This window comes from Pituophis catenifer, unplaced genomic scaffold (genome assembly GCF_029215685.1).
Source record: "Pituophis catenifer annectens isolate HBS135680 unplaced genomic scaffold, rPitCat1.0.hap2 SCAF_7, whole genome shotgun sequence".
Classification (NCBI taxonomy): domain Eukaryota; kingdom Metazoa; phylum Chordata; class Lepidosauria; order Squamata; family Colubridae; genus Pituophis; species Pituophis catenifer.
The window spans coordinates 65,248,933-65,321,021 of record NW_027256887.1 but is presented as its reverse complement, the minus strand read 5'-3'; the positions used below and the strand labels follow the sequence as shown (position 1 = coordinate 65,321,021).

The following is a 72,089-nucleotide window of genomic DNA, read 5'->3' as shown; positions in this document are numbered from 1 at the left end:
ATGTCTTCCCGGACCGTCTGCATAGTTTCGCGCATGCGCGTTGTCCATTTCTTCTTTGGAGTCGTCGTGGAAGGTTCTCTCTATTGCGGCTCGCTCGCTCTGCTCTGCTTCAGACGAGTCGGTCTCTGGTTCGACCTTGGGAGTTCTGACGACGGCGGCTGTTCTTCTTTTTCTTTTGGGGGCGTTGTCACTTGCTTCGGTCTGTGGTGTAGGGCGGAATCGACAAGGCTCTCTGGGTTCGGGCGTCGTCGCTTTCGAAGTCAGGATGGGAGCGGGCAGGTCTTGAGGTATCGGCTTGCTCGCTCGCTTCTTCGGTGGCTCTTTGGTAATTTTTAGTTTTGGCCCAAATGCAGCAAAAAGTGTTTTCATTGCTGATTTTATTTGGGATTTTGTTGAGTCATCTTCACTTTCTGATTCTGATTCTTCTGAGGAGTTCGAATCTTCTTTTTCATTTTCGTTGTCTGATAACGTTTTTCGCGCCAGAAATTTTGAATTGAGCATTTTGATTGGCTCTGCTTCGCTCACCTTGGAGGCCTGTTGAAACCAAGATGGCTGCCATTCAAAATTTCGCGCGGGATCACTGTTTTTCTTCTTCGTAATGACTTTCTCTGCAGTCATATCACTCACTATTTTTGGGTCTTTAGACTTCTCATTAGTGATGTTTTTCTCTCTCGCTGCTCCGCTGTTCTTCAGCATTTCTTGGAGGTTCGCGATGAGGCTTTCATCATTCTTCTGGCTTTTTAATAGTTTTAATATCTCTGACCTGAGTTCGTTATTCTCTATTTCGATTTCCTCCTGGTCATCATTTTCGTCTATTATTTCTTCGTCTTCAGTGGTGTATTCTTTGGATTCTCTCGAAATCGCGTTTGTGGATTCGTCGATTATTTCTTGGTCCGTTTCCATTTCTTTGCTGTAGGCCCTGGTGTTGGGCCTATCTTTCTTAGACATTTTTTAAGTTTTTTATTGAGTCAATTAACCATCCTCTGCTACCAGCTTGTTGCAATATTTTCAGGATCAGACTCAATAAAATTAGTGAGAGTTAAAGGTTTAAATATACTTCCTTTTATTTACAATAGGCATTCTATATTCACTGAATATTCACAGATAGAAGCAGGGAAAAGGGTGTAGGTGGCTCCTTATATATACAATGGGTGGAGCTATAAGTGGGAGTGGTGAATTATGAATACATTAAGAAGTGAAGAATAAGTTAACCCCTGATACCCCATTCATATACTATTTACACATTAGAGAATAAGGCATTTACATCTGACAGGCAAAGAGTCGTGAATGAGACTGTGTGATTGTGTAAAGTGTGTTTTTGTGGAGGGGGAGAGGGGGAGAGAGAGAGAGATCACAGACATGTAGAATGGTATGGAGAAACTGCTTCAAATATGAAGTTACCTGGAGGGAGATGGTAGGACCATTCATCATGGTACTAATAGGAAGAACATTAAAGAAAGTAGATAAATCAGAATTTTATTACATTTAATACTCTGTATACCAGTATTTTTCAAAATCTGGCTGGCAGAGGAAGTCCACACATTTTAAAATTGCCAAGTTTGAAAACCATGGCTCAATACATTTTCACTGTCAGGAAGACATTTTAAAAATATTTGCCCCCTTGGGTTTTTAAACCAACATATTTACATCCTTAATAACGCAAAACAAGCAATCAGAAAAAGTACATTGTGAAAGGGACGCTGTTATCATGTGATAGTGAAAACTAAAAGGCATCTCAGGTACTTTGTGTGGACATGGAAGAAGCAGGAACATTTTTATAAGAAAGACTGACAACTAGCACAGTCCAAAGTGCCCGCTTGGAAACAAAATATAAATTCACAGAAGCACACAGGAGAAGGAGATAAAGGTGAATGGAACAATAAGGTAACATTTATGATTTATGGGAAAGTCTTTGTTTTAGAGCTCATCATAATGGGCTCTTGCAGCTTATAACCTTATAGTAATCAAAAGAGGTCTATTCATTTCTCACAAGTTATGTGCACATAACTCTTATTAGCTGTAGTGCAAGCTATGCTTTTCCTGCAAGGGGCAGAGAGGTCCCATACAATTAAATCATTTGCTGTAGCTGCACTGTAAATGATTAGAGGGGCTTCTAGCATTATAATTATAGATAACAATAGGCAGTTTTTAATTTAAAGTTAGATTTGCAGCAGTGATCCAGTGCTAAAAGGCAAAAAGGGAAGCACATTGTCAAACATAGTTTGGAATACCATCTGGTTTAAGATGTTTTATTTCTCCACATAACCATCTTTTCAGAGTTTGCTTTATCTCTGATATGGATTGTACACATTAACTTAGGCTAGTGCTTGGTTTCTCCATACAATTCAGATTGCAGCTTTGTGGGTTTTGCTTAAGTGATACTTTTTACAACCTTGTATTCTAGGTCTTCTTTCACAACTTATGTACATATTTTCCTCTAGGCTCATGAAATTCCCCACACCCTAAACTATTATTCTTGACTACTTGAATGTTTTTTTTTAATTGAAAACCTGATTATTCCTGATCTTAATTTTGATTCTTCTGATGACTTGTAATTTCGGTTGGACTACTTCTCTTCTTTTTTCTTTTTTGCTTTCATGACTCACCAGAGTGTTCTAAGCAGCCAACTTTTTTTTTAAATGTTTTAATATTTCTGAACCAACCTTACTCTGAATCCAATTATTTGTTTATAAAGTTTAGTATTGCCTATTTTCAACAAATCAACAAATCAACAAAGATGATTGCGGGACTGGAGGTTAAAACAGATGAAGAATGGTTGCAGGAACCGGATATGTCTAGTTTAATGAAAAGAAGGACTAGGGGAGACATGATAGCAGTGTTCTAATATCTCAGGGGTTGCCACAAAGAAGAGGGAGTCAAACTATTCTCCAAAGCACTTGAGGGTAGAGCAAGAAGCAATAGGTAGAAACTAATCAAGGAGAGAAGCAACTTAGAACTAAGGAGAAATTTTCTGACAGTTAAACAATTAATCAGTGGAACAACTTGCCTGCAGAAGTTGTGAATGCTCCAACACTGGGAATTTTTAAGAAGATGTTGGATAACCATTTGTCTAAAGTGGTGTAGGGTTTCCTGCCTGGGCAGGGGGTTGGACTAGAAGACCTCCAAGGTCCCTTCCAATTCTGTTATTCTATTCTATTCTATCATATTTTGACTAGTATATATCCTACCAAAATTTGGTTCCATATCCCAAGTTATGAAGCCACTGGATAATGAAGTGACCCACTCTTTATATTGACATCACATCAACTGACATGCAGGATATTAGTAAAGATGTAGAATTAGCACTTTTGGAGCATGGTGGCTCAGTGGTTACAGACACTGAGCCTGTCAGCTGGAAAGGTTCCAGCCCGGGTTCGAGACCCAAGCACCATGTGATGGGATGAACTCCTGTTATTTGCCCCAGCTTCTTCCTGCCTAACATTTTGGATTCTTTAACTTGGATTTATGCCATGAGTAGGTCTGGATATGATGCCTAAATATCCTTTTCTACCCTTATCTTTGAGAATTGTGAATCTGCAAAATGCTTGGCCAGGAATTTATCCATTAAGTATTAGCAAAGATTATTCAAGCTTTCAATTGATTTTCCACTTGCTCAAGTTAACAGAAGGAATAAAAAAAAATACATTATTATTCAGGAATTATTTTCCCAGGTGATGTTCCCATCTAACCTTTTCTTTTCTTAATATGAAAGCTGTCCAGTGAATTATTAGATGTGAATAAAGCAGAAATAAGTGTAATATAATTGAGTCTGGGTTAGAACTGTGTGATATGTGAGACATATTTACAATAAAAAAAAGCATTGCATTAACAATCAACGGTGTTCTGTTGCAAGATAGAATTGCTGTCACTGAATCTCCATCATACCAAATAAAGCATCCTATATTTTCTCACCAGTTGTGATCTTTGTAGAGAGTGATGTGATGATGGCTTAGTGAAAGTGGATGCTCTGACATAGAGTTAAAAATAGAAGAGCCTGGGATTTTTAGACCTTGTATGTCAGGCTTCTATTGAAGCTTCCTAAACTTTACTTTGATGCTCTTCAGAGGTTTTGAACAACAACCACAAATTTTAATTGCTGACATTATAATTGAAGTTAATGAGACAGCATTATATTGTAAGATAGCAGCTTTGTCAATCCTATTTGCATGCTATTATTACCATTCATGCTTTATAAACCTGACTTCCAGATTTTAAGTCTTTGCCATCACATTGATTCCACCTTAAAGCAAATATATAAAGCAAGTATTGTCCCCCTCAGAACACTCGCAATTTGGGTGTCCTCCTAGACTCACAGCTAAGATTAGAGCAACATCTGTCAGCTGTGGCTAGGGGGACCTTTGCACAGGTTCTCCTGGTGCACCAATTGTGATCCTACTTGGATCAGAAGGCTGTCCTCACAGTCACTCATGCCCTTGTCACCTCACGGTTAGATTATTGCAACACACTCTACATGGGGCTACCCTTGAAAAGTGTTCGGAGACTACAGTTGGTCCAGAATGCAGCCACGAGAGCTGTCATGGGTGCACCTAGGTACACCCACATTACACCAATTCTCCGCAAGCTACACTGGCTCCCTATTGGTCTCCAGTCACAATTCAAGGAGTTGGTTATTACCTTTAAAGCCCTACATGGCTCAGGGCCAGGGTATCTTCGAGACCTCCTTCTACCACATAGCTCCCAGCGACTGGTAAGATCCCACAGAGTTGGTCTCCTCAGGGTCCCATCAGCTAAACAATGCCGGCTGGCGGGCCCGCGGGGGAGGGCCTTCTCTGTGGCTGCCCCAGCTCTCTGGAAGCAGTTACCTCCTGAGATCCAGACCATCCCCACCCTATTGGCCTTCCGAAAAGCGGTGAAGACCTGGCTTTTCCGGCAGGCCTGTGGCCGTTGATCTCGCTGTTGCGATCTGGTGAGATCCGGCCATGAATGGTGTGAATGGGTTTTAATTGTTTTTAATGGTTTAACTTTTAATGTTTTATATATGGTTTTTAAATGCATTGTAAGCTGCCTTGAGTCTTCGGAGAAAGGCGGCATACAAGTTGAATAAATAAATAAATAAATAAATAAATAAATAAATAAATAAATAAATAAATAAATAAATAAATAAATAAATATGAGCATCCATCTTTCTCTGGTCAAAAATCCAGACAAAAACTCCCAAATTTATTAATGAAAGATGAGTCTCAAACAAGAAAAAGAAGCTTTATTTCTAAGATTTATGTGTAAGAGGAAGTTCAAACAAAGATTGTATAACCTTACAAAAATGATATTTGAGAAATCAGCAGTAGTAAAATGCATGTAATGAAGAAAGTATAGGGGAAATTTGTAATTCAATTACAAATGCTATACACTACAATAGCAATTATGTAGGCCAGAAAAAAAATAACAGGTAAAAATTCCAGATATTTGGGCCAGTTTTGAACTTTTCCAATATTTCATAAAAACCAAAATATTGTTCTTTTGCTTTGAAGAGTAAAGCAGTCCAAATCCCTAAAACTTTTGGACTTGCTAAAGTTACAAAATACTTTTAGGGACTTCCCCATGTGTAATTTGTAAAACAGTCATAATCAGATATAAACATGATGGGATATTTCAAGTTTTGCATTTTTGTAACATAATTACCAAATGCGCATCACAAGGAGCTATCAAAGGCAGTTGATGAAGGAAAATTTCCTCACAAGCTCTTTTTTGTGTATGAAAACATGCCTATCATTTTGCAGTTCCAGGAGGAAAAAAATATGAAGAAACATCAAGCAGTACTAACACTCAAGTGATTATAGGATTAGTCCCTTCCTTTGGTTTCCAAAGTTATGCAATGGTCCCAGGAAATGTTCTGCAAAATGGGGATTAAATATAAAGAAAACCAGAGTCTGCATAATTATCAAAATCAGTACAACCAAGACCTTCTAAGGCAGGGGTGTCAAACTCACGTCATCACAGCAGTGTCACGTGATGTATCGGGGCTTTTTTTCCCCTTCGCTGAACTGGGCGTGGGCATGGCCAGCACATGATGCATCCAGCCTGCGGGCCAGGAGTTTGACAACCCTGCTCTGAGGAATTGATTGCCCTTTGACTGGAATTTTATGAGGATCTTCAAGCTGCTGAAATACAAAGGAAATTATCTGCTTGACACACATGGATATCAGCAAGCAATCTTTTAAATTGGGAGAAATATTAGTTTTTTTTAAAAAATGGGGAAGAGATAATTTCACCGGCTGCTCATCAGTTGACTTCCTATTAATCCAGCACATTTTTTCTGGTCTTAGAAACTCAAGTTGCTTCATAAAAGACATGACATTCTTGAAAATTCACCAATTTCTTTATTCACAATGCCGCTGCATATGGCAAATGTATGACAATGCACTAAAGATTAAAGCAGACACTATGAAAGATAGACACCGTTGTCGCCTAGTATTCTACATGGCACTGTGATTAAAGCAGACTCATACTTAAAACTATCTGTGACATAAATCAATTCAAGAATGTGGTTGGATCTGTCCTAGGATAGATGCTATTATGTTTTTCAAAGAAGAAGGAGAAAGCTCTGGGAATCTTGGCACACATGAATTTGCTTGGCTTTCAAATCCATGTGCTTCTTTAATCATTAAGGGAGTAGGTGGCATGCAAAAACTCTAAATAAATAAAAGCATTAAAATAAAATAAACCTCTGAATCCCAGTTCTCAGTCTTCTCATTAATTGATATAAAACAGGTGGTGCTAGGAGACAGGTGCCTTTTCAGCTATGGCACCTTGCTCTTGAAACTCTTTTCAAAACATGATTTATATGCTACCCTCATTATTTTCTTTTCGTGTTTTCCACTTGTAACCATGTGTTGCAATTAATTTCCCTGTCTTGCCCTATGTTAGGATAGTGGTTGGGATTTTTTTGTTTTTGTTTTTGTTTTCCAATTTTAGACCAGAGATGGCATGACACATGACTCTTCAGATGGTGTTGTGTATTTTGTGTATTTATAGGCATCATAATCTAAAATATGCCTATAGGTACTGCATTTTCTATTCCTCTTCAACAGGCTGTATTTTTATATTTAAATTTTAAAGCTTATCCCAGCTACAAGGAAGAAAAGAATCTAATATGAGTAATGACATAAGGATGGAACGCAATAGCATTAGGGCAAAGGAACCTGAAGTTTATAATATTTGTTCATTATTTCAGACTGCAATCTCACACAACTCACAGATTAATGTACATGGAGCAAATAACTATGGTACATGAGGATTTTGTTTGTTTGTTTGTTATATATGGGTTACTGTGAGATATTGCACAGAAATCAAGGGTAGATATGATATAATTGCCCTGCAGAATCTGTATTGCATACTAAATGCTTTCTTTAAGCATGTGTGTATTTCAAGAGTCAAACTATTGGGATGATGTTAATAATACAGCATTAAGATATAAGCATTCATCATTGTTGGCAACTCTGTCAAATTTTGGGATCAGTGGTTTGGTGAAGCATTATGTCAGCCTAATTTGATGATGATAATGTTTCCATTCAGTCATGTTTTACTTGGCAATTCTATGGGTCAGGTCTCTCCACATCTTCAGATCTTGCATTACTTTTTTGAGTTGTTCTTTTCTGGCTGGTGTCAGCTTTGATTGTGTAGATCAACCTAATGTAGACCTTGCTTAGATATAGATATCATAAATATGACTGCCATCTAAATTCTTTGTCTACAAATTCTTATAACCACAGTTACTTGCCTAGAGATGATGTCCATTAGAGTTCAAAAGCATCTAAAAGGGTTCTGGTTGTGGAAGGTAATCATAGAAGGACAAATGTTTCTCCTCAGTACAATAAAATTTGTTTAATGTTCAGCATTTAACTCAAACAATGTCAGCACCTGTGAATCTTGAGACATACACATCTTTACAATTAATAAATATATGCATGCATACCCATAAACTCTGTGAAAAGAAATAGAAATATTAATTTTCCAGGTCCTCCACCAACAAACTACAATTTCTGTATTTTTGTAGGGAAGATTTATCAGTTAAAGCAATATAAAACTTGATATATTTTATTAAGTGAAAGGGATATCCCAAGAGTGCAATGGGCTTAAAAATAAATATAGTTTTGATCCCATAAGGTTGATGAACACACAAGTAGATGCTAAACATAAGCAGTTTTCTAGTTGCTCCAGTTTTTGCAGTTCCATAATGATGGGTCTCATCATTAAATGAAAAGTTTAATCAGAAAATGATCCGGTCTCTGTCAATACAGTTGTGTTTTCTTGTATGAAGACAACTGGTTTAGGATTTGTTCTTTTAATACCTTTCAGGCTCAGGCACAATGCATTTTATAATAATACACAAGTCAATGCTACATAGGAAGCTAGTAATTTTGGGCCATTTCAGGCAGCATAAAACTATGTATACTTGGAAATGTAGGTAGCATTAGCTGCCCACGTGATCCCAATCCCCCTTAGATAGTAATGCTCTGTAGGACCTGGGTGACTCCATGCCATCGCCATCCCAGGGCCCCAAGATATATCACACTGTAAGACAACACACTGTACTGTAATGCTACAGCCCTGTTATCACAGCAGCTGCCCAATAGCCTGCTTGCCAACGGTGGAGCCTGGAAGTCTTAGAGAAGAGAGCATATTCAAAGCTCTAAGCTATGTTTCCAAACCACTAGCCCCATCATCTTAATTATGTCATCCGTGTTTCATCCATGGAGGACCATTCATTTGTTCATTTATTTTTCCATCAAAGAGCACAGAACAAGCCAGCAACATTTTAAATAAGTATGAAATAGGAGATACAGTAGATAGATGGATAGACAATTTGTGATTCCTCCTCTTTGCCTATTCCTGATTCTTGAAATGGAGCATATTTGCATTGGAGACTGTATGCACAGCTCCCTCCAGTGGCTCCTACAGATTTTATTATGTGCTAGCACATCCATCCATCCATCCTCTCTCAGGGCCAACTCATGGGGGTAGACTAAATGAATTTGTATCAGCATATTCATTAAATTCTGTTTTAATTAATCACAGATTAAACACTAAATGAACCACCAAGGAGAAAGTGGATGGAGGAGGATGGGGTGCTGGAATGAGTGATGGCTCATAAATAATTAACTTTGTTGATCAGAAAGGTGTGTATGGACTGTCAATCTTTTCATGGGGCCAAATAATATGTGATGCTAAATGCATTTTTGCAGTTATTGTGTCTTTTTTTTTTTTAGACAGGGAAATAATATCAACGAAAGAGACTGGCCTTTGTGCAGAACACAACTGGCATATGGAAAAGGGAGCTTAACCCCTTGATCTTTGCTACAAATTCTGAGAAAAATTCTTCTCCTTATGCTATGGTTGCACTTTGGATATTAAAAACCCCAAAACACATACAGGGGAATTCTTTCTCCAATACTGTACAAGAACAGCTTCAGAGGAACAATTTTCCTCATAATTGCAACCTAGCAGGAAATATTACATTCCCTCCACTACAGGCTTGCTTTGATCCCCACTAATTATCAGTTTACCACATTTGATGTGATTTTCATTTTGAGAAATCTGCATGTTTGTTAAGATTTATTTAACCTCACCTGTATTTGGAGAGAAAGAGAGAGAGATGTTTTCTTCTGAGGAAAAGCTGCTTACCTGTTCCCCACTTTCAGTTTCCTGTTTCTGGCTTCTGCAAAATGATGCTAGTTCAACTTGCCATCTGCTGCATGAGGGAATGGTGCCTTGTTTTTTTTTCCCTTGAAAAATTGATTTAAGCAACAGAGATGGAACAGGAGAGAAAGTGAGGTAGTTTTACTATGGATGCAGAGGGCATCTAAAATAAGCATATCTGCAATTCAAGAAATCTAAAAAGATTAAAGGAAAAAGTAATATCAGAACTCCTTGGCATAACAGAAAAAATGTCTGTAATCTCTCAATATCTCTTCAGTATGTCAAGCTAGGGATCCCTCACATAAGCATTCCCACCTCCAGATGGAAAATACCCATAAGTATTAAGTCAGAATATTGACTTAGCTCCATAAGAAATTGTACAGTGAAGAATTTCTTCAAGAGAATGAAACAGTAAGGATTTTGCTGAATATCATCCTTGAAGCAGCAAGTGGGAAATCAGATTTTGGAATATTCCTATATACTGCAAGTTGAGAAGTCTAATATGAAGTAAAGAGGAATAAAACTTTTCTGTGCATGCTGTTTTTCATTGTAGAGAGATGTGGTTTTGAAACCAATGTTGAATCCTCTATTTTTCTTCCTAACTCGCCTTGATAACATAAAAAATACTCAGAACAGTATTCAGAACTTTAGAATAAATTTTACTTCCAGAAGTATAGTCTAGTGTCTATTATTATAAAATTTTAAGTAATACTGTTGGTTAGGATTATAATTGTAACACAGACATTCTTCTAATAATTATGCACAGATAAGATGCACTGTTTATCACATTCCCTTTATCATTCAGGGACTTATATCTGGAAGCCTAAATTATCTCTAAGGTCTATAAACAGTAGGTTCTTTGTCATTCACCATTCACATCGCCAGCACAGCATTTCTCGGGTTTCAAAATTGTATGACTATAATTGAGTTCAGACCACACACTAAGATAAAATGTAGTTACTGTAGTTTGTTTTTGTCTTAGCAAAGAAATATGATGAACCCAGTAAATTGGGGCTTATTCAGTAAACCATACTTAGCACACTTTGACTTCATGTATTCTCTGAACACAATTAAAACAAGATTGGGGAGCAATAGAGCATTGCAAAATATCGCATTTATACAGCAATCTTGTGGGAAATAGAGGCTAGTTCTTTCTATCCCATCTCAATTGGCTGCCTTCCTAACCACCTATGGCAGCTTGATCAGTCAAGAGAAACTTTAGGACTTTTAGTTCAGGTACATTTGTAAGGACGTCACTTTCACATCCCTCCCTTCACTGCAACTCATTGTTTGTTTCTAACAATGAATGTGATCTTCCTATACAACCAACTTATCTTTCACATTCTACATTTACCTTGACCAGCTGCAATATCTAATGGACTGAGATGAGCTGATTAAAGACTTTATTGGAATTGTAACCAAGGTACATTGTACTACCAGTCTCTTCTTTGTCAGCTGGAATGGCTATTTAAATTGGAATAGCAGGAGTTGAAAATCTATGTCTCTGAAAAGCCGCAGGTGAAGGAAGACTGCTGTCATACAGTTCATTTTAATAATTCTAAAATGCCATGCTTTCTCTCCCCTCCCCACCATACTTTAAAATGTAGTCTCATCTTTTAATGAGTATATCTACAAGACGTGTGTGTGTGTATGTGTGTAAATATAAATATTGTGTGCAAAAATGCACAAAGCATCCTTGGGAGAAGCACAGCTGGGGACATAAACAAAACTTCATTGCGTTGTTATTTTGTCAGACTGCAGGAGAAAATATTGTTTTAGCTTAAGGATCCCCAGAACTGTGATGGGAAACTTCTCCAGCTGAGGCTGCTGCTGCTGTGTACAGTAAGAACTAATTCTAGGCACTCCATCTCTTAAACAAACTTGGCAGAGAGAAGTGTATCCCTGCTTGGAATTTACTTAGCTGTCAAGAAAGGCAATTAACCAGATTCTAAGCCAAATGCTCAGTTGTGAAGGCACCAACTTTGAAGTATAGCAGCTGCAAACTTAATCAAGTTGTCTTCAACTGTTGTCCCATTCAGGACAGAGCCAATTGGCCCAGATGGCATGCAACTGGACAGACAAATCTGGGCAAAAGCCAGAGCACAATATCCTTATAATACACAGTCAATTACTACTTAGCCTCATTGTTCTAGATGTATTTCTGGGTGATTGTCAAGGAAAGTATGCATATTTCCTACTTGCTCCATCCCAATGCAAGGTATAAAAAATTGTGGATTTATCTAATGTTGATGTGCCAAGTGCAAATGAGAGAGGTGAGATTAATGTGTGGATGAGGATACACTGCGGAATCACATACTTGCTTTGCCTGAAGAAAATTTCAACTAACATCATCTCCAGCCAACATGACTTATGGTTTTGCCAGAAGAGGGAACTACAGCCTAACATGTGGTGCAAAGATTCGTTCAAAGAGATACTATAATTATAACAATGTTATAAGTGCTCCTGGTTTCTGTAGTCTGCAATTTGTTCTCTGGAAATCCATTCATACTCCCCTCCATTCAAAGGCTGTTCATCCCAATTTTTTTTTTTCCTTTTTCAAAGAAAAAACAAGAAAAGTTCTGAAAAAGCACCTTTGGGACAACCATGACCTGGATGACTGAGAATCTCTACAGACTTTTAGCTATACTGTCACAAGTAAATGCCTTATTCTCCATTATGTAAATAATACATGAACAGTGTGTCAGGGGTTAACTTATTCTTCACTTCTTAATGTATTCATACTTTACCACTCCCATACTTAGCTCCACCCATTGTATATATAAGGAGCTGCATACGTTCATTCTGTGCTTCTATCTGTGAATATTCAGTGAATATAGAATGCCTTATGTAAATAAAGAGAGATATATTTGAACTCTTAATTCTCAAATAATTTATTGAGTCTGATCCTGAAAATATCGCAACAATCTGGTAGCAGAGGATGGTTGAATTGACTCAATAAAAACTTAAATATGTCTAAAAGAGATAGGCCCAACACCAGGGCATACAGCAAAGAAATGGAAGCAGATCAAGAAATAATAGATGAGTCCACGAATGCAATTTCGAGAGAATCTGAAGAATACACCACAGAAGACGAAGAAATAATAAATGAAGATGATGACCAAGAAGAAAACGAAATAGAAAACAACGAACTCAGGTCAGAGATACTAAAACTCTTAAAAAGCCAAAAGAGCGATGAAAGTCTTATCGCGAACCTCCAAGATATACTAAAAAACAACGGAGCAGCGAGAGAGAAGCACATCGCTACTGAAAAACCAAAAGACTCAAAAATAGTAAGTGATATGCTTACAGATAAAAATGCAGCAAAGAAGAAAACCAACAATCCCGCGCAAAATTTCGAATGGCAGCCATCTTGGTTTCAACAGACTCCTAAGATGAGCGAAGCAGAGCCAATCAGAAAGCAGGATTCAAAATGTCTGGCGCGAAAAGCCTTACTCGATACAAAAAATGAAAAAGAAAAAGTATATACCTCAGAAGAATCAGAAACAGAGAACGAAGAAGATTCGATAGACATGCAAGTAAAGTCAGCAATGAAAACGCTTTTTGCTGCATTTGGACCGAAACTGAAGATTACTAAAAAATCAACAAAAAAGCAAGCAAGCGAGCCAACGCCTCAAAATCTACCCGCTCCTATCCAGACGGCGAGAGCACCAACACCTGAACCCAGAGAGCCCTGCAGATACCACCCCACGCCACAGACTAATCCAAGGACCAGCGCCTTCAGCAAAAGAAGACGAACGCCCGCTATCACCAGGACTCCCAAGATCGAGCCGGAGACTGATTCATCGGAAGAAGAACGAAGCGAGGGAGCTGCAGCAGCGAGAACCTCTCACGATGACTCCAGGAACGAAATGAGCAACGCGCATGCGCGGGACTACGCAGACAACCCAGGAAGACATGAGATGCAGAGAGAACCATGCAGACTCGTTGCGAGCATCCTCACGCCGTTTTGCAACTTTCGACATTTGCAAGACCACGGACTACCCCCGGTTGTAAGTAATGGACCCAACAATGTTGGGAATTTACCCAGTGACTTCCCAAAGTTGAGAATAGATGGCATTAATTTGCAAGAATGGTATCAGCAGCTCCAGGTTGTCTTTATGAAAGAAAACTTACTGTTTTTTATTACTAACCCCCCAAAAGGACCTTGGACTCTAAAGATAGATTGCCTACATCATAGAGCATTTTTCTTATTAATTTCCAGTGTGTCTCCTGCCATGTATCACAGTATTAAGCAAAATCTGACTGTCTCAGAAATTATTCAATGCATGTTTAATTTGTTTCACAGTGAAAGCGTAGCCACTACCACAAGAATGTCTAAAGATTTCTTCTCTTCTAGGATAAAGCCAGGGGTCACCATAAGTGAACATTTAATATCTTTAAACAAGATTAGGGCAGAACTGCATTTAAGGGGGGAGGTGATTTCAGATCAAACGATGAAAAGTGTTATCATCAATTCACTTGACCCATCATGGGATAATTATATGTCACACTTAGACACAATCAATCTAGGATACTTATCCATAGAAAGCCTATCCAATAAGTTAATAGCTGAAGACAATTCAAGGAGAAGTCGTTATAACAACCAAATAGAACACAAACAATATAAAAGGGTAGCATTTCAAGAAAGATATCATGAAACATTTAGGTGCCACAATTGTGGGTCCAAAGATCATAATAGGAGGGATTGTCCCAAAATTCTAAAAGAAAGACATAGGTCAGAATATAGAAATAGGTACAACAACAGACAGTCTTCCATTGATAGACTTAGGTATAGAAGTCCACCCAACTATAGAGAACATAGAGGGGGCAGAGATAATTCAAAGGATAGAAAATCTGGCTCACTGAATGGGCTAAACAAACATGACAACATTAACACACAACAACCAGAGAACAATAATTGGCTTATTGATTCTGGAGCAACTAATCACACTACTAATAATAAAAATATATTATCTTCATTTGTAGAAGATACACAAAAACAATAGATAGAACACAAACAATATAAAAGGGTAGCATTTCAAGAAAGATATCATGAAACATTTAGGTGCCACAATTGTGGGTCCAAAGATCATAATAGGAGGGATTGTCCCAAAATTCTAAAAGAAAGACATAGGTCAGAATATAGAAATAGGTACAACAACAGACAGTCTTCCATTGATAGACTTAGGTATAGAAGTCCACCCAACTATAGAGAACATAGAGGGGGCAGAGATAATTCAAAGGATAGAAAATCTGGCTCACTGAATGGGCTAAACAAACATGACAACATTAACACACAACAACCAGAGAACAATAATTGGCTTATTGATTCTGGAGCAACTAATCACACTACTAATAATAAAAATATATTATCTTCATTTGTAGAAGATAAATTTGTAATCAAACTGGCTAACCAAGAAAAGGTTCAAGTTATAGGTAGAGGGAATGTAATCTTACCTGGTCTAGGAAAAATAGAGGGGGTATTACTAATACCTGAAATTCCTCATAACATACTTAGTGCCATAAAACTAAGCAGAGATTCTGACATTAACATTGTGTTCTCAAAAGGAAAAGCAACATTAGAGAAAAACAAAATAAACATAGGTACAGTAATAATCAAAGGAGGTCTACCTTACTTAATGACAAAGGAGGAATGGTTACACAACATTGATTCAAATATGGAAAATGACAATGAAATAGATAATGGAGACAATAGTAACAGTGACAATGAGGAACGTGAGGTAACCCATAATCACAAAGATACACACAATGAAAAAAAACCTAAGATAGGTAAACCAATTCATGATGAGTGTGCTCATGTCTTGCATAGGAAATTAGGACATGCCAGTTTTCCTGTAGTACAAAAGATGACTGAACATGCAGAAGGTGTTAAAATAAAAAATTGTGAAAACTATTTAGAATGCTCAGTATGTAAATCTACAAAGCTCAAAACTAGTCCCAGACCTAGAAAGTCAACGAGATCAACCAACAAAATTTTTGATTTGGTACATATGGACCTAGTTGGTCCACTAACACCATCAATTACTTATAAAAAACGTTACTTTCTAACAATTGTGGATGATTATAGTCGTTATGGATTTGTTTACACATTAAAACATAAAGATGAAACTTTTCAGAAATTTAAAGAGTTTTACAAATGTATAGAGACACAACACAATATTAAAATAAAACAAATCATGACAGATAGGGGATGTGAATTCATGTCTAAAGAATTCTCCCAATGGCTAAAAGATAAAGGAATGTTACATTACACATCTAGCCCTTTTTCTGCATTCCAGAACGGGGTGGTAGAGAGAAAGAATTCAACATTACAAACCATGATTAGATGCACTTTAGAAGATGCTGGCTTAGGTAAACAATTCTGGTCAGAAGCCCTACAATACTCTAATTACACACAAAATAGAACTTGGTCCAGCATTGTAAATAAGACACCATACGAAGTAATGTATAATAGGAAACCAAAATTAGCACACATGCACATATTTGGAGTCACTGCAGACGTACACATACCTAAACAACTAAGGCGCAAAGGTGAGAACGTATCCAGGAGACTTAGATTCATGGGGTACGAGACAGGTACAAAAGGATACAGATTTATCGATAATAATAATAAATTTATAGTTTCCAGAACAGCTGTGTTCCATGAACAAGCCAACTGGTCTAAAATACATCTTAATGAAATATTCCCAAACACCAACCCAGATACCAAACTCCAAGAAAAAAGGATTAGAGAAGAGCACAGTAACAACACACATAAAAATAAAATTAAAACATGGACAAACAGTCAACATAAAATAAAGACAGATTCATTAACTAAAAAAGAAGCAAGGTATTTACATGACAATGACAGTAAACCAGAAAAAGCAATCAGAAGTAGCAGAAATCAAGTGCCAAACAAATACAAAGATTATGTAATGTATATGGATGGAGAGTCATCAATACCTAACACATATGAGGAAGTGTTAAAACTTCCTCCTGAAGAAAAGAAAAAATGGGAAGCAGCCATGACTAAAGAAATGGATAGTTTACGAGGGCTAAATGTGTTCACCCCTACAGTTGCACCAAAGGACAAAACTATCATTGGCACTAGGTGGATATATAAAATTAAGAATTTAGAAGGAGGCAATACTCTATACAAAGCTAGATTAGTTGCACAAGGTTATGCACAGAAATATCCCGAGGATTATACAGACACATACTCCCCCACAGTAAGAACAGAGAGTGTCAAAACAGCTCTGGTTATAGCATCTGCACTCAACCTCAATGTGTTTCAATATGACATACAGACTGCATATTTACACGCAAAATTAGATAAAGAAATATATGTAAGAGCACCCCACAGTCAATACACAAACAAAAATGAGACTTGGTTATTAAATAAAAGTTTATACGGGCTGAAACAATCTGGTAAACAATGGTATGATTGTTTAGTAAAAGTTCTCAAAACTATGAATTTCAATGCCACTACTGCTGACAATGGCTTCTTTGTTAAAAAAGATAATAATTCCCTAGAATTTGTATTGATCTATGTGGATGACATTTTATACATAGGTAAACATAAAGAAAAGAAAGAGGCATTTGTAACAAAACTGAATGAACATTTTTCATTGAAATCTTTGGGTAAAGTAAATAAGTATCTTGGTGTTCAAATCAGTAAAACCAGAAGGGGATTTAAACTCTCTCAAAGGGACAAAATCATAGAGCTCTTGAATAAATGTAATTTAAGTAACGCTAAGCCCTGTGACACTCCCATGCAAACTGATTTTTTGAAGAATATAGAAGAATCATCTCCTGAATTCAAAGATAATACATTTTACAGGTCTGTCATAGGTTCACTTCTTTATATCTCCAATTGGACTAGGCCTGATATTGCTTTGCCTCTCAATTTATTGTCCAGACATGTCAGCAAACCATCACTATACCATTGGGAAGCTGTCAAAAGGATATTAAGGTACTTAAAAAATAGTTTAGACTTCTGTTTATTGTTGGAACCTAATAATGTCAAAGAGCCCATTCTCACATGTTACGCCGATCTGGATTGGGCTGGAGATACCTCATGTAGAAAAAGCACATCTGGTTATATATTTTTTCTTAATGACTGTCCAGTTTACTGGTATACTGGCAAACAAGATTTAGTAGCCACATCAACAACAGGGGCAGAATATGTTTGTCTATCTAAGGCAGCAAATAACCTTGTATGGTTCAATGATTTACTTTCTGACATTTGGAAAAAACCCATTTTGCCTTTTATCATGCATGAAGATAACAAAGCTGCTATCGAAATATCTAGATCTGATGCTATTGGACAAAGGTCTAGACATATAGATATAAAATTTAAACATGTGAGACAGTTATCTCAGGATGGATTTATCAAAGCAGTTCATTGCAAAACATCAGAGCAAATAGCTGACATATTAACAAAGCCTTTGCCATCTAAGCAACATAAATACTTGACTTCTAAGTTACATGTCTTATATTGTTCTGAATCTGAATGTAATTGTTGTAATATATCGAATCGGCATTTAGAGGGGGATTTGTCACAAGTAAATGCCTTATTCTCCATTATGTAAATAATACATGAACAGTGTGTCAGGGGTTAACTTATTCTTCACTTCTTAATGTATTCATACTTTACCACTCCCATACTTAGCTCCACCCATTGTATATATAAGGAGCTGCATACGTTCATTCTGTGCTTCTATCTGTGAATATTCAGTGAATATAGAATGCCTTATGTAAATAAAGAGAGATATATTTGAACTCTTAATTCTCAAATAATTTATTGAGTCTGATCCTGAAAATATCGCAACATATACAATTTGAGATGAACACCCTTTCAATGATTTGGGAATAGGAATGGATTTCCAGAGGAAAAGTTGCAGACCACAAGAACTAGGAACACTACTCAGGTCACCCTGAGAACACAGATAAACCTCCAAGTGCTTCAACGACTCTTTAAAAGGATGCAAATGACCAGCTATCTGCAAGGAATATAAATCCTTCCATTCCCCACTATCCTGTCAGAGCTGAAGAAACTTCTTGGATGAGTTTCTTTGAAACATCTTCAAAGAAAACAAGAAAGTCCAGTTGCCTCCTGAAAAAGCATCTTTGGGACAATACTTTAAGAACTATACCAAATGTGATCAGAGAGGGCATGAATATGTGAAGAAGGTTAGATACCGGTAGATTATTTTCTTCTGAACTGTAAGTCTCTATTTTTCATCCAGATTGAGACTAGAGAAGGATTGAAAATATTTATATAACTCTATACTGTTTGGACATCTCAAAAGGTTTATACTAAAATAATGAAGATAGCAAATATGTAAAAAGTTATTTATTTAAAAGGTTGGACTGGAAAGCCACTGATAAAGCAGAAGTATTCATTCAAGGAAGATCTGAGCAAAGAGAGAAACTTTCAACAGGCAGCTAAAAGGGTACTCACTGGATCAATCTGACTCCCATTGTTTCTCCCCAGTCCAGCAGATCAAGGCATGCTCCAGGTCCTTCCTATCACACAATGTCATCTAGTTGAAACCTAGAGTCTCACCTGTCCTATGAAAACAGCATCCCCTGAAGCAGTGTTCCTCAACCTTACCAATTCAAGATGCTAGCTGGAGAATTCTATGTATTGAAGTTCACACATCTTAAAGTTGCTGGGGTTGAGAAATAATGCCTCAGGGATTTGGAAGGCTTCAACCTCTTCATGTTTTCTAAAGCATTGAAGAAGTGGCTCATCCTTGGGCATAAGGGGTTATATGCAGTGGTGGGATTCAATTTTTTTAACAACTGGTTCTGTGGGCGTGGCTTAGTTGGGGGTGTGTCTTGGTGGTCATGTGACTGGGTGGGCGTGGCTAGCTGGTCATGTGACTGGTGGGCGTGGCTATCTGCATAGGGACTACAGAGGGCTGAAAAAAGTCATTTCTGACTGGTCCTTGCACTTTTGACCGGTCTTCGCACTTATGACCATCCTCACATTTATGCCCATTGCGGCATTCTTAACGACTGTGTCACTCATTTCACAACTGCTTCTCTTCATCATGGTGACAAGATAGGGCAAAAACGTAAAATGTGAGGACAGTCGTAAGTTTGAGGACTGGTCAAAAGTGCGAGGACCAGTCAAAAATAACATTTTCAGCCCTCTGAGTAGTCCATATGCACAAAAGGACTACCCAGAGGGCTGAAAAAAGTGATTTCTGACTAGTCCTCCCACTTTTGACTGGTCTTCGCACTTATGACTGGTCATTATTTATGCCCATTGTAGCATTCTTAACAACTGTGTCACTCATTTCACAATTGCTTCTCTTCACCATGGTGACAAGATAGGGCAAAAATGTAAAATGTGAGGACAGTCGTAAGTTCGAGGACTGGTCAAAAGTGTGAGGACCAGTCAAAAATAACTTTTTCAGCCCTCTGAGTAGTCCATATGCATAAAAGGATACAGCAATAGAGAGGGATGAAGGAAGGGAAGGGAAATTAGAGTAGGAGAGAGATTAAGAGAGGGAGGAAGAGAGGAGGAGAAGGAGAAAGGAAGAGGAAGTAGGGAGGAGAAGAAGAGGGGGAGGAAGAGAAAGTAAGAAGAAAGAAAAGAGAGAGGTGGTAGGTTTGAGGAGAAAGATTGCTGTACAATAAAAAAGATGAAAGGGAAGAAAGCCAACCCCAAACAAATATAAAGATATTAAGATAAAGAATGAATTGTTAAACTTTAAAGAATAAAAGAGAACAAATATGAATAAATAACAATAATTAGAAACACACATACAAACATACAATGTATTTTCTTTGAACAGAGTATTTGGCCGGTTCACAAATTTAAACAGTGTTTAGTCATTTCAATTAAATTTACAATTTCTATATTTCCTTTTTGCCATATTTATTCCTCATCTATTTTTGTAAAAAAACAATATTACCCTTCATCCTCATCTCTAATCTTAATCAAATTCAATTTTTCCCTTCTATTCTATATTATACCCCTTCCCATTGTCATCTATTTTTATATCCATCTTCACATTGGTTAATTATGTAATATTACAGTTGTTTAATATAAATTCAACATTTTAATATAACTCAATTAGTTATATAACTATCTTTTTTGTATATTAATCAATATGAACATGAATATTCCAATTATTTCCATGCAATCCAATTTCTTAAAATCAATTAATTATATTTACCAATAATAATAAACCAAATAATTTCCCCCATATATTCCTCCAAACCACAACTTAACCATTTCTGCTTTCAACACAATATACAATTAATAGTATCTCAATTATTACAATTCCCTAGTTAAATAGAGCTTTTTTTCTTTTGTGTTTTAAAATCTTGAACTCTTCTCTTTTTTCCTAAATTTCCCATTGTTTGCACCTACCTTTTTTGGTGAGGAAAAAGAAAAGAAATCTGCCTGCCTAATTTTCCAACGTTGCAGCAACAGCAAAGCCAACAGCCTGCTTTACTTTCAGTTTTGTTTTTCAGCATAGCTAGGGGAAAAAAATCTGTTCCAACAAGCAAGCAAGCAGCAGAGCCCTGAGCAAAACAGCTGAGAGCAAATCAGCTGAGAGTCGGGAGCTGATCTAACCAAGGGCTAATTAGCCTATGCTGAAGCTCCGTGGCCAATAAAATTACAAAAAAAACACCGAACTGTTTGTTAAATTGCTGGCTCGCCCGCCCCTCGCCCACCACTATTTATTGGCAATAAATAGTGGTGCGGAGGGGCAGGGCAAGGGGTGGGGCGAGCCAGCAATTTAACAAACGGTTTGGCCGAACCCCCTAGAACCGGCAGAATCCCGCCACTGGTTATATGTTATGGGGGGTATATTTTTAAACCTTATAAGTTACCACATGGAAGGCCATCTTTAAGCATTCACTCTTTCAGTCTCTTTAAGTCTCTCTATATAGAGCAGGATCTCCTCTGAAGAATTCAGTGACTCTCCAGGTCTGCAACCTATAGGGACTTTGTCAAGTTTTTTGGCCCCAAGTTTTTAGAGGCTTATATATCAAAAGTAAAATATTGAAACTGGATATGCAGTTAGCTGACAGCCAATACATTTGCATCAGCAGAAGTTAGTAATATTCAAGTGCTTCACTTGGTAACCTGACTACAACTCTTGTGCTCCAGCTACCATTTTCAGATCCAGATGGAGGGGTATCGTTCTACAGAGCACATTTTCATGATAATCAATAGTTGAATAACTGTAATTAAGCTAATCATGTCTAGAAGAGGGGGCAGTTGCTATAGCAACTGAAGCAGACAATCAACCACAAAGTTCACCTGGCTCTCCAATGATAATGATGATCCAGAAACATTTTCTATAACTGGGAATTAACTATGCACCCACTGGTTCTCTGTCTTTTCAGGATACAGTCTCGGTTTATTAGAACAGATACATCATGTCAGTTTAGGAAAATATCATGTTTGATGATACCAAAATCTACTGAGAGATTATGCAGGCTCAATAAAGTCATACTCCTGTCTCTCTGTCCCCCACAGAAAATCATCTATCCAGTTGATTGGGTTGAATATTATCCTAAATCATGAATATTGCCAGACTGAAAAAGATCAAGGCCACTGGTGTCTTCCAATATATTTCAAGTGGAAAGATACCATCTTTTTAAGCACCAAATTGCTATAATTGTCTGGATCAGGGGTGAAATCTAATTTTTTTTGCTACTGGTTCTGTGGGCGTGGCTTGGTGTGGTGTGGCTTGGTGGTCATGTGACTGGGTGGGCGTGGCCAGTTTGATGTCATTCACGTCACTCACCATTAGAGCTAGGATCTCCATATTCTGACACAGAACAGCAGCACATTCTGTCTTTTACAGAATGTCACAGAAGTCAGGAGCTGCACAAAAGCATATTTTGCCTTTCTGAAGCCCCCAATGCTTTGAGTTTCCCTCTTGATTGACTGTCCAGGCGAACCTCGGAGACTTCTCTTGCCCTGCTCTTCATCCCGGAGGGCTGTGCATCCCCCCCAATCCTCCGTACAAACCTCCCACCCCGTTTCTGCAAAGGTAGAGCCTCCCCCTTGCAGGGCGATCCAAAGAGGGGAGGGGGATGCTGCTAAAAAAGTCACCTTCCACCTGGCCTCCTCCTGCAGCCAAACGTGCCCAGCCTTGCTTGCCCTTTCCTCAAATGGGCTGTGCATGGAGCGCTTGGAGAGAGAGCGAGCAAGACAGCTTTCCAACCTCTGTTTGTGTCTGTGTGTGTGGGAGGGATCTGAAGCCGAGGCACCCAAACTTCTGGCAGCAGCGGGGACAGCTTCTAAGCAGCCAGCTCTACCTGACCTACTCCCTGAGTCTCGCCGTTCTCCTCACCCCCACCCCCACCCCACTCAAGAAGCAGAGAAGATCATTGCTTGCAAGAAGACAAGCAGAGGTAGCAAGCGTATGCCATACTGTGGGAAAAATGAGAGGTCCTGTTGTCCCGCAGAGCCTGCCGCTGCTTGAGTGGGGTGGGGGGGGTGAGGAGAATGGCGAGACTCAGGGAGTAGGTCAGGTGGAGCTGGCTGACTCAGCGCTGCTCAGAAGCCGTCTGCGCTGTTGCCAGAAGATTGGGTGCCTCGGCTTCAGATCGCTCTCTCCCTCCCTTCCTCCCTCCCTCACACACACACACACACACACAAACACACACACACACACAAACAGAGGTTGGAGAGCTCTCTTGCTCACTCGCTCTCCAAGCGCCATGCACAGCCCATTTGAGGAAAGGGCATGCACGGCTGGGGGCGTTTGGCTACAGAAGGAGGCGCAGCGCAATGGGGTTGTTTTGTTCACCAAGGTGGTACTTCGGGTGGGCAGGCAGACATCTGCAGCTGACAACTATAATGAATATGTCCACCTGCCCTCCTGAAGCACCACCGCGGCAAACAAAACAACCTCATTGCTATGGATACATAGCTTGTCGGGGCTGAGCAGGGAAGCCGCTGCTTGAGTGGGGGGGGGGGCGGGCAAGTAAGCTCCTAGCTCCTTCCCCGCAGCCCTGCCATGCTTGCCTGCCTTCCACGTGGGCTTCTGATTGCCTGCCTTTGCAAACTGGCCACCGGGACGCCTGGAAGGCAGCATGGAAGGCAGGCAAGCATGGCAGGACTGCGGGCCATGGACCGGTTTGGGGGTGTGGCCAGCCAGCCATTGCTCCTGGTTCAGCGAACTAGCCTCAATCTCTGCTACCTACTCACCTGAGCCGGTCCAAACTGGGAGCATTTCACCCCTGGTCTGGATCCATAAAAGGTTATTTCTAGAGAAGTTAGCCTATTGCCTACTTTAAGGTTGTTGGCTCCAGTTTACTATTCAGAGATGTATCCATCATTCCCTAGATCCAATATGACTTCTTCAGTTACTCTAAATAAACCAAGTTTGATAGGAGTCAAAAAAGCATGTGCTAAGTAATCAGGCTCCCCACACCAGGAGTTAGTTATAAATCATGGTATCTACCTTCATATCATTTAATTAGGCTGCTAGACTGGAACTTGGCAGAAGTCGCTCAGATATTCCATATAATACGGAGAGGAGGGGAAAGGAGAGGAGGGGAGGGGAGAGGAGAGGATTCTTTATTGGCCAAGAGTGATTGGACACAGAAGGAATTTGTCTCTGGTGGATAAACTCTCAGTGGACATACAATCATACAGAACAAACAAACAAACATACAGTGTACATTAGCTCTCATGTACATGCGAACAACAAAGTGATAATCATAAATTGTAAATCATAAGATACAATCACAAATAATCAGATACAAACAACAAAGTGATAAATCATAAGATACCAATAGGAGAAGATCATAGGAAAGATGAGAAGGATAACAGCAATACAGCGGTAAATCTCATTGGGAGCTACTCAGATTTCATTCACTACATTCCTCTGAAGATATACAGTACTTGTTTTCTTTTTTGTTCTTTGGAATCAAGTTCTCAGCGTTTGGAAGACATCTGGAGCAGCAATAATCTTGGAACTCTTCTCTTCTCCCTCTTTCCTATTCCAGTAGTTTTCAGATTATCTCTGGAAAGCAAAGGCAAGAAAGCTGATTAATAGTCCTCCCAAGGGATACCACAAGCATGAAAATATGACAAAGGATATAATTCAGTTTGTGCTGCTAGCAGAAGGGGCTCGATAAAGCAGGCTTCCCCCTCAAGTGTATTAAATCGAGCTCCAACTGGCACCACTAAAAAGTAAGCAAAACAATTGGGTCCATAGAGTCAAGAACACTGCAGTCTTCATCTGATAACCATGCCATAAGGAGGAAGCATAGCATGTAGGAAGAAAGCCTCAACAGCAGAAGAAAGTAAGACTGGATCTTACAATAGCTGATTCTATGGATCACAATTTCTGTGATACTAATTTCTTTGATTTAGGCTTCAGTACTTGCATTCCTCATGCATTTTTTTTGCCAGAGATCAATGGACTGGTGGTGCTTTGATTTGTTTTATTGGAAGCTCCACCAGATTGGTGTACAAGATACCACTTGGCACAAGATAGAAATGCTGATATAAATTTGAAAATGAAATATTAAACCACCTGCCACCCAAAAATAAACTATATGAAAGATTATAAGCTCAGTTACAGTGTGAACAAGACAGGAGTGAAATCTACTTACCTTCCCTACCGATTCGGAAGTACGTCACGTGTGATTTTGGACCCTCTGTGCATGCGCAAAGCCTTCTGCGTGTGCACAGAGGGTCAAAAATAGATTACTTCCTGGTTAAAACCAGGAAGTAATGATGTCCAGGCGGGTAGGCAGAGCTTTGCGCTGCTTCCGCTACCGATTCACCGAACCACACGCCGCCGCCATTACCAGTTTGCCCGAACCAGTTCGAACCGGTAGCATTTCACCCCTGGAACAAGACCTTCCATAAAAATCTCACTTAAAGTAAGACTTCATGTGGAATTGTTCAACCCTGATTATATCTATTTAGGACTAAGTAGAAACAAAACTACCCTGTCCATTACAAGTGTTATTAATCTTCCTTAGGTTGTACTCTCCAATTATTCCTGTTGCAATTGGAAGAGATTTGCACTTAATATTTGATTATATCTCAGTGTAATAATCACAAATTCAATGTTGCATAATTCCATAATGATACCACTCCACTTGCTACCTTTTCCACTGTACAGCTGCAAGCATGTACTGGTAGACCTCAATGTATGACCCAAATTGAGCCCAAAATTTATGTTGCTAAGTGAGAAATTTGTTAAGTGAATTTCCTCCCATTTTATGATTTTTCTTGCCACATTTGTTAAGTGAATCACTGCAGTTGTTAAATTAGTAATGGTTGTTTTTTTTTTATTGAAAAGTTTTTTAAAGAAAAACAACAATTTTCCCCAACCCCTTTTCCCACCCACCCGCCCCCACCAACCCCTGTCCCCCCTCCCCCCTGACTTCCCAGAGCAAAATACAAGGTATTTCAATTAACAATTAAACCAACAAACCCCCCCTCAACACCTTAACTCCACCATAGGTAACATAATTTTAAGATTTAACATTCATTCATAAGCTATTTGATATTTTCTAGTCTGATACTTATTTTGAATATAATTAATCCATCTTCTAGTAATGGTTGTTAAATGAATCTGGTTTCTCCATTGACTTTACTTGTCAGAAGGTTGCAAAAGGTGATCACATGACCCAGGAACACTGCAACCATCATAAATGTGAGTCAGTTATCAAGCATCTGAATGTAAAGCACATGGCCATGGGGATGCTGAAATAGTCATAAGTGTGAAAAATGGCCATGTCACTTTTTTCAGTGCTGCTGTAACTTCGAATGGTCACTAAGTGAACTGTTGTAAATCAAGGACTACCTGTACCACTGTCAGCTTAGAATAACTTTCAAATGAGCTGAAGTCTGAAAGCTTATGGTATAAACATACAGCTACATCTTTTGTGTTCCTTAAGCTCTTTCATTTGTGTCGCTACTGCAGACGTACAGGGTTACCCAAGGCATAAGCTCCATTTGTCATTGAACAGCTATGATGCACTGGCTATGAACAGCTAGAAGCATGTGAGGAGAATAATATCAATACATAGTGCTTACCCTTAGCTAACAGGTACACATTGCCTGAATTTAGAATCTCCATGCCCAAAAAGCATCCTTGATTCATGGCACCTTATTGATTTTCAAAGGTATGAAGGAAAGATACACATTCTATTGTAGCTCTACAATATGTGCACCATCCCTTTCTATTTGAAGGTTTTCAAGTGCTCTAAAATCATTAGATTTGAACTAATGGATTATATCATTCTCTACTGCACGTGAACGTAGCTTTAATAGCTACAATTTACATAATACTGCATATATAAAACAATAATTTAGGAGCCTTTGTGCTGAAGAAGCAAGCATTCTTGCTCCAGCTACTTTGACTCTATCTCTTAATAAATCGGTCAACTGGAAGATGTTAACACTTTAGTGACAAAAACTAATCCAATGGAGTGACTATCAATAATTTATAGTCTCTATGCTCTGTAAGAACATAAAAAGACCCCCTCCTTCCTAAAGTCAAGGACACCATGGCCGTCGTTCTCTGTCATGCAGGGGACAACAAAGTGCATTCAAGAAAGTCACAAATATGAGCAGGGGGTAATAAAGCATAATCTGTATTTAAAGTGTGCTACCTGTATATTTTTATCTATTTGCAGCCTTTGGCAGTCCAATTCACAAAACCTGGTCTAATTTTAAAACTGCCTAAACTGGTGATCATCTCTACATCTTATGGCAGCAATTACCATCTTTCATTATGCATGATATAAATAAATATTCCTTTTACTGTTGCTAAAAAACCAGTTATGATTTCTTAGAATAGCATTCCCTATGTTCTGACCTAGGCTTCCTGAGTCAGTAAAACACACGAGTAGTCCCAAAAACCTGTTTTATTTTAATAGCTGTGAATTCTGTTCATTCACAGATGAGTCCCAAATAGTTGTAAAGAGTTCTTCGGGATAAAGCTGATAATCACCCACCTTTATCTCCCTTGACAGGCTGCCAAAGAGCTAATTGGCAAAGCCACACGGAGTCCAGAATCAAACAGAGCTTCAGACTTTAAACTGCACAGAATTAACAACATTGCTTCCTGCAAAGGCCCACGTGCTTTTGCTCTTCTTTTAAGTCTTATGGGAGGGTCCAATCATCTCCAAGCCCTACTCCTGAGTCATCCCTTTTGTTTTATCTGTTCTTGCCTTCTGGCAGTTCTACGCATGTGCACACTGGGAACAGGCTCCCCCTGTTCTTTTGCCTCACTGAGATCTGACTCTGGAGGCTCCGGTGGCAGCACGTACCTCCCAGATGGCCCTTTCTTTGCCTCCGACGCAGAGCCCTGGTCCGAGCCTTCCCCAGACTCCAGGACTGGCCCATGTTCCTCCCCAACCTCTCATGTCCGACTCTGCTGCCAGCTCCGCAGGCTGCTGGCCGACCACAACACCCTAACAATAAAAAATGTGGAAAAAAGTATTTATATTATGGTGAGATTCATGGCAGATGTGATTGGAGATGGTTGGCTGTCATGTGCCCAATCCATATTTTTTAAATAACTACTCAAAAGTGTTAGATTGAAGTGGCTGAAGAATAAGCAGGTGCCTTTTTTTATTTTGCCTCGGTATTGTCACCACTGCCAGTTTGTGGCTGTCTAGAATTTTAAACCTTTGTATTCAATGTTCCTTTGGAAATGCTGGCAGACAAACCATCTCCTTTCTTCCATGGAATGTGAAAGCTTTGGGTTCAGGTCCCTTCTTAATCAAGTACCTCATCAAGGATAAACCCTGATGGCATTAGCATAACTGTCTCCTAACAGCACTTAAAAAATAAAACAAGAATGAAGATTTACAGTAGTCTGAAGAAACTTTCTAAATGAATAGTTATTTAAATAAGAGCTTATACAAATTCTCAAGAAAATTTCCCGGAGCTCAAGTGTTTACCATGTTTCAAGCACTGGCACACTACCCAGTGCAATTGTCAAGCATATGCTCTACTTTAGATTGTTAGCGAAGGAGTAAAGAGCCTCTGCGGGGAATGAATCAATAGACCTTGAATTTATTATCTGAAGATGGGTGCACTGCATGCAGGGAAGAATATACTCAAAAATATATCTAGCCGCAGAGAGTTCAGAATCCTTTCCGTTTCAACAAATACATTCTGAAGTTGAACAAGATAACAATGTATGTTAACATTCATTCCATCAGTAGAACAAGGAACGATTATGAAAGAATGTCTCTTATAAGAATGTTACAGCAAGTGGTATTTTGTATATAGGATTGAGTGATGTGTATGAAACAAGAGCCTAAAATGAAGTGGATTCATTCTCTATTTACTCTTTGCAAAAGAGCAAAGATAACAAAACATTTGCCACCATTTCCAACTATAAATTAAACTCTATCTGCCATCAACTGGTGCTGTTACAAACTGATTACCAATATTGCACAAACAATGCAAGTTAGAGTTGAACTATTGAATTTTTTCTCTTCCTCCACCCCACCCCCTTTCCAATTCCTCTTTATCTTTCCACAAAATTATTATTTTATCTTGAAGCAATAGGTTCATAGGCCATGTCACCTCCATGGATTACATGACTGTCTTAAATGACAATAGATAATAATTATTCCATAAAGAGCATGATAAATATTATAGGTTAAAACCCACTGTGGCATTCTATTAATATTTTTAAATCACAGGCACATTAACAGAGACAATGAGAGTAATAAATTCCCAAGGAAGGCTGAATGTGCTTTTTCCTAATTCTTAAACTTGTGAAAGTTCAAAGAAATGGCCCTGGGTGCCGCATTAAAACCAGAAGGATGAGACAGTGCGGTTATCAAAATGTCAAATTACATATGACATGGAAATTCCAAAACTGGAATTTTAACCTCTTATTTTATGAACAGGTTTTAATATATTCTACCATAGGAATCTCCAATTCCTCATATACGGTAACTTTCTTTTCTTTTTCTCCAAGTTTATTTGTTTTATATGGTACTTCAAGGGTCAATGACATTGGTGTAACTAGCCTGGTCTCTATTTTGCATATCCCATAATGACTTGCCTATCTATGAGATCTAAGACTAATAGGAACATGGCATCTGCAACACAGTTAATCATCATCATAATTTAAAATACAGAATATTTGGAGGAATTTCTTCAATTCATTATTTTCAAGTAGAACGATGAGAAATTAAAACTCAAGGGATCATTCAGAAAAGGTTTTTCACTAAAGAAAACTTGCTCGACTTTAGAAAATTTGATTAAATTTAGTATGCTTGTGATTCATCAAAGCCTGTGCTTACTGGGAAAAAAAGTATGTGTCTGTTTTCCTTTCTTCAAAGAATAGCAACCCATTAAATTCCTATAATTCACAAAGCATTTTTTTTAAAAAAGCCACCCTCTGGATACCACTCAAGTTGTATACGGCAGAAATATTTCACACCAAAGAGAAGAATTGCAGTGCTTTCTTTTGGCATTTATTTTAAGCTGAGAAAACAGCTATTCTTGGATTCGATGGAAATGCGGGACTTGGCCATTTCTCCTATAAACTGATAAGCAACCAAGCCTAGCTTTCTTAATGATGAATTGTCATTTTTTTAATAAATCTATGAATCATAAAGTGAATGGCTTTTCCCTTTTCAGTGCCAACAAACAGCAACTGGGAAAGTTGTTATAGAGAAAGGGTTTCCTTCTTTTTGCTAAATATAAATCATTGGGCATCGTCCAGATACATACTGTTCAACTTCTATACAAATGTGCCATTGTCAAAAATTCTGGAAGTCTAACAAATATAAATAAATAAATAAATACTAAGAAGAGATGTGATTCTTTTCTTTAAAAATGATGGTAATGTGGAAGGAAATATAGAATGTAGAATTATAGAGTTGGAAGGGATTTGGACATCTTCTAGTCCAACCCCCTGCTCAGGCAGGAAACCCTATACCCTATACTCTGGAGCCTGGGGAGGGCGAAAAATGGGCCTACCGGGCCCACCTTCCCATCACGTGTCAAAAGCGGGGGCAGCACAAGGCAGTTGCGCACACATGCATGGGGGTGGGGCACATAGAATTATGGGTGTGGGCACGTGCACACACGAACCCCCTGCGCTCCCCCCGCTTTTGGCACACAATGGCAAAAAGGTTAGCCATTATTGCCCTATACCATTTCAGATAAATGGTTATCCAACATCTTCTTAAAAACTTCCAGTGTTGGAGTATTCACAACTTCTGAAGACAAGTTGTTCCACTGATTAATTGTTCTGTCTGGAAATTTCTCCTTAGTTCTAGGTTGCTTCATTCCTTGATTGGTTTCCATCCCTTGCTGCTTGTCCTGTTCTCAGGTGTTTTGGAGAATAGCTTGACTCCCTTTTCTTTGTGGCAGCCCCTGAGATATTGAAACACTGTTATTATATCGCCCCTAGCCTTGTTTTCATTAAACTAGGCATACCCAATTCCAGCAACCATTCTTTATATGTTTTAGCCTCCAGTCCTCTAATCATCTTTGTTGCTCTTCTCTGCACTCTTTCTAGAGTCTCAACATCTTTTTTACATTGTGGCAACCAAAACTGGATGCAGTATTCCAAGTGTGGTCTTACCAAGGCATTATAAAATGGTGTTAACACTTCACGTGATCTTGGTTCTATCCCTCTGTTATATATATATATAGATAATCTCTTCTTAGAATAAGGAACAGAAAGGATTGTAATGAAGGACTTTAATTGCAAGATGAATTCAACTACATGAAGCAACAATAGGCCTCCCTTTGCTAGGGATGTTTAAGTAAAAACTGGATGGCCATTGGTCAGAGCTGCTGTTAATTCACTCTGCATTACAGATCCCATTTATCTTTGAGCAGGAGATGGCTTCTAAGGTTACTTCTGATTCTAATAGAATCAGAATATAACATCTGGAGGATCTTAAAGATCATCTAATCCAACCTTCTGACTAATGCAGTGATTATATTGTCCCTAACACATGGTCACCGAACCTTTATTCAGCACAAGAAAGTCCAACTCTGGAAGCAGATTGTTCCATGGCTGAATGACACTAACTATTAGGAATTTTTTTTTTCTATGTCTAAATGAGATCTATTGCCTTGTAATTTCTTGTCCTGTCTTCTGGAGTAGTTCTACTCTGTCAGGTTGAACATTTCATTAGCAAATCTAACCCATGTTGCAATTTAGCACAGACATTGTCTTGTGAACTAAGATTGCAGTACAGTCACTTTAAGTTACCTATAATTAAGGATGAGTTACTTTTGCCTCCCAAAGGAATGTGATAAAAGCAGCATGGTACACAGTAAAAAAAAAGCATTGATACAGATAAACGAAGGACTCTAGACTGTATGCTTATTATCCCTGGATTTTTGCTAGAGGTCAAGAATCATAAAAACACTCAAGGGTAAATATGTACTACAAATGTGAGTAAATCTAGATTATAAATCTTATAAAGTAGGAGGAGAAAAATCTCAGCCATCTCGGCAGTTTCTTTTTTCCTATGAAAGGTCTGGCTGAAGAAAGATGACTTTGCATGTGATAATTTGCACATTCAGAAGGCGATTTAAAAGTAATTATTAGAGTTCAAATTTAAACATAAAATGTTTAAATTTAAATATCTCAAAATATGGCTTTTCAGTTAGTCGGAATGGGACAACTTGCCACAGTCAACTTGCTGCGGCCCACTCATCACAGCCAACTCACCTCAACCAACTCACTGCAGGACATCTCGCCTTCGGACAACTTGCCATGGGACAATTTAACAATTCAATTTAATTATTTAAAATAAAAAAAATGATTTTAATTTTTGTCATTCACATTTCATTCTGCCCTCCTTTCGCATCCTTTCTTTAATGATTCTATTCTACCATTTCTTTGATATTAGCGTAACTCTTATCCTGCAGCAAGTTGGTTGTGGCAAGTTGGCCAAAAGTTGGCCACAGCAAGTTGGCCATGATGAGTTAGTCACGGCAAATTATCATAGACCCTCAACCAGTTGTTCTCCAGATATTACCACCAAGTATTGGTTTTTGTTCTCCATCAGTATGTTTTTCTGTTTAAACCAGACTTGGACTGAACATCTCCTTAAGCAGAATGCCCTACCATCCTACATATAATCACCTAGAAAATACTGGAAACTAGTGGATGAGTCTAAATCATGTTTCTCAACTGTGGCTATAAAAACCCACTGGCTGGGGAATTCTGAGATTTGAAGTCTACACATCTTCAAGCTACCAAGGCTGAATAACTGGTCTAGTTCCATAATTCATTCCTTTATCGCTACTGCTAGAAAAGCAAAGTCTTTTTAGCAAGAACTATGATGATCTTCTTAAGTGGGCAAGAATATTTGTTATCACTTGCAGTATGTACCCAAAAAGTTTCTTAAGGTAAAGGTTCCCCTCGCACTCTAGGGGGCAGTGCTCATCTCCATTTCAAAGCCGAAGAGCCAGCGCTGTCCGAAGACATCTCCATGGTCATGTGGCCAGCCAAAGGCACACAGAACGCTGTTACCTTCCCACCAAGGTGGTCCCTATTTTTCTACTTGCATTTTTTACATGCTTTTGAACTGCTAGGTTGGCAGAAGCTGGGACAAGTAACGGAAGCTCACCCCATTACGTGACATTAGGGATTTGAACCGCTGAACTGCTGACCTTTCAATTGACAAGCTCAATGTCTTATCCACTGAGCCACCAAGAGTTTCTTACTCTTCTTCATTTTTTTTATATAAAAGAGTTGTCCCATATGCTGACTCAGATGGTGGGAGGTTTTTCTTCTTTTCTAAAGAGAAGCATCATCATCTACCTCATTGAAAAAAGAAGCAACCTATTCCTCTTTGAACTTTCGATAGACTTTGGATACTCACAGCATATACAGCTTTTTGCTTGCCCTCGTCCTTGTTCAGGAAATACAATCCCTGATCATTTATAGAATGAGAGCTTGCTATTGGTAAGCATAAAGCTTTCCCCCTCAAATTACTTTAAAAAGTAAAGCAACTAGCCTTTTTCTTTCCCCTTCCCTTTTCTTTAACCACTCACCACTTGCAATAGCTTGGTAAGGGATCAATTCTTCTTTAGCCCCAAGATGACCAACACAACTCAATTTACCTCCCAGCAAGAGTCCCAAAGGTACTTTTTCAAGAGGCAATTGGAAAAGCACCTTTGGGACAACCATGACCTGGATGACTGAAAATCTCCATAGACTCTCAAGAGTTTTGATAAGGACTACATTGTAAAGAGAGGCTTAGACTTAGGGGGTCTATAGGATTGCAGGCTTCAGGAGGGAACACATGGCAAAGCACATTTCTATTTCCAAAAAAACCATTCAGTGTTTGGCATTTCCACATAGAATTGTGCTAGAATGGGGATTTTACCTGAAACTTATAGTAAAGAGAACACATATTTAATTATCCATGTATGAACTGCAGCTAGAATTGTATTTGCACAAAATTGGAAAAGTGAAGAGATCCCTACTGATGAGAATGTGATTAGGAAAATATTAGAAATGAACAGATTAATGCTTTCAATTAAGGAGAAAGAACAAACTGAATATTATATGATATGGGAATTATTTTATCAATGGTTAGAGAATAAAAATGGCAGTTGGAAATAAAAGGAGATTAAAGAAGAGTAGAAACTATGTTAAGATAGAGATGTAAATAATATGATTATTGTTATTATGACTATTACAATTATTATGCTTAATATTATTATTATATTCTTATTGGAAGATACATTAAGAGGGAAAAATGAATAGGTTTATTATGTTCAATACTACAATTGTAAGATCAGAGAATTAATATCAATGTAATGAATGCTGTTGTAAATCTTGATGGTAATTGCACAGAGATATTTGTAACCAGATGACACACCGTTTAAGAGAAGATGGAATGTTTATATTAAAAAAATAAAAAAGAATTAAAAAAAAGAATTGTGCAAGTCCTTTGCTTCTAGTTTTTACAGTCCTGAGATAGAAAGTTTGCAGCCAAACAAATATTCCCAGCATCTATGGGCAACATCTGGTGGATAATAGTTCACTCACCCAGTGGAAAGGCTAAGAAGTTAAACCAAGGTTCAAACTCAGCACAAGGCAGCTTCTTTTGATCCAGTGAACTGACAAGTATAAGATTACATTGTCTGGTTGCAATCTTGTGCATATCTATCTATAAATAAGATCCACTGAATGCATTGGAAACAGTTTGGAGTAAACATACAAAGCATTTTACAACATTCTATTATACTTGGATAATGATATATTTATTTCTTTTCCTGCTCAATAAATTCATAGTCCTTGGAAAAAGCCAACCGTCTTTCATCTTATCGGGCGTGTTTTATTGCCATCTGGTTACACAGTAATTTCAGCCTGAGGTTTACAACGAATCATATGATGGAATATCAACTCACCAGCGGTCGGGTAATTGGGCAAACAAGAAATAGTCTGTTAGTACAATCATAGGATAAAGCAGTGAGTAGCAGCAAAGGAAAGGGAGTTAGAAAGGTAACCTTTGAAGGTAAGGAAAAAATTCTGGAGAATTTCTACTTTTTAAAAAAAAAGGTTTATAAAAATATATCCTTAACTAAATTTAAAGTAAGAAGAGCAGTTAAAAGGAATAGGAGGAAAGGTGGACTTCTCAAGTTCTTTCCTATGGACCTCTAACATTATGATTATCTGTTGGGATACTTCCTAACCAGATCTGTTCTTTTAGAGAAAAGGAAGATTTTTTTTCCCTGCAGTTGTCCTTAATTTTATTACAGTTGCCATCCATCACTCCTAATATTTTAGAAAGAATAGCTTTAAAAAAAAAAAAAAACTAGAATTGTCTCCAAAGAAAGAACTTCTATTGGGACTAAGATGAGAAAATGAATATATGAAGATCCTTAAAACTTTTTAAACTGTAAACTTTTAGCATAGGTGAGGCTGAACACCTATTTCAATTCAGAATAAAATTATTGCTCACGAATTAAGATTTCTAAATTTTGTGGAGAATTTCCAAGAGGGAAATGGACATTTTTCTTCTTATTTGGTCTTTTGAATGTAAGAATAGAATTCAGGAAGGAGAGACAATCAACTTCTACTTGCCTTTTCCTTACATAAAATGAACAACCAAAAGAATATGACATATACCAAGAATATTTTGTTTACTATTGTGGAATGAAGATGAGCTGCTCCGAGGAATGTGACAAGAAGGAGAAGCCTATTTTGTCTTTTTCTATAGAAGCAATCTTAAAAACCCCACCTACTGAGGCTTCCCTCCACAATACAGCGACCTGCAATAGTCAAGCTGAAGTGGCTCAAAAGTTCAGTTCTGAGCCACTTTTGGACAGGTATAAAGGTAGGAAACTTGTTCTAGTTTATGAAACATGAATATTCTTATCCCTTTGCATGATTTTCAAATTGATTTTTTAAAAAAAACCACTTGAAGTGTGTTGAATTCATATTTCAGATATAATTGTTAATGTTCTTATGGCTTCTATGGAAATTTTGATCATGCTTTATGGTACATTAATATGACATATGACATTTTAAATTAAAGTTTATTTTCCAGATAACAAAATAGTACCATAAATTGCCAGGTTTGCTTTCCTAGATTTCTTTTTCTTTTACATTTTAATAGATAGATATCTTATACTCTTAATAAGAACACTTAATGTATGTATTCATTAAGTGTTGTTTTTATCCAGGTTATGTGTGTGCGTGTGCTTTAAAGTAGGGCAAAAATTCAAAGCTTTTTCAGTATGTGTCTTTTTTATTTTTAACGACAATTTTTCTAGACTAAATTTGAACAAATTGTTTAAGAATATCTTTTCTTTAAAATGTTATGTCCTAATGTCACACCCAGAGCTTTAAACATATTGGTTTGTTGCCTTATAAATGGGGGAGAAAATCCTTAAGGAAGATCTGATAGGTTTGTGGAGGAAATGTTATTGAATTAGTATTGATGGGGAAAAAAATATCAATTATATAGATTCTGATAAGGACAAGGGACATCGCCTGAAAAGGCCATGCTTTTCATTAAGTAATATGGGAACTAAAATGAAGCAACTACCTAGCAGATAATACAAAAGATAATACAAAAAATACAGATATACAGATATATTAAAATATTTCTCCAATAGATGGTTGTCCAGCTTTTTTTTTTTTTTATGTCGACCACCTTTCTAGACAATTGGTTCCATGGTTATATTCTTCCTGAAGTTTAAGTCCATTCTTCCTACCTTCTGGGACAATTGAGAGTAGATGTTGGCATTCTTCAACTGACATCTCTCTAGGAATTTCAAGAGTGCCATCATGAACTTCCCCTGCATCCGTGATGGCAAACCTATGGCACAGGTGGCATGCGTAGCCATATCAGTGGGAATGCAAGCTCAGCTCCAGTGGGGAACAGGCCGTTTCCTGCCTCCAGAGGGCCTCGGGGGGTGGTGGGGAAGGCCCATTTTTTGCTGTCTCCAGCCTCCAGAGCCTCTCTAGGAAGTTGGCAAACAGGCCATTTTCAGCCTCCGGAGGGCCTCAAGGGGGGTGGGGAAGGCCATTTTTATGCCCCCGCAACTCCTAGAGAGGCTCTGGGGGCTGGGGACAGCAAAAAAGGGCCTTCCGGTCCCACCGGAAGTTGGCAAACGGGCCATTTCTGGCCTCCGGAGAGCCTCCAGGGGGGTAGGGAAGGCCATTTTCACCTTCCCCAGACTCCTAGAAAGGCTCTGGAGCCAAGTGAGAGAGAAAAACAAGCCTACTGGGCCATCATATACCAGGAGTGGGGGGGAGCAGGGTGGGTTGCGTGTGCATCCGCGGGGATGGAGCACATAGAATTATTGGTGTGGGCACGTGGGCACGCGACCCCCCCCCCAGCTCCCCCCTCCTGGCATGCAATGGCAAAAAGGTTAGCCATCACTGCCCTACATTATTTGAAGCAAAGCATGCTTAGTTTCCACATGATTAAATATGAAGGAGTAGAAAACAGGAGGAGGTGAAGTCTGACAGTGTATCTTCTCATTATGGGCTGGTTTGAAATCTGAAAGTTTAAACCACTTCATGTCATGTGGAAATTGCACAAGTGTTAGTCTATTGAAGAGCCCATAGCTAACAGGCACACGTAGAGAAGCAGTTGCAATGCACATGCTTTAAGAGATGATGTATAAACATTGTAGCAGCTACTAAAATGGAAAGTCTGTACTAATCTCCAGAACTGAAGTTGTACTTGAATCTGCTGTGCTAGTTCATGAGCAAAAAGCATTAGTCTACACTTTTGGTTAAATAAGCTATGAAATGCCAATTTTATTATGAAAGTAAACCCGAGTCCTCAAACACCCAATTGCTATATAAAAGCTTGCACTGTTAAGGCAACATTGTGAATTACCTTCTTGCAAAATGTGATTTGTTTACACATACAGATGGGAATGGGAAACAGACAAAAATCTCTTTCCCAAGAGATGCATTATGTGGTCATGATAATTCCTCATTCCAATATTTTAGAAAGATGTCAGTTGGAGTAGTTCATTTCAAGCCCATTTTAAAATCTCTTCAAACATTTTGAAAATGAAGTGTTTTAAATTTTAAAGGTTTTTTTCCCCCTGTTATTTAAATAAGGCTGCAATAGCTCTTTCTTCCAACAGCCACTCCTCACATGCTTTCAAATTGTTGAATGCAATTAGAGTCTAAAAGTGGAAGAAATGCATGAAATACGCACCATCCTCTTGCCTTCCCTAAGGTGGAGTATTGGGATCCTTCCTAGATTTCAGTGCCCAGAATTTTCAGCAATGGCTGGGGATTTCTGAGAGATTACATACAGTAGTTGAAGAATGTCCAAGGGAAGAAAAACATCCGTAGTCATTAAGAAGTACTCGTGGGCAATTTTATGCAATTGTTCATTTTGTTTTCTTCATCCTAAGTGCATCCTTCATGCACTTATCATCTTTTCTAAACACAAACCAAAAATGCTAGTAGTAATTAACTATTACTGGTGGTAATGGTATTAACTATCATTGTCGTAGGTATTTGAACAGTCCTAACTTAGTCCAGCATTTGGTTTCTCAAAGTAGCCTTCTGGGTGCTAACAAGAAGACACTAGGAACATGCCCCCTTGCCAGTTATTATTCCTTTGCCACTGGTGTATAGAAGCATGCTTTCATTTTTTTTCTTTTTTTAAATTTTTATTTATTTCTTTACAAACAAAGTATTTATTCACATACAGATCGCGACGGGAGCTTTACACAATATATTAATTTCAGTCAAAATGTACAAATAAGATATAAAATCTACACTAACCTTATCTTCTTTTTATTCTATTATTCAACCAAGTATATCATTGGTCCCAGCATTGAAAATATGTGGAATCCTTTTGATCTCTCAAAATTTTAGTTAACCTGTCAGCTTCTGCATATTCCATAATTTTTCAGTCATTGAGAATCCAAGGTTAATATCCTTGATAGGCCTATCCTCCACAAATTTATCAAACTTCCTTTTTAAAACTATCTGAGCTCATGATTACCACCATTTCTCATGGGTAATGAAAAAGAGCCTTGATAGTACAGTGGTTTAGTGTACCCTGTTATTAACACAGCTGCCTGCAATTTCTGCTGGTTCGAATCTCTCCAAGGCTCAAGGTTGACTCAGCCTTCCATCCTTTCTAAGGTAGGTGAAATGAGGACCCAGTTTGTGGGGGCAATAAGCTGACTTTGTATAAAATATACAAAATGAAGGCTATTGCTTAACGCATTGCAAGCCGCCCTGAGTCTCCGGAGAAGGGCGGCATATAAATCAAATAAAAAAAAAATTCCAAAGGTTAATTATGTACTGTGTTAAGAATTACTTGTTTTTACCTTTTCTAAATCTCTTTCCTATCAGCTTCATTTGATAACATCATTGGTCCAAGAGAGATAAAAAAATGTTCCTGCAAAATTTCCATGTCATGAATGTTTTTGTCTCCTCCTTTCAGTCCCAATTTTTTTAGTGTGAGTGTGTGTGTGTGTGTGTGTGTGTGTGTGTGTGTGTGTGTGTGTATATTTCAAATGTGATGACTACAATGATATACTGCATTCTACATGCATATATAGTCTTGATTTGTTGTTCTTTGTATTTTTCATCTCATTCCTGATGATCCATAGGATGGAATTTGCTGCTGTGCTCTATGTTGACATCTTTATTGAGTACTCATAATTCATTATGATCCAGAGTCTTTTCCTAGTTGGTTACAGACTGCTCAAACTCCATTAGAGGTTTTAGAATGCAAAAGATTAGTGGGGTTCACCAATAAAAGCATTACTTTACATTTACTTAATTGTACCCCTATTTGTGCTCAGGGGAAATTTTTTAAAAAACAGCCTTATTCCCTTAGCTAAATAATGTTCCTTAATCACCGCTGATTAAGCTTGTTGATCAAAAGGTCGGCAGTTCAGCGGTTCGAATCCCTAGTGCCACATAAAGGGGGTGAGCTCCCGTTACTTGTCCCAGCTTCTGCCAACCTAGCAGTTCGAAAGCACGTAAAAAATGTAGAAAAGTAGGGATCACCTTTGGTGGGAAGGTAACAGCATTCCGTGCATCTGTGGTGTTTAGTCATGCTGGCCATATGACCACAGAGATGTGTTCAGACAGCGCTGGCTCTTCAGCTTTGAAATGGAGTTGAGCACTGCCCCTTAGAGTCGGAAATGACTAGCACATATGCAAGGGGAACCTTTACCTTTAATCACAGCTGATGAGATCTACAATCTTACCTGCTTCCTCACAAAACACATCTGCTCCTTTTTGCCATTACTTTTGTAAGCTCCCACTACAAGTTAAGATGATCCTGAAAAAATTGCAGTTCAGGATAATAACGTACAATAAAAAAGCCAACTGGGTGACTTTGGACTAATCACCCTCTCTCTCTCAGCCCAAACCACCTTAGAGAGCAGTTGCAGTGGGGAAAAATAGGAAGCAGGTGTATTAGAGATGTAGGCTGGGTTGGATAAAAATTAAAATATTTTCAGGTAACATGACTTTTGGCAATGTGATATTCTAAAGAACAGATTGGAAAACCAACAGAATAAGTACAAGCATTTTAGGCATCAACTGGTACTCAGTAATGTATTTTAATGATAGGATAAAATAGTTACTGAAGGCAGCTATCCTGGAACTACTTTAATCCAAAACCTCTTTGAGTTTTATTGGATTGAGTAGCATACAAATTGCAATAAGTAACCATACATACATACATACATACATACATACATACATGTACATACATACATATTATTTTTCCTGTAGATGAAAGCAGTTTTGTTCCAAGCATCCTTTGTGGAACAAAGATTCTAATTTTTGTGGCTGAAATTCTGCCATTAAATTTCATCAGCACCATCCCAATATGTTTTGGGAAATAAGATGGCTATCTGAAATTTAGTCTAAAGGAGAGTACCTTTGATCTTTGGGCCCTAATATAAAATAGTTTATATTTGACTATAAAACTGGGCCCTAATATAAAATATGTTATGTTTGCCTATAAAAATAAAAATAAAAAAGATGCTCAAATCAAATCATAATAACTACATAGATGTTTAGTTTTGTGGCAGCAGTGCCTAAATGCATTGCCTTTCAGGGTTTTTTTTTTTTAACATCTAGCTAAAAACCCAGTAGTTTCCCATCCAGTTATGGAATGGATTCAATTTTCTTCATTTTTTAAAATCAGGCAAGCAAGATCAGTTAGATGCATTAGATGCATTAGCTATAGGCATCAAGCAATGCTAAATGTCTTCTTTGAGTCAAATTCAACTCTACTTCCATGAAGCTTTCCTGTCAATAGCAATAAAGTATTTACCATTGCCTTTCTCTGGATATTTTTTTCAACTTCCCAGTTTAATCTATAACTCTAGATTTTACCTTAGTTGGGACAAATCAGCCAGGGTTAACTAGGTTCTACCCTTCATATTTTATATCTAATATATGAAGTGAAGTTTTAGATGATAATTTATGAACTATCAGAACAAAGTTCTCTTCAGCAATAATTTGAATTCTTCTGCTAGAAGCTTCACATCTATATTACTGTGAAATACGCATTTCACTGCAGCCTTTTGCAAGCTTCCTATCACATTAGAAGACATGCTTGTCATTCATATTATTATGCAGGCCTACAGAAAATTTTCAATGTACATTTTAAAGTTGGAATATGTATAACAGCCTTTACATTTTTATGAGTGTGTTCCTTACTTCTCTATCTTAAAAGGTCTACTATTATTCTTTACTGAATTACTATCCTCCCCCCCCCCCCCATTTTGCATCGGCTATCAGTCTTTAATCTTTCTTTGAAATAAATTTTACCTAAAGTGAATTCAACTATTACTTATATTTTCCCTCTGCATCTTACTGCATATGTAGATGCTGAAGCAGTTTGAACCAAACCTTGAAGCCATTTCTCAATCGATTATTAACATTTCCCTCAGTCTGCGCCAAGCTAAAATGTCACCATTACTAGAAGTCAAATGCTACATTTAACAAAGAAAATGTCATTCTGCCTCCAAGCCCTTTTCTCAACACCATCTTCCCTCTCGTAACATCTCAGTTTTTAACCTATTCTTCTTTCCCTTAGAGAGGTTATTTTAAAGATTTCAACCAAACTTAATTTTCTATTTGTTTTTGTTTTTGATAGAAGGAAACTACTAATAATATTGAGGAGATTGGCATCTTCATAATGTGAGAAAAATTGGGGGATCATATGGAATAAATTACAGTGTCTTTGCATATTCTATGATCACTTTAATTTATTAGAATTGCCATTTTTATAGATCTTTTGTGCATGTATGGCAAGCAGAAATTCAGGAGCCAAGCATTTAAGTGCACAGAAATACTGGATTTACCAGAAGGAAAGGCTAATTTCTCCTAGGCAATGTACTTATAAATGAGCATCTTGTTAGATTCACTAAGAATCAATGGAAGCAGAGCAGGTTTTTTTTTTTCTCTTCTAACTTTTTTATAGTGCAGTGAGAGGGGGAAGTAATAAACTTAAAATCAGAGACATTTTCAAGTATCATGATTACCAGCTTTCCTCAGATGAGGACTACGGTTCCCTTTGTGAATTTACACAGTTACAGCAGTGATGGAAAAATAATTTTATGACCAATCCTTACATTTAAGACGTCACAAGCCTGTAAAGCAAAGGGAAGCTTAAGTAAGATAAGCATAGTCACAATTTCACTTAATGATCACTTTTCTTCATGATCCAGTTGCTGGTCCCAATTGTGATTGCTAAACAAGAACTACCACTTTCCTTTTTATTTTTATTTTTTACAGACCAAATGCTGTACAGGGCTTGACTTTTGAACGCTGAGGCTGTATTCCCGAATATAATGGATAATGTACAGTATTCAATAATTTCCTCTTAAAAGTTAAGAGGAATTAAATTAACAATTATTGCTCACTAATACTTCTGTTGGTGCTTTGCATTTTGGATGCTGGCTGGGAAAATCTAAGAGTTGAAGCAGTGGTGAAATCCGAATTTTTTTACTACAGGTTCTGTGGGCGTGGCTTGGTGAGAGTGGTGTGACTTGGTGGGAGTGGCTTGGTGGGAGTGGCAGGGGAAGGATACTGCAAAATCTCCATTCCCACCCCACTCCAGGGGAAGGATACTGCAAAATCCCCATTCCCTCCCCACTCCTGGGAAAAGGATATTGCAAAACTCCATTCCCACCCCACTCTGGGGCCGGCCAGAGGTGGTATTTGCCGGTTCCCCGAACTACTCAAAATTCTGCTACCGGTTCTCCGAACTGCTCAAAATTTCCACTACCGGTTCTCCAGAACCTGTCAGAACCTGCTGGATTTCACCCCTGAGTTGAAGTCCACACATCTTAAGGTGGTCAAGTTTGAAAATCATTGATGAACAGAAAATGAATCCACTCACAGTTGTTGCTTTGAATGGCAAGAAAACCATTGTTTGGTTGATAATAAAACCATAATGAAAAATATTCATTCTGACACCGACCCTTTACCTTAATTTAACTCTTTACTAAATTCAGAATGCTCTCATGTTCCCAGGGAAAGCTAGAGCTGAAAACATTTTGCCTTATTATTGCACAATCACCAAGAATTATTAGAATTAATTGTCCCAATTGCCATTATGTGTAAATGGACAGTGAAAGTAGGGCAGGCCCATTTTTGTCTTAGCACTAGTTTTTAAAAAAAGAACTAAGTAAACACATATGTTTTATCCTGAACAACTGACCCAGAAGAGAGGTAGAATGAAAAATGTGTTACTTTGCTCTGACATTTGTCTTCACTGCATGAATAACGACACTTTCAGATTACATGGATTATTAAAACTAACTGAAATAATCAGTAATGGTTGTCAAAAAGAAAAGAAAAGTTCCATTAGCCAACCAAATGAAATGTCATTCTGTTTAATTATTATTACATGTGTTTCCTTTCCTTATTTCAGTGCCAGACCACAAATCTCAAAAGGTCACATGCTTGGCTTGCATTCGGCTGTATTCGGATGCTCACAAGTTTGTAATCACCTAAAAAGAGTCATATTTCAACCATGGCTATTTCTTGGCTAATGTTTTTACAAAATTCTGATCCCCTTTTTTTCTTGCACCTTTTCCACCCTTGTTTCTTCTTGTTGAAAGTTCCCACTCTTCATGAGATTTAGGCCTACTGGATTATTCTTCCCATAGAAGAATAACAGAGTTGGAAGGGACCTTGGAGGTCTTCTAGTCCAACCCTCTGTTTAAGCAGAAGACCCTATACCATTCCAGACAAATGGCTGTCCAATCTCTTCTTAAAAACCTCCGGTGATAGAGCACCCACAACTTCTGGAGGAAAGCCGATCCACTGATTAATTGTTCTTTGTCAGGAAATTTCTAGTTGTAATTTGCTTCCTTCCTTGATTGGTTTCCATCCATTCCTTCTTGTTCTGCTTTCAAGTACTTTGGAGAATAGGCTGGCCCCATCTTCTTTGTGACAGCCCCAAGGATATTGAAACACTGCTATCATATCACCCCTAGTCTTGTTTTCATTAGACTAGACATACCCAAATCCAGCAACCATTCTTTATATGTTTTAGCCTCCAGTCCCTTAATCATCTTTGTTGCTCTTCTCTGCACTCTTTCTAGAGTCTCAACATCTTTTTTATATTGTGGCAATCAAAACTAGAACCAACATTCCAACTGTGGTCTTACCAAGGCATTATAAAACAGTACTAATACTTCACTACTACTACACCCTATTTACTGTCCCATTCACTCACATGTAATGGTGAGTTAATGGGTTTATTATTCCCCAGCAATTTCCTTCACTAAAAACCCAAAACTGTCCCAATTAAGTTCAGACAAAAGCAGGCCAATGCTAGTCCATAGAGCAATAGCCAGTGAATCTACAAGGCACTTGAAAGTTTTCCAAACAAGATAAATCTACTAGGCAAAATTAAATCCACAATACAAGAGGGTGCATGAGGCAAGACAAGTCCAGAGTTCAAAGGCACAATCCAAAGTGAAAGCACAGGATCAATCCAAGGCAAGGCTGGAATCACAATGACCAGGAACCACACAGCTAAGAAATATACATGTTGTTCCCAGTATCATCGCCATCTGTCTGCTGTGTTAAATAGCCAACTTCTGGTGCAGCCCATCAAGAGGGATGAGGTTGCCTCATCATGACTAATCAGGCTGTCATTAATTGCTCCTGCCTTTTCTCTGCCCTATGTGTTCTAGGATCAGATGCAGAAGGCAGTTCCTCCTCACCATTACTAACCAGCTGCATGCTTTCCCAACCTGCAAGCTGTCCTGCTGCAGCTTTGCTTCAGCCAAATCACTCTCAGCTGGCTGCTTGGAGCCATTGACCAACTTCCCTCCTGATGTGCCTGGGACTGGTTCATCCTCCTCTGAACTTACATCTGGAGAGGCATCTGGGGAAGCATCTGGAGGGAGTCATCACTCCCTAGTTGCCCACAGAGATGCTCCAGTGGCTCAAAGCCTTTCCCAATTCATAGATGGACTAGAACAATTGGAATTGGCAGCAAAGGCAGCAAAGGCAGCAAGGCAGGGCTAAGGCTACATCTGGCCCTTACCAGACTAGGGGGCTCTTGCCTCAGTTGAACTCCTGGTCATTTGGCTTTGTCCTCTGCTCAGGAAGGGGCAGTTCAGTGGTGCTATTCAGCCAGTTCTATCCGGTTCGGGCGAATTGGTAGTGGCAGCTGCGGGAGGCTCCACCCACCCGCCCAGACATCATCATGTCCCATTTTTGATGCTCTGCACATGCACAGAGGTTCCTGCACATGCACAGAGGTGGTGCATGCAAGCAAAGCAAGCGCGTGTGCACGTGCTCCCATTTGCGAACCAGTAGCAAAGGTAAGTGAATACCACCCGGGGCAGTTCCACCCTGATTCTTCCCACCAGGAGGAGTATTCTAGTTCCTTTCAGGTTTTTGCTGCATTTTTTCTTGCTTCTTCTTGCCTGATGATTTTACAAAATTCTTATCACAGTTTAGGTCTTTCCATTAGAGTATGTGTATAAGATATCATACAGAATTCAAATCAGAGAAGAATAGAATAGAATAGAATAGAATAGAATAGAATAGAATAGAATAGAATAGAATAGAATAGAATAGAACAGAACAGAATAGAATTCTTTATTGGCCAAGTGTGATTGGACACACAAGGAATTTGTCTTGGTGCATACGGTCTCGGAGTACATAAAAGAAAAGATATATTCGTCAAGAATCGTAAGGTACAACACTTAATGATAGTCATAGGGAAACAATCAGTATAAATCTTAAGGATACCAGCAAAAAGGTTACAGTCATATAGTTATAAGTGGAAGAAGATGGGTGATGGGAACAATGAGAAGATTAATAGTAATGCAGACTTAGTAACTAGTTTGACAGTATTGAGGGAATTATTTGTTTAGCAGAGTGATGGCGTTTGGGAAAACATTGTTCTTGTGTCTAGTTGTTCTGGTGTGCAGTGCTGTATAGCGTCATTTTGAGGGTAGGAGTAGAAAGAGTTTATGTCCAGGATGCGACGGGTCTGTAAACATTTTCACAGCCCTCTTTTTGACTCGTGCAGTATACAGGTCCTCAATGGAAGGCAGGTTGGTAGCAATAGTTTTTTCTACAGCTCTAATTATCCTCTGAAGTCTGTTTCTGTCTTGTTGGGTTGCAGAACCAAACCAGACAGTTATAGAGGTGCAGATGTCAGACTCAATAATTCCTCTGTAGAACTGTATCAGCAGCTCCTTGGGCAGTCTGAGCTTTCTGGGTTGGCGCAGAAAGAAAATTCTTTGTTGTGCTTTTTGGATGATGTTTTTGATGTTGGGTATCCATTTTAGGTCGTGAGATATGGTAGAACCTAGAAATTTGAAGGTCTCTACTGTTGATATTGTGTTGTCTAGAATTGTAAGCAGTGGTAGTATGGGAGGGTTTCTCCTAAAGTCCACCACCATTTCTACCATTTTGAGTGTGTTCAGTTCCAGATTGTTCCGGTCGCACCACGAGGCTAGTTGTTCAACCTCCCGTCTGTATCATCATCTCATCATTGCCTCGAATGAGACCTATCACTGTTGTGTCATCTGCAAACTTCAGTAATTTAACAGATGGATCGTTTGAGATGCAGTCATTTGTATATAGAGAAAAGAGAAGTGGAGAGAGCACATAGCCTTGTGGGGCCACTGTGCTAATTGTACAGGTATCTGATGTGATTCTGCTTAGCTTCACCTGCTGCTTCCTGTCTGTTGAGGGAGAATGGTGGTGGATCTTCTCTCTTACTTTTTCTTTCATGAAATGAAATTCTGGAAGTGAAAGAGTTGTGTTAATCTTCTTCTCGTCCCCTGCCCTGCCATTCAATGCTTCTAGCAGGGAGACTTGAGCACATCGTATTATTTCCAGAAAAGTGTCTTTTTAGTTGCTCAGTCAATAAAAATTTTATCTTATCGAGAAAAATTGCTTTAAAAAAGTAACAACAGAGAAAAGGCTGTCAAACCATTGTGTGTCACTTGTAAAATAAAAGTAAAGGAAGAAAAGGAAGAAAAAAGTCTTCTGCCCTTCTCCCATCCCACCCAATTTGAATGTCAGCAGATATTTTCCTCCTCATCTTTGCTGAAAACACATATCCATTGAGGAAGGGCCTTTGCTAAAAGGTATAGACCAAGTCCAAATAGCTAGAGCAAGTTTAGGTGGATTGAACGTCAGGCTTAGTGGATCAATAATGTCCTTGATAAGGGGCTCACTTTTTATACATCTGCCAAATGAAGTTATTTTGAGGATATTTGAGTTCCTTGGATTATAGGAGCTGTTTCATAAGTTAAGAATATAGCCAGATAATTCCTCCCTTATGTCAGCCCTGAAGCCATTTTGGAACCAACTTCAGGGCTGCCACAGCAAGGCCGGGTGGAGTTGTGGGAATGTGAGGGGGGAGGTAGAGATAGGTGGGGGGGTGTAGCCATAATAGCATTCTTTCCCATGGAAGCCAAGGACGCTCTACCACAGGGGTGTCAAACTCGATTTCATTTAGGGCCACATCAGGGTTGTGTTTGACCTCAGGGGGGCAGGGAGGGCATGGCCAGCTCAACGTCACTTGTTGGTGGCCCAAGTGCTCTGCCAGAGAAAACGGAGCTCGGGAGAGCTGCCCGTGGCCCTCCCAAGTTCTGCTTTCGGCTGCAACAGCCTCCTGCAACCCTGCAAAAACAGAGCTCGGGAGAGTTGTGGGCAGCCCTCCTGAGCTCTGTTTTCGCTGGCAAAGGCACTGCAAGCCAATCCTTTGCTATTTCCAGGGAGATCTAAGCATGCTGTGGGTCAAATCCGCCCCCCGGGTCTTGAGTTTGACACCCCTGCTGTACCAGGTGTTGGAAGACTGTGGACCAAAGCCAGCCATAGTTAATTTTATTGTATCATCAGGACTGTGACCTGATTGGACCATGTGATGGACATGTGACCTGGGGGCAAGAACTTTGGGTTTTGATTTGGGTGGGGAAAACCCTGGGTCCTTCAGATTCGGATTTTCACCAGCTGTGCCAATATGACATCCCATATAAAATTATGCTTTGAGGAAACTCTAGGCCTCAGAGTTTTGATTGCTTTGGGGTTACTTAGAACCCTGACCTCTTAATCTGATGGTGGCTATTTTTATTTTGGAGGAACATCTCCATAGCTTAAATTCAGATCTCTACTTATTATGTCATCATTATCCTTCTCCGATTAAGAATTGGGTGTTTGCCATTTATATGCTGTTTTAACAGCTTCTAAAAGAGCAGAAACAAGGAATGTAAAGGTAGTGATAAAACTCATTGAGAGAGCAAGAAGCCTATTTGAGATGAAGTAGTTAAAAAACAACAGCTCCTGATCAATGTGCTGGGTTCAGTATGTATAAAAAAGAACAGATAACATCAGACAGCTTATAAATGCTCCACTATAGAAAACAGATAAGAAATTCAACTATCTCCACTACTCGGAAACACTACTCTTCTAAATCATAAGAGCCCTGTGGGATCATATCAAAAATTCAGTTTATCCAACCCTGTTAATTTTATTGTGTCATGAAATAGTTCCCAAAATTCCTGGTATCTATAGCTACTGCACACAATGCACAAACAAATCTAACTTTGCTCTTGCCTAAAAAAAGTTGTCCATTACTGCCTTCATAGGAAAGGGCTAACTTTGAATTTGAAAGTAACTATCCATTTTAATGGTCTAATATAGCCTCCAGAGAACCCTACTCAGTTTTGGCAATTGACACTATTATTTATTTATTTATTTATTTATTTATTTATTTATTTATTTATTTATGGTATGACAGACAACGTCAGGGAAATCTACACATGCTAAACACACAATGCAGTCCTGACATCCTAGAATGCTAGTTTATTCTATTCACTTATCCTTGGTGCACTGTGGGGAGCAAACTAACTTTACACCAGTTACTGTAACTAGTGGCACTCAGGTTGCTGGCTCTTCTGGGCTCCTCCACCACTCTTACCTCACTTCACCTCATGATGCAATTCCTTACATCCAGCCAGGTCCAATGCCTGCTTCCGCTCTCTGCATACAGGAATGTAGTTAGGTTTTTCCCATCAAAGTGGTACCCATTTATCTACTTGCAATATTGCAGACTTTTGAACTGCTGGGTAGGCAGGAGCTAGGGAACGAATGAGGGGAACTGATTCCATGTCACAGAGCCAGGCTTGAACCATCGGAGTGCAAACTATTTCTGGCTGACAGTTTCAGTATCGTTAAGCCTCTGCGCAACCGCATCCCCTTGGCAATTGATATCATACCTGACATGCAAATCTCTAGTTTTGTTGATCGACAGATTTAATAAATTTTAATGTCTGCTTTCTGCCAGACCAAGTGCCTTGTGTGTCATTCATGGAAAAGAGGCTCACGGTCTTTCTAGTTCCTGAGATAGGAGGATCAATTATTTGACCCTGAAGACTTGGAGCAATCTCATCCCAACAATGAGCAGTTTTGAATTTGCATTCACTTTACAGATGATTTTGAGACTCCTTTTGAAGTACAGATCTCATGGTTGAAATATCTGGCCTAATCTTTGGAAGCCTTTGCTTTCTTTCTCTCTTGAATGATGATAACACCATACTTGATTAAATGTTCTAGAGAACGTTCAGTTTGCAGACCCTTTTGTATTATTTCACAGTCTAACAAAAAACTTCCCCAGCTGTCTATTTTTAATCAGTTTATCCCCTCAAGGACCATTACTGTGATGATTTAAAATTCCTGATAAATGGCAGGATTTGTTGTGGTCTGCCAGCAGTCTGCGGAGCTGGCAGCAGAGTTGGACAGTGAGGAGACTGGGGAGGAACATGGGCCAGTCCTGGAGTCTGGGGAAGACCCAGACAAGGGCTCTGCATTGGAGGCAGTGATGGGGCCAGGGCCATCTGGAAGAGATGCACGGACTCCAGAGCCTCCAAAGTCGGACAGCAGAGAGGCAGAAGAACAGGAGGAGCCTGTTCCTAGTGTGTGCATGCGCAAAACTGCCAGAAGGCACAAACATTAAAACAAAAGGGATGATTCGGGAGTAAAGCCTGGAGGTGATTGGCCCCTCCCATAAGGCTTAAAAGAGGAGCAAAGGCATGTGGCACTTTGCAGGAAAGCAACGTTGTTAATTCTGTTCCCAGTTGGCATCTCTGTTTGATTCTGGATTCCATGTGGCTTTGCCAAGTAGGTCTTTGGCAGAGTGTCAAGGGAGATAAAGGTTGGTGATTATCCTGAAGGACTTCTCCCGAAGGACTTTTTGCAACTAATTGGGACTCAGCTGTGAATAAACGTAATTCACAGCTGTTGCAATAAAAGAGGTTTTTGGAACTACTTGTGTGTTTTAATGACTCAGGAAGCCTAGGTCACAACAGGATCGGACAAGCTACTATTTCTATAGGCTGTACAGATAATCCTCGACTTACGATCAGAATTGAGCCCAACATTTCAGTTGTTAAGTGAGACATTTGTTATGTGAGTTTTGCCCCAGTTTCTTGCCACAGTTGTTAAGTGAATCACTGCGATTGATAAGTTAATAATATGGTTGTTTAATGAATCTGGCTTCCCCATTGACTTTGCTTGTCAGAAGGCCGCAAAAGGTGATCACATGACCTTAGGACGTAGGAATGGTCATAAGTATGAACCAGTTGCCCAAGCATTTGAGTTTTGACCACATGATCATGAGGCTGCTACAAAGGTCGTAAGTATGAAAAATCTAAGGCCAGATCTAAGCACCCTGTGGGCCACATCTGGCGCCCAGGCCTTAAGTTTGACACCCCTGGTATAGACAATAACAGATATTAAATAGTCCCCTGGCAATGTAATATATGAAGTAGAATTCTGAATAAGTCTATGAAAGATGCTTAGGACACTGTATGGCTAGGATAATAACAATAGTAGCAGGTGTTAAACCTGGAAGTAGAACCTGCAAGAAGCAAACCCTACAGGCAACTAATGCAGAAAGGTTAACTAAGTTATTTTCAGCCATGTCGCTGTAATCTCTCCAGAACTAAATAAAGCTTCTCCATATCAGTTACCATCAAATCTTTGCTTGCAATGCATTCAATCTCTTTTTGGACTCCTACATTATTTTCTTCCATGCTTCATTTGCTTTCATTACACTGGCAGCTCAGCAAGGAACCTTTCAAAACACAGTTAACGTTGAATAGATTTTTCATGAGAGGGATCTCTCTCTCCCCCCCCCCCCCTCTCTCTCTCTCTCACACACACACACACACTTTTTATCATTCACTTTTGTTGTAAGGTTTTTTTAATCATTCAGGGTTTTTTTTAAGTCTGTAAAGCTTTCCTGTTTTTAATGCCAGAGGTTTTTTCTCCTACTTTTCATTGCAGCCATCCGCTTCAGTAATTAAGTGTCTGTGATTGGTGCCTAGGTGAAGGCAGCTTTTGTCTGAAAGGCTTTGGTCTAAAAGAAATTAAACGGAGCCTTTAAACATTCCAGTGTCCTGCTGCTCCATTTCTGCAATGCCCCAATAGATATCAGCAGGAAGCTAAATGTGATGCTTCAGTGGCAGAAGGCTCTAGCCTGAGCCATTTGTATGCATCCAATTAGAACCATTCTCCCAGCTAAACTAATTCTTTAATAAGGGGTGAGAAGCTGATCTGATAAAAATTAGCTACGGTACCATATTCTCAATTCCAAGTCTCTTCATAATCAAATAAATAGACTCTTCAGTTTGTCGGAGAAGCCATATGTCCTCCTTTTGTTCTTTTTCTAATGAACAGGCTATCCTACATTTTCATGAGAAGGCCAATGTTTTCCACATCACTCATGAATCAATGATCAATATCATCATCATCTCTCCAAGTGCCACTTACTCTTTAGATCACCTCTAGGTATAAATTAAATATATTGTGAGGAGACAGACTATTGAGCTGTGCATACTTTGAAAATTATTTGGAAGAAATGCTTCAGATGTCAGATTGGCACATTACTTCTCTGTTATTCAGTAAGGAAACAGCACATTTTGTTATGCCACCATGTATTATTGTAACATGTCCCACTGCTTTAAGAGTCACCTTCTTAAAACAGTGGAATATTTTTTCAGGCTTGCATAGAAGTTGGAAAAAGGATGTAGCTGATCTAAGTAGTAGCGAAGAGGTGCTGGGTTCGTGTTATGCCTGATGTATTTCAAATCATTTTGAAATAGGCATTGTTCTATTAGATCTTGTCCATATAGTTTAAAAAGAAGAAACAGAATTCATACAATTACAGCATGTTCCAACTCCTAAGAGGAGCAACACTTTCAGATGTTTCAAAGATACAAGCAACAAGGACTAATATGTTGCTCTATGCACTCATGGTGTGAAGTAAGAGAGCTTCTTAAAAGTGTCTTCAATTCATAGGCTACATAAAAGAAGGACTTTGGATCTTGCTAAAAATATTGCCCCAACACCACTAAAACTCTTCTTAAAAAATACTTCAAATCACTCAGCAGGATATAATATAATTTTGATATACAGCCATATCAAAAATCTAATAATGTGTTGTAGGCCTCTATTATTGCTAGCTAGAATTACTTTCAAATCTCATATTCAGGAGATAGATAATCACAGGTAACCTGAATGAACTAATTGAAACAGTGAAGTAATATCGTAACAGTTAAACAATTCAGAAACCTCACACAGTTATCCTACAGATTATATTTACACAAAGATATTGGAAGTTTTTCCAATCAGAGCATTGGAAGAAATATCCATCTGGTTCAATTCCAAGCTGGGAGGAAGACACTGGAAATAAAATGGAGGCAGGAGGCTGATTGGAAAGAGAGTCCATTTATTGATGAAGCAGAACCACCAAGCACATGTGATTCTGGGTAACTTACAAAATGGAGTTGGGGGGGTTATACCTTCTTTGGGCTTTGCACTTGAGCTTCCTTTTCCTATGCAAGAACATGTATTCTATTGGCTGTTGTCAGATTCCTATGGGGTCATGTAGGGGGCATAGCTGGCTCTATAGGCAAAAGAGGAAATGCAAATCCTAGATGCTTGTCTGTTTATTGTTTATCTGAGATGGATTTTGGACTGCTCTAGGATGGTGCAATGAAGGAGCTTGTGTTCTGAAAAGGTGTTGGGCAGCTCTTATTGTGGTTAATGGCTTTCATCCTGTTTTGGATCTTGAGGCGCTAATCCTACCATTCTGCCTTTGTTCAGACTTCGCTGCAGGGAGTTTCAAAATATTCTGTCTTGAATGGATTACCAAATCTGCATTTCTAAAAGCTGCTTCCTCAGTTTCTACTTGGGGGCAGGGAGATTGGTGCTGCTTCCTGCCTCTTAAAAACATGTTTCTCCATGTCTCATTTAGGGAAATATTCTGCCTTTTTAATAGTCCTCAAAATATTTCATTCTTCTAGGAGGGAGTAGGTGCTGACTTTCTACAAGAGGATCCACCAGAGCAAACGTTGAAGGGTTTTCCAGCACTCTCCTATATAATTCTAATAGAAACGAGGTAATTACATATAATCCACAAAAGGCTTATGGCTTTTCTACCTTGTAGCCTTCAACTTTTGCTCTGGAAATGAAGTGAAGCCAATTTAAGAAATCCATTTCCAGATTTCAAACTTTTGTTCTGTTTTGACCTCATTGATGGCCTAGTGTTCCATCTAGACCATATTTAACATGATTGATTTGTTGCTACTTTACTCCTAAAAGTGAACACAAAGAAGAAAGAAAACATTACAGTTTTACAATTTTTCCTGTATTCTCGGCTAGAGTGAGTAGTAATCTTGACTGTCAATTTCTCTTGATTTAAAAAAAAAATACAACTTCACATATTCCATCAGGAAATTCCTTCTCCTCCTGGCCCCCTCACAAAAAAAACCCTCCACCAACTTTTCACCATCCCATTGTTGAACTTGTAAATATAATAAATGCCCTTGGAGCAATGACCAATGGCTAGAGGGGAAGAGGCATTCCTGGACAGTGCTCGCTTGCCAGTTGGAGTGGAAGAGGTTGCTTACAATGAAATGAAGAGCAGCAGGAGAACTAGACAGCACTGCTTGAACTGCCACAAGTCAGAAGTTGCTACTTGTGCTGCATAGCAAACGAATATATGCCTTTCAAGGTAGCTTGTGTGAGAACTCTATTGTGCATTTCAACAATGTATATTGTTGTTGTATTAAACACTGGGGAAATGGAAATAATGTGGATGAGAAGTTCACTATAGTATTTCCGGTCCCCATATCTTTTGAAGGTGTAAAGGTTATCTTCATGCCCTAATTCTTCATTTTGAATCTATTCAAAATTTAACAGCGTAATAAAAATGTCTTTTAATGAAGAAACTGGAACCATTGCAAGAAGTTTAACAATCACTTTTTCTAAAAGGACCTCCTCAGGGTTTTTGGTGGGGGTTTTTTTAGTTTTTATTCTAAACACTTCTTTGTATCTTATAAAGAAAGTAAGAATTCTAAGTAATTACATAAAGAAACTTCTAAAAGTAAAAAATGTAGTATCATTTCCCCAGAGCCATATTCGTAAAACCACCATTGCAGTTAACATTTCATAACCCAATAATTTCCATTATTATACTGTGATTTTAAGTGCTGTTGATCTCTTAATATGAGATCTCAAAGTTGCTTGCAAAGATTTGGAGTTGCAAGAAATTGTCACTTTTTAGAGGTGAACACTAATGGAGACTTGCCCCTGTAAATCCAGTTTCTGACATGCAAGTAGTCCTTTTTAGTTACCCACTTGGGACTAGTCATTACACAAAGCAGTCACTAAGTAAAACTGCAACTGTGCTTATAATCTTATTTCAGCTTTTCCTTGCTAAACAGACTTGTAGAGTTCATAAATTCAAGGAGTGGTTGAAAAATTACTTCAACAGAATAACAGAGTTGGAAAAGATCTTGGAAGTCTTCTAGTCCAACACCCAACTCAGGCAAGAAACCCTATACTATTTCAGACAAATGGTTGTCCAATCTCTTCTTAAAAACTTCCAGTGTTGGAGCATTCACAATTTCTGGAACCAAGTTGTTCCACTGATTGTCTAACTGTTCAAGAAATTTATTCTTAGTTCTAAGTTGCTTCTCTCCTTGATTAATTTCCATCCATTACTTCTTTCATCATTGCTTGTTCATCGCAGTCATAACTGTGAATGGTCAGTGTGTGAGGCAGTCACTACCATTGCTGCATGAGGCAGATACTAACAGTCACTGTACAGAACAGTGTATACACCTTCCTCCCTTCTTCCTTTTCTCTCCCTGGAAGTAGAAATATTATTATGATTAAGTTTAATAAAAAATACACTTTTTCACTTTCTTACCAGCATGTTCTTGATTAGCTTTGGGTAACTACAGCAGCTGCAATTTCATTTACAGCTGAAATCAAAGCCAGTCCATTCAGTCTCTGTTGGTTTACAGCTGACCTCAGGTTATTTTATTATTATAATCTGAGTGATCCATTTAAAAAAAAAAAAACTGCTCAGCAGGGCAGGTACTCAAATTCCTTGTATTGTTGTTGCTGCTGTGACCTTGTATAGAGAAAAATTTTTGTAGAATCAAATATATGAGGAGAGGTATTTATAAGAAGACAAGATTGTTTTAGATCTTATGAGAGAGCAGGGAGAACTAACTATTCTCGAGACAAATCTGTTCTCTGATATGTTTGGTGATGGAACAATCTGACCCTTATGTTATGAAGTTGGAAGAACAGAATAGAATAGTTGGGAGAGACCTTGGAGGTCTTCTAGTCTAAAGCCCTGCTCAGGCAGGAAACCCTATACCATTTTAGACAAATGGTTATCCAACATCTTCTTTAAAACTTCCAGTGTTGGAGAATTCACAACTTCTGGCGGCAAGTTGTTCCACTGTTCTGTCAGAAAAATTCTTCTTAATTCTAGGTTGCTTCTCTCCTTGATTAGTTTCCATCCATTGCTTCTTGTCCTGGTCTCAGGTGTTTTGGAGAATAGCTTGACTCCCTCTTCTTTGTGGCAGCCCCTGAGATATTGAAACACGGGAAAATTGTTGTAATGATTGTTAAAACTTTTTAAATTAAAAAAAAAACCTGCAGAAACTTGTCCAAGCAATAATCAAGAATCAATAGTGACTCAAAAGAACAACAACAAAACCTGTATTAAAAATTGGCTGCAGGAGACATAGGAGGCAGATGTCTTATATATGAAGCACCATTTCAGCCACCCAGGGTAGCTGAGTGTAGTATACCTCTCTCCCTCCATCTCTGAACACCAATAAAGTTCCCTCTCAAATCAGAATGCCAGACATCCATTCCTATGATCAAGGCTAAATTCCCTCAGGGTTGCATCAAGAAATTACATGACACCCAGAGTACATTGAAAACTGAAGCCTTTCGTTTTGCTACTGAAAAGTGGTGCAAGTAGGATAAAGCCTTGGCATTGAAATCTTATCACTATTCCAGTCAAAAGTGACCGGAATAGTAATAAGAGATAATAGGTAGGAAATGTTAACAATGCATGTGTTAATAAAGAGAAATCCATTGAATTCGGCTACTAGTTCATATGGTCAAAAATATACATATGCTGCCCTCTTTCACTGTTGTTTTCCACCATCTGTTTTTTTTTTAATTTTTTTTTTATTTGATTTATATACCGCCCTTCTCCGGAGACTCAGGGCAACTTACAATGCGTTAAGCAATAGCCTTCATACTTTTGTATATTTTATACAAAATCAGCTTATTGCCCCCACAACTGGGTCCTCAATTTACCTACCTTAGAAAGGATGGAAGGCTGAGTCAACCTTGAGCCTGGGGAGATTCAAACTTGCAGTAATTGCAGGCAGCTGAATGTTAATAACAGGCTATTAGTCTGCTGCGCCACCAGGCATTGTACTGAGAACATACATTTCTGTAAAGTTTTGATCTAAAATGACATGGCTGCATCACTGCTTGAAACTGATTACTCAGAATGAATGCAGCTGGTAAATAGAAGTCTGTGTGGTGTTTGGTTAACAGTAAACATGACTGATTGTGGGACGCAGTGGCTCAGTGGCTAAGATGCTGAGCTTGTCAATCAAAAGGTTGGCAGCTCAGGGTTTCAAATCCCTAGTGTCACATAACGGAGTGAGCTCCTGTTACTTGTCCCAGCTTCTGCCAACCTAGCAGTTTGAAAGCAGGTTAAAAAATGCAAGTAGAAAAATAAGGACCACCTTTGGTGGGAAGGTAACAGCATTCCATGTGTCTTTGGTGTTTAGTCATGCTGGCCACATGACCACAGAGACGTCTTCAGACAGCACTGGCTCTTCAGCTTTGAAACGGAGATGAGCACCACCCCTAGAGTCAGGAATGACTAGCTCATATGTGCAAGGGGAACCTTTACCTTTACCTTTATTAAACATGACTGATGCAGGCAGCCCACTCTTTCTCAATACCTATCCCCTATAAAACTACTGGCAATTGGATGTTCTCTGTAAACAAATTTGAATCCTTATAGATCTTCTCAAAAAAACCCAATTAATTCTCTCTTGGATTCCTGCTATTGGTCCCATACATGAATACCCAACAATGTCTTTCCTTCCTACAATACAAAAGCATATTAGTTAAATGATATAAATTAAGCTTTTCTTCTAAAACAATTTCTTTCAGTAATGTTACAGCTTCAGGATTATTGCTTTTAATGTGTACACAAGGAACACTTGCTCAGTTTTTAACCACCGAATCATTTTCTTTCTTTCTTTCTTTCTTTCTTTCTTTCTTTCTTTCTTTCTTTCTTTCTTTCTTTCTTTCTTTCTTTCTTTCTAAAAAATATTTATATAACTGCTCAATTCTGCCTAATTCTGGGTAACTCTAAAAAACAATAAAACTGATACAGCAAACAATAATAAAACAGTAAAATCAGTAAAAGATAACAGATAATTAAACAACATTCTGTACCCTTGGAATCCTGCATAGCAGGCTCTATTGCCCTCCTTCTATATTATGTACCTAAACAATCCTATCCCTCAGTAAAAAGGCAGGTCTTAAGAATCCTCCCAAAGGCTAGAAGTGGGGGCTGTTAAATGCTGCCATAATGCTAGCAAGACTTAACATTACTAACAGTCAAGACTGACAGTCTTGGAAGTTGTCAGGGGAGAAGTATCTAACGACTTGTACTTTGATATATTAAAGGTTCAAGGCTTTGAGATGGAGCTTCCTAGTAATGGGTTGTATTTATTCATTCATTCAATCAATCAATCTGACTCCTTATTCTTTGCTAAGATCGTAATGACAGCATAGATCAAGACAGATGTACCTCTTTCTACCCAACTGATTATATATTTAATCCTATGCTGAAAAGATTGTTGTCACCAATTATCTTCAATTCTGTATTATCACAATGTATCATATCCAGCCTGTTTGTTTTGAAGTCTGTTATTTTGTAAAATCATACACATTAGATAACTGTAGATACCACTTTTTATCTTAATAATTAGATAACTGAAGATAGATCTATGAAAGATTTATGAAAGTGTACCTGACAAAATGATTAAAAGTAAAATTCATATTAGGCGTCATTAGAAAACAAATGAAATATATTCTTTTCTAACAAATTGTAGACCAGCTACATGGTCTGCCTGCTTCCCTGAACTGATCTTCCAGAAGAGTCCCTTGTTTCTTCCAGAGCTTTATGTCATTTCTTGTATTTATTGATGCCTTTGATTTCTATAGCTGCCCATTTCTATAAGTGACTTGGGCAATGTATATCATATAAACAATTAAAAGAACTAAAACAGTAATGTGTGTGTGTGTGTGTGTGTGTGTGTGTGTGTGTGTGTGTGTGTTTTCTGAGGTTTTCGTGGGTGTTTGTATATAGGTCTTTGGTTATTCGGGTTTTCTTCCGCATAAAATTGGAGGTGTCTTGGCAACGTTTCGACGAAGTCTCATTCGTCATCTTCAGGCTGGTGTTTTATGTGGGAGAAAACCCGAATAACCAAAGACCTACATATATATGCTATTATGAATGAATGCAATAATTTCGGGTTAATATTATTCATACTTTTCTCCCCATTCTAAGACTATGTGTGAAAGCTAGAGTGAGGTCACAGTAGGAACAACCCCAACTGCACTATTTGTCCCATTGCCTACTTCCCCAAAATCTTTGAATGAAGTACAGGCTTTTCCAAAACAAATTAGAGCAAATAAAGCTACTTGTGCATTGTAATTTACAATTGTGCTGGATCTCAATCTTATGGGCTTTCTTGAAGCATAGAATATACGGTTTGGAAAGAATCTTGGAAATTGTCTTCCCCAAGTCTTCCCCAATTCTCTACCTAGTGCAGAAATACATTTCTGACAGATGGCCATTAACACTTCCAATGGAGAATGCACTAAAGGAGTTGGTCCTATTGTTGGATAGCTTTTACCACCATGCTACTTGTCTTTCTTTTTATTTGTAAGCTGCCCAGACCACTTAAGGAGTCTGACCATCTTGACATTAGAACTGGAAATTGGCCTACTTCCCTGTAATTCAAACCCTACTTTCTCTAAATAACAGCTTTAAATAGTTCTGCAGATGTTCTACATGTTAGTCTTCATGTACTTGATTATAGCTATCAGGCCTCACCTTCTTTAGATTAATCATTAATAATGCCTCAAATCACTTCTATTTTTTTTTCTTATCCAGGTCCCTTGGTTACTCTACTCTGATCAGGTTCTAGTCTGCCAATGTCCTTATTAAATATTGCACCCAGATCTGGAAACAATATTCTCGTTGCTGTCTGACCAATCCAGAACAGAGAGGAATAACAACTTGTTTCTGATCAACGATTGATCATGCATAGAAACCAGGGGTGAAATGCTACCAGTTCAGACCAGTTCGAGCGAACTGGTAGTAATAAAAGCTACTGGTTCAGGCGAACTGGTAGTAAAAAAATGCTACCGGTTCGGACGAACTGGTATTTCTGACGATCAGCTGTGCCACTCGATTTATATTTGCTAGAAAGCAGGAAATCCTGCTTTCTAGTGAATCTAAATCGCGCGGCACAGCTGTTCCCACCCTCACTATTCTATTTACCTAAGGCTTCTTAAGCCTCCTTTTTCAGTACTGTGCGATAGCGCCTGTGGTGTGCCTGTGTGCAAAGCACGCATTTGGTGCACACTATGCATGTGCATGCATTACCGGTAGCAAAGTGAACCTGTAGCAGACCTCGTAACATTTCACCACTGATAGAAACCTCTTTGCATTCATCATAATGCGATGGGTCAGGCCTGATGGCAGCATTGTTTAGACCTGGATTTATCTCTCAGTCTCACCTACAAAACTAAACTCTCAGGATTTGTGCAGGCATTCTGAAACAGAATGGGAGGCAGATATGGTGAATCTATCAAAAAATACTTGAAATATACCTGGTTCTTCTGAATCCTTTAGATTTCCTCTCTGTATTAAAGGATTCTTTTTCTTTTAAAATCTGTGGTGTCTTTTTGTACAGATGACAAGAAAATGAAGCGTAGAATTAGGACCACATTCACAGCAGAGCAGCTCAAGGAATTGGAGAGAATCTTCCAAGCTACACACTATCCAGATATCAACATCCGCAACCAGCTGGCAGCTAAAATTAATCTTCCAGAAACCAGAATTCAGGTAACTTCTGGTTCCTTCTAATGTAGAACAAATGCAGCTGGATGATGAATAGTTATTGATATTGATAAATTAACAAAAGTGTAAAACTGATAAGTACCAGTCAGATTACAACAAACTTTATAACACAATATATACTTCCCTGTCACTAATCTAGAAAAGAGTTGAGTTTATGAAAGATTCTGAAGATAGTTGTATGCAGTAATGTCAATAAATTAAATATAAGCCAGTTATCATACATCAGAGAACTCTATTTTTGTTGCTATTGAAGCTTGAAAAGTAAATTCTCTGTAACAAAAATTGATTTCCCAATAAACAATTGCCACTTTTGTGTATTTGTAACTGAATTCATTTCCTTGAAGTGAGGTTTTATTTAGTTGCAAAGCAATGAACTTCATAAAATAACAATGTTTTCTACTTTTAGATGAGTTTGGAAATTTAACCACATAGAATTTCCTCAGAAAATTGTTAACATGCCAAACCAATCCCAATTTTACAGTTACTGAAAGCAAAGCAAAGTAAAAAAACATATTACACAGTTATTGATTTGTAAGTTCTTAAATCAGATTTTAAAAATACATCTTTTGGTCTTTGTTAAATGGTCAGATAAAACAAAGTATCATTTCAGTAGTAGTATTTTTCTATTCTTGTATAAAATGTAGGAAAGTTGTGGGTTGTTAAACACCATTATTTAATCACATTTAATCTTTGTGTACTTTTTTTAGCTGTACATATGCACTCATTCTAAGCTTCATCCACAAAATTCCTCAAGAATAAAATAAGTTTAGCAGGTGAATTAAATGTCAGGAAAAATGAATTTGCTCTGCTTTTAAAAAAAATATTTATTTATTTGGTTTGTGTGCTGCCCAATTAATCTAGACGCAACTATGGGCAGCTTACAAACATTAAAAACAAGTAACCATTAAAACAGTAAATAATAATAATTTACTATTGAAAAATGGGGAAAAGAAGCATGAGGTACACAGAGAGAGGTAAGATCTTATCTTAATCTCCAGACTGGTGCATTCCTGTTGGGGCTTCAGGCCCTCATGGAAGATCAGGTGAATGGGTGTGTTCTCACCTGGGAAGGGTACAATGTTCTAAAGGGCAGAAGCCACAGCAGAAAAGACTCTTCACCTGGACTCTGCCAGCCAAAATTCCTTGACCAATGGGCTCTGCATCCTGCCCTTCCTGCTGACACGGGTGAGGCAGGCAAATCCTATTTCTTAGAATATTTTAATTTCAATCTCAGAATTCTGAATAAAATTAGAATTCCAAATTCCAATTAAAATTTGAAATCAGAATTCAAAACACTAAGTTTTGATTGGATGTATCAGTATGTTTAATATAAAAATATAAAAATTATATAATATACAAATTACTGAAAATATATTATAAGCCAACTGTCAGATACTGTAAAATGCCTATTTTTATATTTCTGGTATCTTAGGGCAAATCAGAAATTATTGCTTTCCTTAAACATTTCTCCTAACAAATAGAAGCAGCAATAATAGTAATAGTCATTAATAAAATTTTAAAAATTTAATTTTTGTTTTTTACATAGGTTTGGTTCCAAAATCAACGAGCAAAGTGGAGGAAACATGAACGATTTAGCAATTTTGCAGGTCTGCAGCATCAGGCTGAAGCTGGTTTTATTTCAGTCCCAAAGCCAAAAGTAAGTGTGGGTTTCTCTATTCATTTGTAATTTTAAAAAAGCAGTTCTATGAAATGAAACATTCTCTAAATATACTAATCAATAATACCAAATAAAAGATATACAAAGTGCAAAAATTCAAAAACATAAATTAGACAGAAAATACTAACCAAATTTTTTTAAAAAAAGAAAAAGAAATTACAATAAATAGGCAATTTATTTTTTACTTATTGGTTTTATATCCTGGCCATTTTGATATCCAAAGTGACTCTGAGTGGCTTACTGGGTAATAAAAATACAAATATAAAAAGAATTATAAATATAAGAACAATTAAAGAATTAAATAAAGACTAAAAAGCAAAGGCTCAAATACAGCATGGTAGCTTTCTTTGTCACTGTACCAACCACTTCTAACCTAAAGCATGTCCATTAAGGCGGCACGTCAACCAACAATTAAGGAATATTCCATTTTAATCAACAAAGTAAAGCTTAACTATGTTGACTCAAATATTTATCATTGTTTGATAGACAGCCAGTTTAAAAGATGAGGGGACACATGTTTCTTCGAATCAGCCATTAACATCCAGGGATACTACTGTACTCTCTTTTAAAGAAAAGAATTATAATCCCTTTGTGACAATCCAAGTGGTATAAATACAAAGTTACTAATAAATTGTTAGATTACAATTAAAAATCCACTGGTGCCTTTAAATTTGATATTTATTCTCTTATCTAACCCTTAATTGCATTAAGAACATTAAACCAATATTCAGCCACAAGTGGAAATGCTAAAATCATAAATGTTAATATGCCTTCAAATTTATTATTATTCCAATATATGAGTAATACTGTATAGAAATATAGATAGCCACCCCTTTTGAACATCCACTTTTATGTCTAGGAAGACCTGACTAATATTTCCTATGAATTCGATCCAAACTGAGAAGTTTACAAATATTCTGACTGACTTTTCTGAGATTTGAGCCATGGTATATTATTTTGTAGCCTCTCAAAATGTGTACATATGTAACTGGCACCAAGATGTTTTAAATCTAAAGCATTATCCCCCTTTCAACTAGTTTTAGCCCCCCCCCCCCCAACCCCAAAGTTTATCTGATATTTTTAAATAATATCCCAGAGTCAATTTTTCATGAAAACCAGGATTCAGTTTAGGCCTTTCTTCAACCCACCCAGATGCTAATGGGCTGGCAGCTTCATTTCTGGTGCCTGCTAGATTCTATGTACTCACCTTTACCTTTAATTTCAAAACTTAATGATAAATAAATTAATAGGAAGTTGACCTGCAAAGTAAATTGCTATTTTCTAGCACCAATCCTATTTCCAAGAATGCCCTTGTGTCCCACATAACCTAACAAGTATGCTTAGACAATAGACATGAGGATTGCTGTAGTCCAGTGCTATGTTTAAAAATAAGTCCAGTTGCCTAGAAAAAAGATTACAATTCACATTTTACTGTGTGGTGATTTTGTAACAAGCCATCCTGATTATGACAGCCATTTGAGGAAGAATTAATGCAGTGATTTTAAAAGGATAATAGTATTTAAAATTCCTAAACTGTCCAATGCCCTAAAACATTTGCCTATCCTTTAAATCAGATACCTTGAACATCCTAACCTTTATTTTCTTGTGCCAATATAGCAGTAGTTAAAATTTAGGGACACATTCAAGTTCCCTCATTTCCTTCCTATTTGGGGGTGGGGGTGGGGGAGTCATTAATCTTTCCCTTTTCCAGGGTTTGCCATAGTTCGGAATAGGTGTCCATCATCACCAACTATGGTTAATGCAAACTAAACACTGGAATCTGCCAGCAGATAATGATTTTATATTAGCAGCTTTGATACCTAACTTCCCATAAAATTTTCACTTTATTTTTTTTTCTTACTTTATATCAGTTTGTATTTTTTATCTTGCTTTAAAAACTGTAATAAAATTCGATTTATTATTATTGTACATATTGATCATATTTTATATAATTTTGCCTTTCTAATTCCTCTTTCATTCATTCTTTTTATCTTATAATAGGACCTTTTCATGATGCCCAGCAACAGCCTTTCTGGTATCACCCCTCCTTCAGGATACTATTACACACTGATCCAAGAGCATTCCATGCGCGCCTAACTATCAGACCTGCTATCTTGGGCCCCATTGCCATGGACTCTTTAGCATTTTCAAAATCATCTCTAATTATTGACTGTCTTCCTCCTTATACCGTTCACCCTCTGTTCCTGAACCAGCAATGGGGTGTGCCACTATCACTTTCACCGAATAGAGGATGAATTGAAGCAATGTCTGGTTCTTCTAAACCAGGGGTGTCAAACTGGCAGCCCATGGGCCAGATGCATCACACACAGGCCACGCCCACCCCAGCTGCATGAAAGGGAAAAAGTTGTGATATGTCACATGATGGCAATGTGACCCAGCAAGTTTGATACCCATGTTCTAAACAGATGCCTTCACTGAACCAGTATTATGTAGTAAGTAGTTGTGGGAATCAGAATAATTCCCATGGCTATGATATTTACAGCTTTATTAGAATCTGGTTAGAATCTCAGCTTATCTTCATTGAAATGATTGTAAAGAAGTACCAAGTGGTGCTCCTTAAAAGAAATATAAGTGGAATATTAAAACAACTGTAGACAAAAATTATCCTTAAAATATAGAGCTAAAAAGCTTCATGTTGGCTTTGAACAATGAATAGAACTAGGTGTAAATCAGTGGTCCTCAACTTTTTTCACTCCTGGTGTAAATGATAAGGCAATTTTTCATCAACGTTCAACAAGTCAGTGTTAATTATACTCTGCTTGAAACAATATACATTCTCTGATAACAAACTGTTGTATTGCATCCTCTATGGAAGAGCTAAGACCTTAAGTGACCAACAATTGCAAAGTAGGAGTGATCAGTTTTTAATTGGCCGGTAGCATATTCTATTCTTCTCTGCAGGGAAAGTTGTTGCATTTTAATTGATCAGATTGGCCTCTCTAAACTGTATTAAGCCATTCATTCTGCATCTTTTGACATTAGCTGTATTTTTGACGAGGTATACAAAAATTAAGACTAGGGTTAGAAACACCAAATATAGCTTTTAATTATTTTTTTTACCTTTGAAGAATGGGATTGGGTGTTTGCTTTATTATTTTTCAAGTCTGTAATAATGAATTATAGATTAATGTATTAGATGGCATGTGTGGGAGACAGACAGAACGAGAAACAGTGAATTATATTGGATGAAATATTGGTTTGGTCTCTTAAGGGATTTCTTTAAATGATTAAAACATTTATGAGGGAAAACACTTTAGTTTTTTTTTTTTTTAATGATGAAGAAAAGAACCCAGGAGCCACAAGTTGTGGGGGTAGAAGCCATAATGAAGATAAAGTACTGGAAAAACTATTTGAATTTATCTAGAACTCAGCATGTATAAGTCAAACATGTCTGTGCACTTTTATAGAATTTAGGAAGCTGGCTTATATTAAATCACACCAATGGTCTTTTACATTCAGCACTGCACATAGAGGGAACGAAGAACATATGGGCTTTTATATGAGTTGAAAGAATCCAGTTTTATCTCTAACAGCATAGCTGATTTGCACATCATATGCATATTATTTATTCATTCATTTGATTTGTGTGGCCACTCACCTTTTGCCTCCTCCAAATAGAATCACAATTGGCACACCAGCTGAAATTACATAAATTCTCCATTTACCATGGTCTGCATTACAAGCAGTTGTTATGAATCTAAGAGTATCCCGAGTGATAGGTCTGCTTCTTCATATGACATGCTACTCCATCTAGAACTATCATTGGAATGCACCCAACAGCTTCATGTTAATGTTAAACAGCTGGGGAGAAAGAAAAGAACTCTGTGGTGCCCAGCATTAGAATGGAATGGAATGGAATGGAATGGAATTAGAATAGAATAGAATAGAATAGAATAGAATAGAATAGAATAGAATAGAATAGAATAGAATAGAATACCGTGTTTCCCCAAAAATAAGACAGGGTCTTATTTTCTTTTGACCTACCACCCAAATAAGGGCTTGGCCTTATTATTGGGGGTCTTATTATTTTGGGGGTGCAGGAGGTGGTGAGCATGGGACTGGATGTCCCGTCGCTGCCATCCCCTCCCCTCCCTCTTCTTCACACCGGCCGAGCGGCCCAACACGTCCCACCCCACCCCAATGGCAACAGCTGCTTCCCTTCCCAGCTATCTCTTTATTGAGAGGGGTGGCAGGTGGGATAGGGGAGAAGCAAGATGCGTGGAGCAAGACATGGCTCCCCTTGCTATCTCTTCTCCCCCCTCTCGCTGGGCATGGCAGGGATCCTGGCCCTCGCTTAGCCACCCGCCCCCTTTAGGGATACAATTTGGGGGTGGCAGGTGGGGCAGGCAAGAAGCAGGGTGCAGGTCTTACCTTGCAAACTCCGTTGCTTTCCTAGCCATTGTGTCCAGGGAAGCATGCTGTAAAAGAAAACCTTATCGTGAGTTCAAGAAGTTTGATTGAACTCGCAAGAAGGTTTTATTTTACAGTGTGTTTCCCTGGACACAATGGCGAGGAAGGCGACGGAGCTTGAAAGGTAAGATCTGCATCCTGCTACTTGCCTGCAAATTGCCTGCCACCCCCAAATTGCATCTCTAAAGGGGGCATGTGGCTAAGCAAGGGGCAGGAGCCCTGCCATGCCTGGCAAGGGGGGGCAGAAGAGACAGCAAGGGGAGCCACATCTCACTCCACATGTCTTGCTTCTCCCCCGCCCTACCTGCCACCCCAACTGATAAAGAGACAGTGGGGAAGGGAAACAGCCAAGCTGCTGTTGCCATTGGGGTGGGTGGAACGTGTTGGGCCGCTTAGCCGGTGTGAAGAACAGGGAGGGGAGGGCATGTCCCCCCTCCCCCCCCAGCCTCACCTCCTCAACTCATTTTGGTTGCACGCATGTAAGTAGTTGGTGGGGGGGCTTATTTTGCAGGGGTGGCTTATATTATCGCATGCGCTGAAAAGCCCGATTGGGTTTATTATCCAGACATGTCTTATTTTTGGGAAAACATGGTAGAATAGAATAGAATAGAATAGAATAGAATAGAATAGAATAGAATAGAATAGAATAGAATAGAATAGAATAGAATAGAATAGAATAGAATAATAACAGAGTTGGAAGGGACCTTGGAGGTCTTCTATTCCAACTCCCTGCTCAGGCAGGAAACTCTATACCATTTCAGACAAATGGTTGTCCAAGCTCTTCTTAAAAACTTCCAGTGTTGGAGGATTCACAATTTTTGGAAGCAAGTTGCTCCAATGATTAATTGGTCTGTCAGGAAATTTCTTCTTAGTTCTCTCCTTGATGAGTTTCCATCCATTGCTTCTTGTCCTGCCCTCAGGTGCTTTGGAGAATAGTTTGACTCCATCTTTTTTGGAGTGATCTACAGATAGATTCCCCCATTTCCTATTACAAACATCTGAAACTACATAGACAGAAGTAGATCTAATGTAAAATAGGACCTCCAGGACCTCCAAATTCTCCCTTCACTGTAGCCTAAGGGTACAGAGTAAAATTGTTATATCAATGCTACTGAGAAAATGTACAGGGCAAAAAGGTGCACACTCCTTATATGCAATTCTTGCTGCATCAGACAATGGTGAAACCATCTTATTTTTATCCCATTCCCACATTTAAAACTTGAATAAAAATGATACTGTGATTCACTTCTTCTATGACACTTGCAACTGAAGACCCACTCTTTCTATAGCATACACTTTTGGGAATTACTGGGTCAGACCCAAGGAAAATCTCTTAAAGAAGAAATATATCACTGTTTCTTTCAATGCAGACAATACCCTTTGCTCTTCCAAAGAGGTATTGATGAGCTCTCTGATGCAGTCAGTTATCCCTCCATCTCTCAAGAGAGCCAGGAAAGGCAAAGCTCCAACTGAGAAGTGGCAAGCTTCCTAGTCCACAATCCTTCATATCATGAATATCACCCTAGGAAGCCATCAGATTTTCTGTGAGATTCATGATAGTCCCTCACCCTCTGCCTTCACATTGAGGTTGGTGCAAAACTGTGGTGGATAGATTTAGCTTATTAAAAAAAAAACTTTAAAACTCAAGACACCAAAAGCATTGGACTACACTATTCAGCCAGAATGTCTTTGGAAATATCTCACCCTTCGCAATTCATTGAGGTTTTAGTTTGGATTGCTGGGGTAATATATTTGTATCTCCCATATCAGGAAGCTTGGAAATGGAAACAGATTGGAAACTCTGTGGAATTACATCAAATGCCCTGAAGAAATTTCTCCCCCTTTTCTTTCAAAATTGATAACTTTTTGTAGTTCTTGTTAAAGCAGTGAAATATTAGGGAAAAGAGTTTACATTAATTACAGTAGTGATTATAGAGTGAAAGAAAATAAACATTCCAAAGCAAATTCAACAGAAATATCCATATAATAAATACTGTATAAATACCTGTGTGGAGATTCATTCATTCATTCATTCATTATTAGGCTTATCATTAAAACCATATCACAATGTATATTCTATCTTCTGATCCTTAGAACACATAAGCAAGTATTTGTACCAACGTTGACAGTAGGAGATAAAGAACAGAGTTTAGAATAAGTAAAACTTAGCAAAATTTCAAAAGTGTAAAATATTTGCTGTCCAAATGGTCCAAAGGGGAAAGTAACCATACTAAGTCTCATTCAGAAAAAATATAGACACTAAAATGAAAATCTAGTGATATAACTGAACATCTGGAAAACTAAAGCCACCATTCTCATAAAATAACCACAGTGTTGCCAAAAATATTCTAAGGCCTGAGGGTGCCATTAAAAAAATCTCATTAACTTATCTATCTGTGTGAAATATCTAATAAGAATTAATTTGGAAACCCTCTAAAGATATACATTAATCTTAATGTAATATTCATTTTAATAACATTAATCTTACCCTTGAGACTTAATAGGAATTTTAAATATTAAGATATCTGTTGAAATTGCATCTATACATTGGACAATGTTAATTCAATAAATTATGATAAATTTTAAGAAATCTCAAGTATTTAATAGAATCTATATAAATCCTAATGACTCACAGGAAGCTATAGATTGTAATGATATGGGAGAAAGAACTTGGAAGATTGGACCCAAAGACACTGCCTAGGGAACAGTCAGATAAAAGATGGGTAGTGGGTAGGGCAAGAGGCTCAGAAGAGACCCTCTCCAGTTTCTCAGGCTGTTATATGGACTGGGAGGAAATAATACTTTCAGACTTGCAAGATTAAGGTAGCTTTATAATAATGTAGTATTAGCTCATATGGTCATGTTTCCTGTCTAGTAAGGCTAACAAAGATATAGTAGTACCCAAAGACAACAAATTAGATTATTTCAATTAATAACCTTAAAGAAAATATGCCACAGTCTTTAAGAAAATAGGAACTTAATCCAGAAAAACAGGAAATGGTGAGAAATAAGATACCTGTACTGTCCCAGGCCACAAAAATCAGACACATGATTAAGCCTTATATTTTTCAAACAGAACTCTTAATAGCAAAAATGTTTGAACAAACAATCAACAGCCCTCACGCCCAAAATACCCAGCCCTCAAAAAGTCAATCAGATTAGATTTAATCTAGTTAAATCATAAAATACTAGAACAGGGGTGTCAAACTCGCATCATCACATGACATATTGTGACTTTTTTTCCTCTTTCCTAAACCAGGCATGGGCATAGCCAATGCGTGACGCATCCAGCCCTTGGGCCATGAGTTTGACACCCCTGTACTAGAAGATCAAACAAATGTGGTATGAATGTCCAGGTTCACTGCTTGAGAAGATAGGCTATCTAGTTGACAAATACAATGGTGAGGTAAGTGGAGAGTTGTTGCCAACTGATCTGTGAGTGCAGCTCCTCTTATATAAGGTTGACATGACCCTGATTGGTCCCTTTGGCAGGGCAGGGTTCCTTCTAGCTAACAGTCTTGCTGAGTGCCTTTGTTCAGCCCTCCTTTCTTCACACTGGTCATCTTCTGAGACCAGCAAACGCTGCCTCTCTTGGTTGCTAGCAATGCTCTTTCCCCTGCTTGTGACTCTTCCAAATGAATCCCCTCAGGCTGACAATCTCCCTGTAGCCTCTCTTCACCTCTGAGTCTGTGCTGGGTTATTGTCATGCCCCGCCCTGACTGTCTTTAATATAAGAGGGAGGAAAAGACAAACCCCTCCAGCCTTTTAAGATTCAGTTGTTATAATCTATGTCAACAAAGTAGAGTTGATGTATTTCTTGTGTGGTCTGTTCTTGACCTAGTCTACCTCAAAGAGCTACTAGGTAAGAACAACTTATATTCAATGGCATGGGCCTTTAATATTTGGGGATTGTTAATTGTTCAAGAATCAAACCAAAAAATAAAAGAAGAGCTATCATTCTCATACACCATGATGTAATTTAATGGGTTGAGAGACAGTTCCATTGATGATTTATCTAGTACAGGACAAAAATACAAATTTGTATTCCTGTGAGCAAAAGATGAAAAAAAAGGCATATATTGTTGAAATGCATTTCATACATCCAATCTGGGCCATAATGATGGTCTTTTGAACATCCCAAAAAATTATAATATATGATTCCACTTTATATCCAATTACTGGTATCAAAGTAGCACTGCTGCTGTTAACCAGATCCTACCTCTTTTTCTCTCTCTCTCTCTCTTATTTTGAGTCTACCTCTTACGGACTCAGCTGCAACACATCTCAAGCAAGAACTCTTTCATCCTGGATTTAAGAATAGCATTATGAAGGAAAATGGAAATGGTTTTTTGTAGACACCTGAGGTTTATTCAGGTATTCAGGTCCTTGTCACATGGTAGTTTCTAAAAATTTCCAAAAACTTATATTAATGCCTTCATGAACCTCTTCCAAGATGAAGAGACAGAAGAGGTGAGTTTTTAAAAGATTTGGTGTTAAGTTTTACTTTCTCATTTTCTGAAGAGATGGTTAGTTGAGAAGTAAAAGCAGCGTACAAGTTCTTTCCATTGATGTGATTAAATATGAGCTTGGTGTTGAAACTTCAGGCAATTTTAGACGAAATACTTTAGAAGAAGACTCAAAAAATATTTTTTTATCAGCCCCATTAAGACTTTCCATCTCTGAAAAGTTACAAAGAATGTATTGCTCTGATTCTTGCTTCCATAAAAATGACCTCCTTGGAATCAAGGACAGCAATGAAACACTGGTTGCAAAAACCTTACGAATTTTCAGTGGTTTGTACTTCAGGATTTCTAGCTACTCAACTATCTGCTAAAATAATCAATTGATTGAA

At 38.2% G+C, this 72,089-nt stretch overlaps 1 protein-coding gene across 1 annotated transcript; it reads left to right on the top strand.

The window, feature by feature from the left end:
- Nucleotides 1–35,051: 35,051 nt before the first annotated feature.
- ISX (intestine specific homeobox) lies at nt 35,052–65,241 on the top strand. The gene is made up of 5 exons (XM_070947631.1): nt 35,052–35,136; nt 35,737–35,958; nt 60,962–61,113; nt 62,675–62,785; nt 64,808–65,241. Exons 2-5 carry the CDS (start codon nt 35,778–35,780, stop codon nt 64,901–64,903), a joined length of 540 nt encoding a protein of 179 aa, XP_070803732.1. The 5' UTR covers nt 35,052–35,136; nt 35,737–35,777; the 3' UTR covers nt 64,904–65,241.
- The last annotated feature ends 6,848 nt before the right edge of the window (nt 65,242–72,089 follow it).

Bases quoted from the DNA above. Each gene is read 5' to 3' on its own strand.
- ISX (XM_070947631.1), top strand. From the start codon at position 35,778: ATGAAGATGAGCTGCTCCGAGGAATGTGACAAGAAGGAGAAGCCTATT. The intron at 61,114-62,674 runs GTAACTTCTGGT...TTTTTTACATAG, and splicing joins TTCCAGAAACCAGAATTCAG to GTTTGGTTCCAAAATCAACG. The intron at 62,786-64,807 runs GTAAGTGTGGGT...ATCTTATAATAG, and splicing joins TTTCAGTCCCAAAGCCAAAA to GACCTTTTCATGATGCCCAG.